The sequence below is a fragment of the Coffea eugenioides genome, chromosome 3 (genome assembly GCF_003713205.1).
Source record: "Coffea eugenioides isolate CCC68of chromosome 3, Ceug_1.0, whole genome shotgun sequence".
In the NCBI taxonomy this organism is placed as follows: Eukaryota; Viridiplantae; Streptophyta; class Magnoliopsida; order Gentianales; family Rubiaceae; genus Coffea; species Coffea eugenioides.
Genome location: NC_040037.1, coordinates 37252057 through 37324145, shown reverse-complemented (window position 1 = coordinate 37324145; position 72089 = coordinate 37252057). Strand labels below are relative to the sequence as shown.

At 34.9% G+C, this 72089-nt stretch overlaps 3 protein-coding genes across 3 annotated transcripts; all 3 read left to right on the top strand.

The window, feature by feature from the left end:
• The first annotated feature begins 9720 nt into the window (after positions 1-9720).
• LOC113767085 (anthocyanidin 3-O-glucosyltransferase 2-like) lies at positions 9721-11174 on the top strand. The gene has a single exon (XM_027311259.1). It carries the CDS (start codon positions 9721-9723, stop codon positions 11164-11166), a length of 1446 nt encoding a protein of 481 aa, XP_027167060.1. The 3' UTR covers positions 11167-11174.
• Positions 11175-30770: 19596 nt separating this feature from the next.
• On the top strand, positions 30771-32754 carry LOC113764755 (anthocyanidin 3-O-glucosyltransferase 2-like). The gene has a single exon (XM_027308733.1). It carries the CDS (start codon positions 30908-30910, stop codon positions 32351-32353), a length of 1446 nt encoding a protein of 481 aa, XP_027164534.1. The 5' UTR covers positions 30771-30907; the 3' UTR covers positions 32354-32754.
• Positions 32755-58645: 25891 nt separating this feature from the next.
• LOC113764723 (protein DMR6-LIKE OXYGENASE 1-like) lies at positions 58646-60593 on the top strand. Its single transcript, XM_027308698.1, has 4 exons — positions 58646-58962; positions 59070-59314; positions 59717-60044; positions 60189-60593. The coding sequence occupies exons 1-4, from the start codon at positions 58747-58749 to the stop codon at positions 60303-60305; spliced, it is 906 nt and encodes a 301-aa protein (XP_027164499.1). The 5' UTR covers positions 58646-58746; the 3' UTR covers positions 60306-60593.
• The last annotated feature ends 11496 nt before the right edge of the window (positions 60594-72089 follow it).

The following is a 72089-nucleotide window of genomic DNA, read 5'->3' as shown; positions in this document are numbered from 1 at the left end:
TGCCTTCAATTCAGCCTGCAAACTCGTCATCTCCTCAAAAAAGCATGAATACCCCAAAAGAAACCTTCCTTCCAAACACCGAAACACCTCCCACCTCCACTCACTCCCGGATTTCCCCGAGAGCAGCCATCCGAGTTCAGCTTGACCACCGAGTGATTTGGGCAGCTCCACCAAACCACCAAGGTCTTGGAAACCCCATGCAGACCAGCCACCATATCATAAAAACCTGGCCAATCCTGACTAGAGGTACTGAAGCCCTGAAACTTAAGGAGGAAAATGTCCCTGAGATCCCCAAAAATTGCCGCAGAAACCTGAGCCACGGGCCGCAGATGGCCATCAAATACAAACGAGTTCCGTATCTTCCACAAATTATGACAATAAATGGAGTAGATACTGAAAATATCGGTTCCGAGTAGGCATCAACCACCAGCTAACCAACTTGTGGCGTAGCGTAGAGGAATCCCGAAACCCTCCAATCACCCCTTTGAAATATCCCCAAATCCTCTTTGCCGCCACCCCGGTACAGAAAATGTGATCAGTAGACTCTTGACATGGATGTAGACAACAAAAACAACGAGAGAGACTGAATATACCAAGCTTATGCAACCTGTCCATCACCGGCAATCGGGATCCTATCAACCTTAACATGAAAAAAGAAATCTTTATCGGCAGCCCTTGAAGCCAGAGTCGTGAGTAGAGCCAAGAGCTGTTGCCACCCTCTCGAGCGATCCGGTAGGCTGATGCTAACGAGAAGGCACCGGAGGTACTAGGAGCCAAACCATGGTATCCGCTTGGTCCAGTGAAGGAGGCACAACTCCCATAATCCTCCCCACCCATACTCCAGGTGCTACCTCGCTCAACCATTGTACATTCCAGCGACCCTGTTCAACAAAATCGAAAATGTTACACTCCTGAAAAGTATCCACATGACGACATAATGGACCCGTCCCCAACCAATTATCATGCCAGAAGCTAACACCACCCTTAGCCAAAACCCAGTGGATGTGTTGCTTCGCTACACCCTAGATAGCCGCCATTCTCTTCCAAGTCCAAGAATCCCCGGGAGAAGTATCAGCAAAGCAAGGATGATGGTTGGGGCAATATTTAAGGTTCATGAACTCAGCCCACAACGATTGTCGCAACCGGAAGTGCCACCATAGTCTCATGGAGAAGGCATCAAACAAGTGCTTTAGGGATCTCAAACCAGCACCCCCTTGTCATATGAGTTACAAAAACTGGTCCCACTTGATCCAGTGGAAGCGTGGCCCAGCCTCTGAGGAGCTCCATAGAAAATCAGCAAAAATGCTCTCCATCATGCTGAATATCGACTTAGGAGAGGTTGATGCAGCGAATATGTGAATAGGCATAGATGAGAGCACGCTCTTGATTAGAGTTAATTTACCACCATGCGAGAATAGCCTTCCTTTCCATGACAACACTTTACTCGTGACCGATGCAAAGTAGCATCTCTTCCACCGCCCTGCATATAAAAGACAACCCAAATATTTAACCGGAAACTCCTTCGACTGAAAACCAGCCATCTCCGCAATTGACCGTTTCCTACTCTTTTTTTGAATTTCTAGGCCTTATTTTCTTTCTTTGTACCCATTTTCTACATTTTTGTTATTATGTTAACTTTAGAGATATTTTTATAAGTAAATACAGTTTTTAACTTATTTTTCTAGTATAAGTTAGTTCATGAGATATTTGAAGTGTATATTGGACGTCGGATCCACTAGTGTATTAAGTGAGAGAAATTTCGGCCAATTAGGTTAAGTGTTGTATACTGGGAGTAATTTACTAGGTGTTGAGAGATAATTAGAGGTTACCTAGATGGATTAGTATTAGAGAGACAAAGGGATAGCTATAAACCAAAAAGGTGACAAGTGTCACTTTGTGATTAAAGGTTGGACTTTGGTTACTTTGACTAAATAACCAAGAAATTGACCCAAAATTCATCATCATACATCTCACTCTTGGCCGACTCTCTTAGAGAGCAAAAGAAAGAAAAACCTCCAACTTTCTTCTTCTCAATCTTGCTCAATCTCACAACTTAACCGTTACAACTTGAAATTACTCCATAAAAACCCCTAGCTAAGTAGTATTGAGGTAGTTAGTGGAGTTGTTTTGGAAGAAAGAGACCAAAGCTACTACCTTTTGGGAGGTATCAAGGTATGCTGTGTAAAGATTCATTGTTTGTTCCCAATAATAGCTAATTCATGACTTGTGGTGGCTAGTTATGTGATTTTATGGAAGATTTTATGGATTAGAGTGCAGTTAGCTAAATTTCTGATTTTTGTGAGAATTTTTCTGTTTTCCTATGATGGATATGGTTGGCTTGAATTGATGGCTCTAAATGGTGTTAAATAGACCTCTTGTGTGTTAATTGCGGTTATTTGCGGAAAATTTCAGTTTTGTGCGGAAATTTCAGCTTTAGGGTTCCAATTTTCCCTGTTCTGTCCGGTTTTATTTGAGTATGTTAGAGGCCGAATCAGGCTCAAGTTAAAACATGAACATTGTAGAAAATGATGTTAATAGCTGCCTGCAAAATTTCAGCTCAATCGGAGTACTGTAACCCATGAAATGACCGAAATACCCTTGACTGCCCATGAACCCTGTTTCGCGGACAGATTTCTGTTTTCGTGGATTTTCATTTTTGGCCATGAAAATGCATGATTTGGCTTTGGAGGTCTTCATAAGAAATGTAGGTTTATGTTTTGGCTTCGAAACGCCATAAGATTAGTTTCAATCCGATAAGTGTAGCTTTAGTTATGCTTATTGTGCCGAAAGGTGTATTCTATAGTCTATAATGTGTATGTGGTTGGTTTGAGATGAATTGGTGTTGCTTGCAGGATGGAAAAGTAAGGAAATGTAGGGGGCATGCTGTCCAAATTTTGGGAATATTGGATTCCTTCGAGTTTGGTTTGATTTGGGATATATATAAGATAGGCTTTTGGGGTTGTTCGAGCCCTAAGTTTTCATATTACCTTTTGTTCCCGAAATCATGTTTTGCACACTTGCATGAGTAATTAGTTGACGAGACCTACGACTTGCAGTCGAGCCTCATTTGTGCATTTTATTTACTGGAATTGTGGCCATGGGAACCATAATTGTTTACCTTGGATATTCTAGGGTTTCTTGGTGATTAGAGCCCTACCTTGGTTGAACTCTGCTTTAACTGGTGAGTGTAACACTCCCCTAAATTGTTGTTTAATTGGTTCATCTATACTTGAAATGTGTGACATGGATAACTATGAACTTTGTTATTCTGAATGAGATGAGGGTGTACTTTGTCACACTCGTTCTCTTGCCTGTACTGAATGAACTGGAATCTATTACTTGTACTTGTTATGTACTTGAACTTGTTACTTGCGCTTGTTATGAGATCGTTTGGAAGTGTGTCCAACGATCTTCCTGTTAAACTTGAACTCAACTTCATGGGGAGTTAATTAAATCGAGCCAGCAAGGGCTTGGTCGAGGTAATTGACAATCCATGGGTACCTGTTCCTGGGAAATCTTTGGGTATTGAGACTCTTGATTCCGGTATACTCGAGTATTACCATTATTGTTCCTGTTCGGCGTTCGGCCCCGATAAGGGGTATGCTTGGTGAACGGAATTTTAGCGTAAGAGGGGTCTACGGACATGAGTGTGTTATTAAACGTTGACGGAGAGTCAACGAGGCTGGATCAAGTATTGCAACGGGGATTTGGCTCCTGAGGGCTACCTGTATCCTTTAAATTATGGTTTCGTTTCTCTTACTTGATGTGTATATGTGCCCTAAAAGTGTTTTCTCATGATTTCCACTGTTATACTTTTGGTACCTTATTGAGCTTCTAGCTCACCCCGTTCTGTTATCCTTGTTTTCCTTACAGGGAACCACATTTTGGAACTGTGATTTTGAAGCATGAGTTGAGCTAGTTTAGATATTTTGTATAGCTCCTCAATGGTTGGAAACCTTAATTGTACTTGGATTCAAATGTTCCCTTTTGATTTGTAAAAATATGAATGTGGTTTATAAAAGCGTGTACTCATGTTCATGTGTTATATTTGGTTTGTATATGTCCATTTCAAGGATTATATGAAGTTACTTGTATTAGATTGGGTCCCGCTCGGATTGTGACGTGATAGGCACTATTCACTTTCCATTTCGATTTTCATTTTTGTTTCGTGTTTTTCGCGCGCTACTGTATTGCGGCACGTTTTGAGTTGTGTATAACCGTTTTAGTAGTCCTAACGATAGCTGGGCAGGCAGTCCGCTAACCTCTTTGGTACGCCTTAGGGGAGGGTGAGGCTGTCACAAATTATGCACTTATTAAATTAATGATTGATGTTTCATATTTTGCTCTTTTTAGTTTTTAATTTATTATGATGATTAAAATTCATTACATTATAGCTATTGATTTAAAAGAAAATAATTGTTGATGACAAGATAAAATGGTAAGAGACACTAAGCGGTATCTGGTCTTTGTTTTCTATTGGTCCAAAATACCATTCTTCCTAATAATTAGATTTATTGCATTTCAATAATAGTAATAACTGTAGTAGTAATGAAAAAACTATAACCTTAATTAAATTTGAATTATGAAGATAATAAACAAAATATAATACTCCAAATCAATGTGCCTTTTTGCATTCTATTTTCAGTTTTTTATTTTCGTTAAAAATTCTAGATTAGTCACAGCTTAATTAAAATTTTAAATCTTCAAAAATATATATTACTATTGATATCAAAAGAAGGTGCTCTTAGGATAATAGAATCTTTGTCATTTATGCTTTATGCTAGATTTTGTCCAAAAAATTAAAAGATGAAAAAACAAAAGAAAAACAATAAAATTTCAGCTCCCAAAAAATGAACAGTTAGACAGAAAAAATTTATATGTGGTGGATGATTTAAGCTCCATTGTTAATAGAAATAGCACACAAAATATACAAAGAGTTCTCATTTTTTCCAAAAATGGTGCATATAACTTCATATTGAGGAAGCATTACTATATAAAAAGTAGTACGAGTCTTGGTACTTTAGAATGTAAATGTATGCATTATTGTGATCTTAATTTTTGTTATTTCAATTATGCCCTTATTAATTGATGATTGAAGTTTCATATTATGCTCTTTTAAATTTTTTGTGATGATTAAAATTCATTATATAATATCTATTGATTTAGGAGAAATAATGGTTCATTATTATTATTATTACTATATAAAAAGTAACATGAATTTGGCACTTTGGAGTGTAAGTGTAAGCATTATTGTGATCTTAGCTTTTATTAATCCAATTATGCCCTTATAAATTGATGATTGAAGTTTTATAATATGCACATTTTAGTTTTTAATTTATTATGATGATTAAAATTCATTATGCCATAGCTGTTGATTGAAGGCAAAATAATGGTTGATGACAAGATAAAATGTTAAGCATTAGAGACTAAATAGGATCTGGTTAAACTCTGTCAAAATTTTCTAAAAATAAAATAAAATAAGATTTTGTTTTTTTTTAAAAAAAAGGATCTGGTCTTTATTTTCTACTTGCCCAAAATACCTTTCTTCCTCATAATTTGATTTATTGCATTTCAATAATAGCAATAACTATAGTAGTTTCGAAAAAAGATTGTAACCTTAATTAAATTTGAATTATTAAGAAAATAAACAAAATATAACACTCCAAACTAATGTGTCGCTTTGCTTATTTTCACTTTTTCATTTCCATTATAAATTCTTAATTAGTCACAGCCTAGTTAAATTTTCAAATCTTCAAAAATATTACTATTGATACAAAAACAAGGTGTTCTTAAAATAATAGAATCTTTGTTGGTTGTGCTTTATGTTGGATTCTATCCAAAAAATTCAAAAAGAAAAGAAAAGAAAAACTAATTATCTCTACCAATAAAATTTTAATTATCACGAAGTGAACAATTAGACAGAAAAAATTTATATGTGGTGGAACATTTACACTCCATTGTTAATAGAAATAGTACACCAAATAATACAAAGAGTTCAATTTCAAAAAATACATATCTCTTCAATTTTCAAAAAATAGTGCATATGATTTCATATTGAGGAATTTCATCAAGCAATTGACAAATTCAACTTATGTAACATGAAAAATAATAATCATAGTGCATGCAACTGTTATTTTTGTAAACAATTATTTTATTTTATTTCATTTCATTTCATTTTTAGCCTCCCATCCCTCTCTACACTCTTTTTCATCCCTAGTTGTTAGGTATAGGATTCGAATTCTGAACCTGACATTAGAGAAAACTCTAAAAACTCTCTTCTGATCATTGGGTCAACCACAATGGTTGGAAAACAATTAACATTTGGTTAGCATGCAAATTCAGGTCATCCTAACTCCAAATAAAACATAAAAACTGTTCCTATAATTAAAAATAAAAAAAATAGTTTTATTATCATAATTTATTTGTTTTGGAAAAAAGAAAAACCAAAAGAAATAATTATTATTATCAATATTGTACATACCATTCAAAATATTGATACTTTTGTCAAATCATTTCATATTTGGTCAAATCTTTATTTTCTTAAATGTTAATTTTTCATCTTCTTTACTTAATTGTCCTTAAAACCGTTATTATAAATTGAAAGAGGCCAAATGTATCGTCATTTGTTAAAGTTTCTCTAGAGATTTTATATGATTTGATACAACATTTAGTGAACCTTTTTTTCCTTTTAAAATAATGGTTTTAAGGAGAATTAATTAAAGAACGTGAAAAATTAAATAAAAAATAAAATAGGGAGAGAGTTGGGTTGGGTGGCAAGATGGAAGGGATTATAAGTAGAAGATCCTAGATTCAAGACCTCTTACTTTTTAAAAAAATAAAAATAAAAGTAAAAAAGAAATATACAAATATTAAATTTGTTTAAAATTTTTCACAAATAAATTTTATTGTATACAAAATATTATATTGATGGCAAAATAGCACATGACCTATTACTAGTTACAATAAAAAATGGCAATATGGTTGTGCCAACCTTTTAACTCATGAAACCTCACTAATTATATTGATGATAATTGACGGGACTTTTATATCAATGCAAGTTTAAATCCAATTTTACACCCGTTGGACTGCAAGTATACAGGTCGAAATTGTAATACAAGGTGTGTATCGGGTCGATCCCACGAGGAGCAAATTAACCAATTACTAGGTCCTTATTTTCTCTATTATTTAGACTATTGAATGAATTTGAGCAAAGAAATGTAATACAAATGTCTACAAATCTGATCTGCAATTCTATTTGAACAAATGCTAAATGCAAATGGAGAAATTTCACTTAAGGAAAACTCAAGGGATATAGATTCCACTTATGGCATAAACAACACAAATGAATGGATTTACCTCTTGTTATTATTCTTGTTCAATCAGGGATTCATTTCCAATATTACCAAATCTCATTCTCATGATAAAATGGCCTAGAGTAGTTTAGTTTTCCCTATTTTCATGGTGAAATACTACTACTACTCTGTTTTCTTTCATGAAATGCTAAATAATCCACTAAAGTGTATCTCTATTTTCATGGACATACAACTTAAGCTCTACTCATGTTTTTTCATTGCTACTACCAATTTTCATTGAATAATAACAACTATAAACATGCTATTGGTGATCAATCAATAACAAGTAATCACAGCTACACAAGTAAACAAGTTAATACAAGATATAACAAGTGTAAATCACATTCAATTCATATTATTTAGCCATAAGTTTCATCTACTTCCTAAATAAAGAAAATTAGTTAATCATGACTGATTTAACAATCAAATTCAGAAGTTTATTAATGCAAAACATCATAAAGTACAAGTACAAGAAAGATAAAAGAAAGCTTAGCCAATTGATGGTGAAACCCTCCAATTTCTGCTATGTTCTTGTACAAGATGATTACAAGTGAAAACTCCAAATACTTCTCCAAGAACTCTTAGCTAGAGAAAAAAAATATTACAAGAAGGAAAACTAACTACGTATGGTAATGTCATGCTTCTCCCTTGTGTTTCTGCATAAAAAGTGGTAGAAAGGCCCCTTTTTCTCCTTTATGATTTCAACCACTTAGATTTTGTAAAGAAAGTCAAAAGATATATTGTTTTGATTTCTCTATAACTCATTTTGTCTTCCTTTTTGTTGCAGAAGCATGTGCCATGGAATTCACTCACTCCAAATAGCTGAAAAGTTGTGTGAAAAGTGAGAAAAAACGGTTGTGCCACTTGCAGGAAAGAAAAGCAGATCCGAGCCTCGGATCCGAGGGGTGAAAATGGATCCGAGCTCGGATCTTAAGGATCCAAGGCCTTTTTCTCATGGATCCGAGCTCGGATCACTTTGTCCTCGGATACACTTCTCCAAAAGTACAGACGAGGGCTCGGATCGTCCCTTGCTCGGATCCGTGTTAATCAACTTTCCAGTTTTTCGTTTCTTTCCTTTTTCTACATTTTTGCTCCCTATTTCATTTGTACCTTGTCCTCTGGACGATCCTTACATTTCTTTCAGCTCGTGCATGAATTTTATACATCAATAACCTTCACAATTTCACAAAATCAACGTATTAATCCACTCATTTATCAAGTTTTGAACACTTAAACAATATTTAAGCAATTATCACCAAAAGAGTTCAAATATGGCTTTAATCTTCTCAAAACATACCAAAAGTTCATGTCAAATCTGTACAAAATGTACGTTAAATATTCACTTATCAATAATGATACCGTAGACGTCTGCCATCTCTTTAGCTTGTGAAACACTGCGTAATCGTGCCCTCAAAATTATGAAACCTTTCCATCCATGGCAGAATTGCTCCTCAAAATAATTCAACTTTATCAGAAAAAATTATGGCATAGTACTTCCCTCCCTGTAACTTGCATCGCACTTTACATTATGCCCTCTCTATGACTTATGGAATATTCCTGCCACTGCTCATCGTGTAGATATGAACAACATCAAGAAAATAGAAATGTGGACGTGAAGGATTAGAATTTTTATTTTATTTCAATAATGACTACTACCTGATATTGGTTTTTAAATGCATTTGAGAAAAGCTGAACCCATATGCATCAATGTTTGAATTATTTTGTAGGCCCATCCACATGACCTACCTGAGACTATCTTATTGACAAAATTTAGGCACAGAAAAAGGTAGTTGGTAGGATCGAAATCTGAAAAAGTTCATGTTCATAAGAAAACATGCACAAGTGTTAAAAATGTTGGATCCGCTTACCCTTTCAAAAATTTTGTCTGGCCCGCTTACCCTTTCAAAAGATTTTGGCTAAAGTGTTCTCTTTCTGCTCCTGGCGCAACTTGTATGGGAAGAAATGAGTATGTTAATAACTAGGATGGAAACTCTTACCTAATCAGAATATTCAATAACGCTCAGTTCAACTCTCGTGTCTCATTGGTTCTCGGCAATCACCTCTATGATTGCATGGTATGATACATGTAGGGTCAATTTCAATTTAAAAAGATGAGATTGAGTTTGAAATACAAACGAAACTTGTATTTGTCTAATGAAAATGTGATTTGCATATTTTAAGTGCATCGTGATTGTCCAAGAATACATCTCAAGTTGTCACCTACAACCTTACATGTGCAGCAAGCCTCCCCATTTCTCAACATTGAATTGTTCATCCTTTGGAAGCCAGAGAAGAGTTCATAAAAGATCCTTCTCAGGCTTCTACTCTCTGCTCCCCAATCTCAATCTGTCCTTACCAAATAGTATTTATGGACAAAATTGAACTAGTGATGGTCATGGCGCCAATGATGGGGCACTTAATACCAGCCATCGAGCTAGCTAAGATAATGCTTCAAAAGGCAAATTGTCTATCAATCTCATTCCTCATGATGAATTCAACATTGGACCCCGAATGCACGGCCAAAATCGAGTCTCTGACTGCCTCGTGCAAAGTCAGTCGCCTTCATTTCCGTCACCTTCCGATGCCAGACATCTCTCAGTGGAATATTCCACATCAAGGAATCTACCTTCATCGACTTACAGAGTTTCACAAGTCTAATGTACGAGAAACAGTCTCTAAAATCAAAGGTTTTGCAGGGATTATTGTTGACATGATAAACACGCCAATGATGGATATAGCTGACGAGCTCAGTGTTCCTAGCTACATCCTTTTCACTTGTAGTGCGGCCTGTCTTGGCGTTATGCTCCATTTCCAAGCACTCGAAGATGAGCAAACTATAAAAACATGTCATTTACTCCAGAGAGAAACTAAATTGGTGATTCCTAGTTTTACCAACGAAGTTCCAATTAGTGTACTCCCAATATTTACAACTATCGAGGGAACTTGGTCAGGCAGGTTCTTGAAGCATACTCGCAATTATAGAAGAGCAAAGGGCATCATTATCAACACTTTTGCTGATTTTGAATCTCATGCTATTGATTCTTTGTCAATGAAACATTCTTACGGTACAACAGGAGTGCCAACCATCTATCCTGTGGGATTAATCCTGAATAGATCTCAAATCCAGGCAGAATCTACTAAAGGCCATTTAGAATTGATGAATTGGCTGGATGATCAGCCAGCAAAGTCGGTGCTTTTCATCTGTTTTGGTAGCACAGGAAGTTTCAAATTAGATCAAGTGAAAGAAATAGCACTGAGCCTCGAAAAAAGTGGCTATCGGTTTATTTGGGTTCTTAGGCGGCCCCCGGCTATACAAGGAGGATTTGCAGGGGAATTTGAGAATCATGGACCTCTTCTGCCAGAAGGATTCTTGAATCGAACAGCTTCGATTGGAAAGGTTGTCGGCTGGGTTCCACAATTGGCTATTTTGTCACACCCGGCTGTGGGTGGATTTGTCTCGCACTGTGGTTGGAATTCAACATTGGAGAGTATTTGGTGTGGTGTGCCAATTGCTACATGGCCGTTGCTTGGAGATCAACAATTGAATGCCTTCCAGTTGGTGAAAGAGTTAGGAATAGCTGTGGAAATTAGTTTGGATTACAACGGAGCCAATGAGCATCAACCATTGGTGAAAGCAGGACAAATAGAGAAAGGAATAAGGGAAGTGATGGATGGTGAGAACGAAGTCCGGAAAAGGGTGAAAGAGATTAGTGAGAAAAGTAGGCAGGCTATGAAGGAAGGTGGATCATCTCATGTGACCTTTGAGAATCTCATACATACTATCTGCAGCAGCCTTCCTAAGTCTGGCGTTTGAATTGATAAACTTGGAGATTTGAAGGGTGAAACTTGTGAGCTGAACTGAAATGTTAATTTGCTCTATTTTGTAGAGTTACATGTGTTTGATTAAAACTGTCAACAAACGGTAGGGGTCTGCTGAAATCCCCACCACAGCAGGTGGATTTCTTTGTTGCTCCCTATTTCTGTTCTTGCTGTCTGAGTTTCAATGGAAAAGTTCTGGCCCTTTCCTGTTCATATAAAGGGAACCTCTACCTTAAAAACGACAGTGACGAACAATTACATGGGACCTCAACTTTTTTTCTTCTTTTTTAGCATTATCACTAAATTACTTCAGTGCTTGGTTTCAAAATGTAACGTGTTGGTTTTAATTTCAGCGCTTGGTTTTTGTAGCTGAAGATAAACTGTAGGTAGCATATGAGAAAGTAAGATATGGACCCTATTCATGTTAATCAAGTCAAAAGCAGGTTGCACATATTTTAACAGGTTGTGGCACCAATATGGTATTTCATAAGTGCCCTACCGTTGGTGCCCTCCCGGTCTAATGGTGACTTCATGACTAGGATTGAGTTTCAAAGCAAATGATCTATCAATTTCAATCCTAGTAATGAAGTCGCCATCATGCAAAGACAATCGAGTCTCTGAGCACCTCGTGCAAAGACAATCGCCACCATTTCTGTGACCTTCCGACGCCAGACCTCTCTCATCGGAATATTCCACGTCGAGGGATCGACCTTAACTCGCAGAGTTTCACATGTCTGATGTACGAGAAACATTCTCTAAGATCAAAAGTTTTGCAGGGATTATTGTGGACATGATAAACACATAAATGATGGACGTAGCTGACGAACTTGGTGTTCATTGCTACATTTTTTTTTTAAACTTCTATATGTTAAAGTGTGTCAATCATGTTACTCATGTTTATGGTTTTCTAAGTTTGATTTGTAGGGAGAGTTTTGGTGGATGAAATGACAATCAACTCAATTGAAAATTATAATGGGTCTAAATTCTGAATCATTCTCATGGCTACTCAATGTCTACACGAAGGGGTAGCTCTAGACTTCAATTTTTAGAGTATGATTTTTTTATTCGTCCTTGCTAATTTGTAAGAGCTTATTGTGATGATTATCGTATAAATATACTGGATGGTCCCATTGGAAAGGAAGCTCCAGCTAGAGAGAATATCAAGAGGACAAGTAAATTGTTGAATGCAAATAATGAGGAAGTTTTTGTTGTTGTTTTTTTTTTTTAAAAAAAAACCCATCCTGGGATGGGCTTATTGTATTGTTTTTGTTCCTTTTCCGTTGATTTGTTCGCCACAGTGAATAAGTGCAAAAGCCTCTTCAGTGAATATTGTAAAGTGTAAACAATAGGACAAATGCAACCTTCTTTTTTTGTTCAATATATATTGTTAGTCTAATTACCTATTACTCATAGGAGTGGCAATTCTAGACACGATTCGAAAGCAAAGCTCAAATCTAACACTAGATTAGTGAGTATAGCCCACAAAGCAAACAAATCCAAATCAGATCAAACATGGGTTGACTTGTTCGACCCGACTAACGCGTTTAGTGTGTTAAGTTTGACCCTAAACCCGATTAACTCATTTAATGTGTAAGTTTATAATATACTAAATAAATTGGAAGCATACATTAAATAAAAAACTAACCAAGGCTATTAATTAGTATTACAAGAATAGAATCATGAGTATTATGCAAAATCAAGATATTTTATTTGTGAAAGTATCATAGTTTTGTTTTCATCCATGATCTTTTTTATTAAAAAAGGAAACAAAAAAATTACTATAAGTATACCTTATACTAAATCTAGGATTGGCTAGCAACTATCTATATTTTTATGGAAACTCCATTATAGAAAAGTTCATCATACCACAAGGTGAGAAAGGTCCCAAAAAAAAAAAAAGAAGCTAAGCAAACATGTTATTTAGATCGGATTCGAGCAATTTGCAAAATTAGCCAGTCGTGTTCGGGTCAGGAGAGTTGACTCATTTAATTTTTCGAATTGCGTTCGAGTTGACTGGTTGTCCAGAACATATGGGTATCAACCTGACCCGTTATCCTATGTTCGAACCTGATTCTCATCCCCTATAAATTACTCATTATTCTAATCATTTTTTATTTTATCTTGAAACCATAATTCACCGATTCCCATCCCCTGTAAATTACTCATTATTCTAATCATCTTTTATTTTATCTTGAAACCATGGGCATGTTTGGAATCCGAGTTTTTTACCAAATTTTTTAGCTACTAGTTTTTTAACAACTTTAGCTACAGGAATCCAAAAAAACTTATCAAATTTTTTAACCTACACATTTCAAAATATCTAATACACAAAAAACTTCCTCATTTCTTCTTCTTTCTCCCCCACCCCGATCCACCACACCTTTATCGCCGGCCACCATCTTCGCCGCTGCTTCCTGCGCCGGTCACCTATTCAGCACCGGCCTTCCTTTTTTTTTTTTCTTTTCAAACAAAGTGGTCTTCTCCAGAGCCTTACCAACGACTATGGCCCCACCTTTTACTACCTCTCCTCCCGCTCCTCCTTCTCTTCCTCCAACGACAGCGACGGCAACTAAGTACTACTTCACAACCATTTCCAACAATGGTGGTGTTTCAACCCCACCCTCATTTTCGACTCAGGAGGGCCAATTCACCAAACCTCGCTTGAGTCAACTCGCTCCCAACTCACCATTTCGTTCCTCCGAGCAAAAGAGGAGAAGAAGAACTAACAGCAACAACGAGCATGGAAACGGTGACCGCCGTAGTAAAAACAAGCTGAAAGCCACCAGAGGTGGCCACCGTGTGTGGCTGCTAGTTCCCTGCGCCGCCTGTATCTTCCAGCGAGCTCGGCTATCATACAAACAGCCAGACGGTGGAGTGGCTGCTTCGAAATGTTCACCTTCCGTCCACCTCGAAAACCTCCTCCACCGTCATTGCCTCTAATAGTTCTCCGACTACTGCCTGGTCTCAATTCCCGAAGCAGGAACCCTATGAGATATTTCCGGCGAAGGGAGAGGGACTATTTGACACGATGTCGTTTACATCGCTATTGATGCAAGCAGCTGGTTCTCTGGCTTCGGGAGGGAGAGGGGGAGGGTGAAATGGAGTAGAGGGAGAGAGGGAGAGGGAGAGGGAGAAGAGGGGAAGAGAAAAGGAAAAAAAAAATTGGGACCATGGCTGTTGGTTCTTCAACGCTGGAGGCAGAGGTGGCGGGGAGGGAAGGGGGAGGGAAGGGAAGGAAGAAGAAGAAGAAGAAGAGAGGAAAGAAAGAGAAAAAGAAAGAAAAGAAAAAAAAATTTTGAACCATCTACTAGTTCTTCAATGTTGGAGGCAGAGGTGACGGGGGAGGGAAGGGGGAGGGGGAAGGAAGAAACAGAAGAAGAAAAGAGGAAAGAAAAGAAAAAGGAAAGAAAGAAAAAGAAAAAAAAAAGAAAAGGAAAAAAAATTTTCATCTTAAAAAATTTTTTCAAAAACTTTTACAGTGCACTACAGTAAAGTTTTAGACAAACTTCCAAAAAAACTCAAGTTCCAAACGGGGACCATAATTCACGAGAAAAATTACTACACAGGTGCCTATTCCCACTATGCAAGCCTTAACCCTTAGGACTGGTTTACAACTTTTGGGCCTCACAGCAATAGCAACACACCTAAGAAAGCGATCAATGAGTAGTTAAGTTACTTTTTTTTTTAATACAAAGGAGAGGCAAACTGCCTTTTAACATTGTACTAGGCGTGGGGTTGTAACCCTAATTATATCAGCTCCTAACATTTCCCTTAGTCCTGTTGGTGGTTCTTCCATTGGTCCACCTGGTAGCTGTAGCTGGATTGCTTCCTTTGCCAGCCAGTCTGCGCATCTATTTCCTTCCCTCCAGATATGTTGCAACTTGCATGACCATTCCCTGCCCCTCATGCTTCTAATTTACTTAATCAGGTTATGGTAAGGCGATGTGGCCACTGCATCTTCTATCAACTCCAATCCTACTTTTGAATCCGACTCTATGATTACATCTCTGTAGCCTTTCCCCCAAGCCAACTGCATCCCTTTAAGAATTCCCAATAGCTCAGCTGCTATATTGCTTGCTTTCCCTACACTCTCTGCAAAACCTCCTAACCATATCCATGTCTCACCCCTAATGAGCCCTCCTATTCCTGCGCTTCCAGGATTCCTTTCCGAGGCGCCATCCACATTGACTTTGACAACACCTTCAGGTGACGGAATCCATCGTATAAGACACTCTTGTTTGGGGACTCTGCCTCTCCCATTAAAGAGTAGTTGCTTTGCCTGTTCTGCCATTTGCCTCAAAGCCGCTGGAGGGACCTTAAGGAGGTGATTCTCATCTTCAATAGCATATTTGTTTCTAGCCCTCCAAATGTGGTATACCATTATTTGGAAAGTCAGCTGCCACGTCACTCTCCCCCCAGCTCCTATACCATCTTGCGTTAGGTTCCAGTCTACCCAATTCATTGTGTTTTTGCTGAAAAAATTCTCCCAGGAATGTGGGAACACCAATCTCTTCCAAATGGGCTTTATCCAAGTACAGTCCCTAAGTGCATGAAGTGTAGTTTCAGCAGGCTCTCTGCATATTGGGCATTTATCATCCAAAGCCAGATGTCTTCGTTTCTTCTCTCGAGCTCGTTGTGTGAGTAGTCTGCCATGTCTAACCAGCCACATCAGGAATTGCCATCTCTCTGGACCTTCTTGTTTCCAAATCCTCTCCCACCCTTTACTTCTCGGATCCAATTCTTCCTCTTCTAGTATGAGTTCATATGTTGAAGCTGACGTGAAGTCCCCTCTTGTTTCTGGGCTCCAAACCGTTACATCTGGATTGTCCTCGCCTTGTTCCACACAATAGCCTTTAAGTTTGGCTAGAGTTTCTTGTGTTAGCACCCCTTCCAGCTCTTTCCATTTCCATCCTACTCCTGTCCTCCAGTACTCCTCTACCTTCCTTTCCAACTCCTCTGGTTTCAACTCCACTTCAATTTCTTCAAGTAGTGGTGTGTCTGTCAACCACCTGTCTGTCCAGAAAAGAGTAGAATTTCCGTTTCTGATCCTCCACTTCCGTCCTCGAGCTATAACTTTATTGCCTTCACATATGCTCTTCCAAGTATGGGATTCCCCTGCTTTTTTTGCGAAAATATCTCCCTACCCTCCGCAATATTTCTCTCTCAAAACTTTCTTACATAGTGCCTTCTCCCTATCCATAAACCTCCAGCTTATTTTAGCTAGTAGTGCCCTATTCACTTTACCCAACCTTCGGATCCCTAGCCCTCCTCTGGCTTGGGGTTGTGTTACCTTCCCCCACCCTACATGGTAAATTTTCCTTTCATCCAGGTTGTCCCCCCAGAGAAAGCCTCTGGCTATTTTCTCTATCTCCTCCACCACTGAATATGGGAGCAAGCTCGTTTGCATGGAATAATTGGGAATTGCTATAATTACTGACTTAATCAGCGTTGCTCGGCCTGCAAAGGACAGATTTTTCCTTTTCCATCCTGCCAGTCTGCTCCTTACCTTATCCAGCATTTCTGTGTAGGTCTCCTTGGTCACCCTTTTATGAAGAATTGGCATGCCCAAGTATTTCCCAAGATCCTGTGTTTCTTTAACTCCTGTCAATCTGCACATTTCCCTTGCCACCTGCCGTGAGACATTTGAGGATGCAAACAGTTTTGATTTACACACATTCCCTTTTTGTCCGGATAGAGTACAGAACTCCTGCAATATCTTCCCCACTTCCACTGCTTGTTCAACACTTGCCTCCGCAAAGAGAAAAAGGTCATCCGCAAACATAAGATGAGTGATTTCTGGCCCTGATCTTGATGCCTTCAGCCCTCTCCACTTCCTCTCTCCAGCTACTCTATTAATTATGTGGCTCAATCTTTCCATACACAGAATAAACAAATAAAGGGAAATGGGATCCCCTTGCCAAATCCCTTTTTGCGGGGTGAACGTTTATGATATTTTCCCATTTCAAAGTATTTCCATGCTTTTCGCCCGCACACAATTCATAATTAAGGCTATCAAATCTTGGGGGACTCCCACAAATTCCAGACTTTGTTGTAAAAAGTCCCATCTCACACGGTCATAGGCTTTTTCCAAATCTACCTTTATTGCAACATAACCTTTCTTACCTTTTTTTCCTCTTCATTGTGTGGATCATTTCTTGAATGATTATGACGTTGTCTGTTGTATAGCTTCCAGGACAAAAACTAGCCTGGTTTGGGCCAACCAAATCTTTTAGCAGGGGTCTCAAATGGTTCACAATAATCTTCGTAATGACTTTGTAGCAGACATTGCACAAGGATATTGGTCTCAACTAAGCTACCATTTCAGGATGTGGCACCTTAGGTATCAAGGCAATATATGTACTATTCATTCCTATTGGGATTTTTTTCTGTCTAAATACTTGTTGAATGCACTTTATGAAAGAGCCACTTACTTGGTTCCAGCATCTTTGGTAGAAGCTCGCGGATATCCTATCTGGGCTTGGTGATTTATCTCTTTTTATCCCAAATAGCGCCCTTTTAATCTTCCCTTCATCTACTTGTCTGATCAGGCTTTCCCCCTCTCTATTTGACAGGGTTGCGAAGCTATGAAATTGACTGACATTTCTATGTTGGTCTTTGTCGCTATACAGATCCTTAAAGAAGTTCACCACAATGCTTCTCACCATGTCAGGGTCCTCCTGCCATCTTCCTTGTTCATCCTTCAAACTCTGAATTGTGTTTTTTCTTCTGCGAATAACAGTTGACAGATGGAAAAATTTCGTATTCCCATCCCCGTATTTCAACCATTCAACCTTTGCCCTTTGATGCCACATAATTTCTTCTTGTTCCAGAATTGTATTATTCTAGACAATTAGCTCCTTTTCAAGTTTTTGTAGGCGATGTGATGGCCCCCGTGAGAGGCTCCTTTGGATTCCATTAAGTCTAGCCTGACATCTTCTTTTCCTCTTGATTATGTTACTAAATATCTCCCTGTTCCAGTTTTTGATTCTTTCCGTAAAATTCTTCACATTCTCCAGCAAGTCCTACATCAAGTTAAATTACATTCTTCACATTCTCCATAGTTAAGTTACTTTACTACGTACCCTTTGATCCAGTCAAACATCAAGTTTGTTAACACGCTTAAAAAGGCAATGTAACGGCTAAACTGCCCACATTTTAGAGATGCATGCCCAAAATGGCCCATAGTTGCTACAAAGGGGAAACAATTAATTACAAAGAAAAATCATCGCTTAACAAGATAAATCAATGTAACCATGAGTTATTCTGCAACCATACATAGTAATTTTTGCTATATATTGGAATAATATTGCTACAACCGTACAACCATGAGCTATTCTTGGGATAATATTGGACATTTTTTTTGCTATACCCACGAAATTATAGTGCTCTTATCATCAACTTAATTATAATAATCCCCAACCAAATTGATAACTAAATCACACATATAATCTTACTTCTACTCTTCTTGCACGTGGTTTTTCTTTTTGTCTTTTTTTTCCTTTTCCTTTTGATTTGGTTTGTTGAGTATGGTACAACTAGAGTTAGGTTTGAAATAATACATTCCAGTTCCGCAGCTTTCTCTCTACGTTCATCTTTGGCTCTTATCATCTTTTTCCCTAACACTAGGCTTAACCCAAAAATCGGAAACAATTCTATCAAAATCTTTCTCTGAAACCCTTATCCTCCATTCTCTTTGTCGCTTTTAACAAAATGCATTATTTCACTTCTCTCCCTCAGAGGAAATGGTTTGTGCCAGAAATATTTGCCTCTGCTTTGCCTTTCTCACTATCATCACCTTCCTATTCTAGTGCAGTTTGTTCGCATATTTTATGTGTCCAATAATTTTCCCTTTTTATGAGCTAAACATAGCAAGTTATTTGATTATTTCTGATATTTTCTTGTCTTTCATGCCTTCTACAAATGCCATGCGGGATAGGTTCATTACCAAGAAAGTGTGCAAGAGGTTCTACAAGGTGATTTCGATCTTTTGTTAATGTCAAATGTTTGATTTTGCCATTTCTTTAACACTTCTTGGACTGTCAAAACCTGGATATTTTGATGTTTCCTTAACACATTGCTCATATTCTGTTTTATTTATGGTTGTTAATTTTTTTACCTTCATTGTCTTTTTGATAAGTGTATATTTTACGTGTTTTAAGTGTGTTTTATTAGTTAGTTTTGGCATGTTTTAACTACTTTTATAACTAATTAACTAAGTTTCTAGTGAAAAAATATGCATTTATGGTTTAAAGTATAAAAATTGCATTTTTATGGATTTTAATGGTAAAAACTTCATGTTTTTATAGGTTAATAATTCAATCATCAATTGGAGTGATTTGAGAAGATAATTGGATGATTGATGATGGTTTGAAGTGATAAAAAGAGAATATGAAGTGCAAAAGAGGAAATGCAATCAAGAATAAAGGAAAGCAAGTTTCATAGCTTTGACACCTTTTAGTAGTTCGACTATATCTTGAGTTACAAGTACCGGATTGAAATGATTCTTATACCATTTTGAAACTAAGAGTAGATCTATATTTGGTATGAAAACATTGAAATTCAGTTCGATCGTTTTCCTAGTCAAAAAGTCGAAATACAGAAATGCAGCTCTCCTGTCGAAAGATGAAACAGAGCTCTGACCAGTTGAGGGCATTTTGATCATTTCTCAGTCCACAGAGCTGCAAATTGGATGATTCTTGAGGCATTGGAAAGCTAACTCATAGGGCTACAACTTTCATATTTGCCTAAGAGCTAGTTCGGCCTCCATCATCAAGAAAATAGCAATTGAAGCAGTGTCAAATTAACAGAAGTGAAAACGCGACTCCTGCATACGTGGCTTGAAGTCGCGTATTCCTCAATTTCGGCTGCAACTTGCTCTATAACTTGTGTTTTGTTCACATAACTTTTTGAACCATTTTCCTGCAAGAATATCAGTGGAAACAACCCAAGACCGCTGCAAAAAAAACTTTACAACTCATTTCTAACTTGTTTGTGGGCTCAAGGGATGATTAAAAACTTTGTCTCTTGCATGAATTATCTCTATAAATAGAGGCCTTTCAAATTATTTCCTTATCTTCATTAGGTAATAACATATAGAAGGACAATTAACAGCATATTGAACATGAGTTGAGTTTCTCCTACCAAACAACACAAATTGCTTTCGGCTGTACATGATATATAACTTCTACCTAATCATCTGAAAGTATTAAAATGTAGAGGCTGTTTCGTTTTCTATGTTATATAAATCTTCAAAACAGCCTTTGTATTCTTGTACTGAGAAAAATAGATAATCACGTTACCAAGCCATTTCTTAGCTATATCGAGGTACAATCATTTCCTTATAGTTGTGCCCACCGATTGACTTACAGAACCTACTCTACCCATGGCAACAATCCTCCTCAAATGGTTCACAGTCATTGAGGTTACTATATAAAAATTACCATGAGTCTTGGTACTTTGGAGTATAAGTGAAAGTATCATTGTGAACTTAGTTTTTTTTTTCAATTATACTCTTATTAATTGATGATTGAAGTTTCATATTATGCTCTTTTTAATTTATTAAGATGATTAAAATTCATTATATCATATCTATTGATTTAGAAGAAAATAATGGTTCATCACTATTATTACCATATAATAAGTACCATGAATAGGTTTCTCCTGATCACTGTGCCAGCCCCAGTGGTTAGCAAATAATTATTTTTGCTTACCGTGCAAATTTAGGTCATCTAACTCGAAAAAAAATAAAAAATTGTTCATATATCTAATTAAAAATCAAATAATTAGAGTTGTGTTATCATAATTTATTTGTCATGAGAAAAAGAAAAACAAAAGGAGTAACTAGAAATATCGATATACTTAACTTTTAGTATGACAACTTTGACAAGGTTGTGTTAATTTGTGTTAGGTTCGGTGCAATGTGTTTATGATTGTTGGTCTGGGTATGATGTGGGTCAAAAGTTCAGTTAAATATGAGTTATTATTTGTGGTGGGGTAGTGGTAGGGAAAATATCAATAAATATGCCAGTGGAGTTGTTGAGAGTTTGGTTGCATGTAATGCTGAAATAATGAATTTGTCGGTATTAATTAAACATGTGGCACCGATCTTGATATGAGTATCCAGAAACTACAAATTTGCAGTACAGAGGAAATTTGGACAGCCATTTTTCGCCTGAAAATTGTGTCGTTTTTCGTGATCACATTTCCCTATTATCTTTTTTCCTCACATACATCAAATCGCTACAGTAGTTTTTCTACAAAAAAAATTCTGGAAAATGCAATCCAAACAAGGCCTTTTGGCTGGAAGTAGAAATCTTTATTGTAATTATAAATCTATGACATATGTTTGTGACATTGTATTACTCACTACAGTTATGCATATTTTTGGTGGCTTTTAAAGGAAATTGAATATAGACTTTATTTTGTTGGCATATAGACTTATTTTCTGATGACCAGAATTATATGCATTGCTAAATTATGTACTACTTTAGTGATGCATAAATTATATACTAAATTTGGTGGCTGATGCAATTATTTTTATGATTGTTGTTCAATAATTTAATTTAAGGATAGTATGTGTTTGGCTGTTGTTTGGGAATACTTGTGTTACAGGGCAGACATTGCCCAATTTCTTTAAAAAACTTTTCTTAATGACTTTAATGAGGATGGAATGTAAGCATCCTTTTTTGCGCCTCAGTCCACGAGAAAATTTGTGTCATTGGTGGCTCAAGCTATAAAGGACTAAATTGGCTAGGCATATACAGTTAATGGACTAAATTAGCCTCAATTAAAGTTTAGGGACTATTGCATCTTTTGATAAATAGTTTAGAGACTATTTTGGCCTTTGCTCAAATTTTTTTGTTGAAGAAGACATCTTTAGTAAGTATTATTTGACTGCATTTGAATGTAGTAATTCTGAACTCATATCCATATGTTTTGCCTGAATCTACAACCGGCTGACAGCCCAAGTGCCCAGGAGACAAGGCAATTAGACCAACCATTAATTCATCAATATTTCTTGACCGAAGACTCCTAAAAGACATAGATTATGGCCTAAATGATATAGGAATAACACACAAAATGATACAAAGAGTTCAGTTTCAAAAAATATATATCTCTTCATAGTATATACACTATACAAAAGGTACCATGAGTTCGGACTGTTAGTGCAAGTGATCTTAGTTTTTGTTATTCCAATTACACCCTTATTAAATTGATGACTGAAGTTTCATGTTATACTCTTTTTAATTTTTTATGATGATTGTTGTGATCTTAGTTTTTATTAATCTAATTATGCACTTATTAAATTGATGATTGATGCTTCATATTTTGCTCTTTTTAGTTTTTAATTTATTATGATGATTAAAATTCATTACATCATAGCCATTGATTTAAAGGAAAATAATTGTTGATGACAAGACAAAATGTTAAGAGAGACTAAGCAGGATCTGGTCTTTGTTTTCTATTCGTCCAAAATACCATTCTTCCTAATAATTAGATTTTGCATTTCAATAATAGCAATAACAATAGCCGTTACGAAAAAACTGTAACCTTAAATAAATTTGAATTATGAAGATAGTAAACAAAATGTAATAGTCCAAATCAATGTGTCTTTTTGCATTCTATCTTCAGTTTTTTATTTTCGTTAAAAATTCTTGATTAGTCACGGCCTAATTAAATTTTTAAATCTTCAAAAATATATATTACTATTGATATCAAAAGAAGGTGCTCTTAGGATAGCAGAATGAGTAAATATGGAAATCAATTCCTAATTAAACAAAAGTAGTAACAAGAGATAAATCCATTCATTTGTATCTGTGATGCAATAAGTGGACTCTATTTCCCTAAAATCAAGTGTTTAGTGACATTTCTCCATCGTTTACTTGCAAGTTATTTAGTTGATTTAGTGAGATAGTTAGTATTGTGATTTTAATTGCTTTTATTGATAAGTTAGTCTAGATGATAGAGCAAGTGAAGGACCTGGTACTTGTAAAAGTTGTTCCCTATAGGATCGATCCGATATATACCCTAAGCCACTATTTGACCCGTATACTTACAGTCAAATAGGTATATTTTAGAATTAAACTTGTACTTATATTTAGAACCTGTCAAATTTTTGGCGCCGTTGTTGGGGAGCGACAATATTAGGGCAAAATAAGCTTTGTTAATTTAAACATTTTATTTTAATTGTAGTAAAAAAATGTTAGTGTTTTATTTGTATGGATTTTTTGGTTGATATTTAGTGCAAACAAAATACTAATTTTGTAATATTCCTTTTGTTTGTAGTGTATGGACCGAACTTTATGGGTAGTTGCACATTTTGATTCAAAAATTGAAAGAACACTACATAGATAAAGAAAGCGCACACCACAACAAGAGGAAAAAGAAGTTCAACACATAGAGGGATTCGCTATAGAGTTGCTTTTTGAAGAAGAAATGGCGAATATAAAGCAAATAGGCGATTTCTTAGAGATTTACAAATTCTACTATATGTTGTTCTTTAATATAGGATATCGCATATTTTCTTGAAAAAAAAAAGTTCCTTAAATCTGTTTGCAAGCCAACAAAGAAAAAGATAGGGCAAAAATGCAATAATAATTTTGATACCCATTCCGCTAAAAATTGTAAGCAGTAGTTATTTCAATGATACCAGGAGTTTATACACATACTGATTTTTTATAATTCATTCCGTATCCAATTCCAATTCCGGAGCATGAACCCCTAAGATTCAAACCCTGCACCTAGTAATGGAGAGAATGCTAAGAGTCCTCCCTTAACCATTAGAAGTGAAATTATTTCCTTATCTTCATTAGGTAATGACATATAGAAGGACAATTAACAGCATATTGGGGGTTAGACAAAAGAAAATTTACAAGAATTGAACATAAATTGAGTTTCTCCTACTAAATAACACAAATTGCTTTCAGCTATACATGATATATAACTTCTACCTAATCATCTTAAAGTATTAAAATGTAGAGGCTGTTCTGTTTTGCTTTCTATGTTATATAAATCTTCACAACAGCCTTTGTATTCTTATACAGAGAAAAATGGGTAATCACGTTACCAAGCCATTTCTTAGCTATATAGAGGTACAATCGCTACCATATAGTTGTGCCCCAACCATTGACTTACAGAACCAACTCTACCCATGGCAGCAATCCTCCTCAAATGGTTCACAAACATTATCATTATCATTACTATAAAAAAAAGTATCATGCGTCTTAGTACTTTGGAGTGTAAGTGTAAGTATCATTGTGAACTTAGTTTTTTTTTTCAATTATACTCTTATTAATTGATGATTGAAGTTTCATATTATGCTTTTTTAATTTATTAAGATGATTAAAATTCATTATATCATATCTATTGATTTAGAAGAAAATAATGGTTCATCACTATTATTACCATATAATAAGTACCATGAATAGGTTTCTCCTGATCACTGTGCCAGCCCCAGTGGTTAGCAAATAATTAATTTTTGCTTACCGTGCAAATTTAGGTCATCTAACTCGAAAAAAAATAAAAAATTGTTCATATATCTAATTAAAAATCAAATAATTAGAGTTGTGTTATCATAATTTATTTGTCATGAGAAAAAGAAAAAACAAAAGGAGTAACTAGAAATATCGATATACTTAACTTTTAGTATGACAACTTTGACAAGGTTGTGTTAATTTGTGTTAGGTTCGGTGCAAAGTGTTTATGATTGTTGGTCTGGGTATGATGTGGGTCAAAAGTTTTCCTAGATTTAAATAATAACAGTTTAGTATCATGGTGGGGTAGTGGTAGGGAAAATATCAATAAATATGCCAGTGGAGTTGTTGAGAGTTTGGGTGCATGTAATGCTGAAATAATGAATTTGTCGGTATTAATTAAACATGTGGCACCGATCTTGATATGAGTATCCAGAAACTACAAATTTGCAGTACAGAGGAAATTTGGACAGCCATTTTTTGCCTGAAAATTGTGTCGTTTTTCGTGATCACATTTTCATATTATCTTTTTCCCTCATATACATCAAATCGCTACAGTAGTTTTTCTACAAAAAAATTCTGGAAAATGCAATCCAAACAAGGCCTTTTGGCTGGAAGTTTATTGTAATTATAAATCTATGACATATGTTTGTGACATTGTATTACTCACTACAGTTATGCATATTTTTGGTGGCTTTTAACGGAAATTGAATATAGACTTTATTTTGTTGGCATATAGACTTATTTTCTGATGACCAGAATTATATGCATTGCTAAATTATGTACTACTTTAGTGATGCATAAATTATATACTAAGTTTGGTGGCTGATGCAATTATTTTTATGATTGTTGTTCAATAATTTAATTTAAGGATAGTATGTGTTTGGCTGTTGTACTTGTATTACAGGGCTGACATTGCCAAATTTCTTTAAAAAACTTTTCTTAATGACTTTAATGAGGATGGAATGTAAGCATCCTTTTTTGCGCCTCAGTCCACGAGAAATTTTGTGTCATTGGTGGCTCAAGCTATAAAGGACTAAATTGGCTAGGCATATACAGTTAAGGGACTAAATTACCCTCAATTAAAGTTTAGGGACTATTGGATCTTTCGATAAATAGTTTAGAGACTATTTTGGCCTTTGCTCAAAATTTTTTGTGTTGAAGAAGACATCTTTAGTAAGTATTATTTGGCTGCATTTGAATGTAGTAATTCTGAACTCATATCCACATGTTTTGCCTGAATCTACAACCGGCTGACAGCCCAAGTGCCCAAGAGACAAGGCAATTAGACCAACCATTAATTCATCAATATTTCTTGACCGAAGACTCCTAAAAGACATAGATTATGGCCTAAATGATATAGGAATAACACACAAAATGATACAAAGAGTTCAGTTTCAAAAAATATATGTCTCTTCATAGTATATACACTATACAAAAGGTACCATGAGTTCGGACTGTTAGTGCAAGTGATCTTAGTTTTTGTTATTCCAATTACACCCTTATTAATTGACGATTGAAGTTTCATATTATAGTCTCTTTAATTTTTTATGGTGATTGTTGTGATCTTAGTTTTTATGCACTTATTAAACTGATGATTGATGCTTCATATTTTGCTCTTTTTAGTTTTTGATTTATTATGATGATTAAAATTCATTACATCATAGCTATTGATTTAAAGGAAAATAATTGTTGACGACAAGACAAAATGTTAAGAGAGACTAAGCAGGATCTGGTCTTTGTTTTCTAGTCGTCCAAAATACCATTCTTTCTAATAATTAGATTTATTGCATTTCAATAATAGCAATAACTGTCGTAGTTAATTAAATTTTAAGTATGAAGATAATAAACAAAATTAATACTCCAAATAAATGTGTCTTTTTGCATTCTATTTTTAGTTTTTATTTTCGTTAAAAATTCTTGATTAGTCACGGCCTAATTAAATTTTTAAATCTTCAAAAATATATATTACTATTGATATCAAAAGAAGGTGTTCTTAGGATAACAGAATCTTTGTCATTTATACTTTATTCCAGATTTTGTCCAAAAAATTAGAAGATGAAAAAACAAAAGAAAAAAAAAAGAAAAACTCAATTATCCCTACCAAAAAATTTCAGCTCCCAAAAAATGAATAGTTATAATTTATATGTGGTGGATGATTTATTCTTCATTTTTAATAGAAATAGCACAGAAAATAATACAAAGAGTTCTCATTTTTTCAAAAAAATGGTGCATATAACTTCATATTGTGGAAGCATTACTATGTAAAAAGTATTATGAGTCTTGGTACTTTAGAGTGTAAATGTATGCATTATTGTGATCTTAGTTTTTGTTATTTCAATTATGCCCTTATTAATTGATGATTGAAGTTTCATATTATGCTCTTTTAAATTTATTGTGATGATTAAAATTCATTATATAATATCTATTGATTTAGGAGAACTAAAGGTTCATTATTATTATTATTATTACTATATAAAAAGTACCATGAATTTGGCACTTTGGAGTGTAAGTGTAAGCATTAGTGTGATCTTAGCTTTTATTAATCCGATTATGCCCTTATTAATTGATGATTGAAGTTTTATATTATGCACTCTTTAGTTTTTAATTTATTATGATGATTAAAATTCATTATGCCACAGCTATTGATTTAAGGCAAAATAATGGTTGATGGCAAGATAAAATGTTAAGAATTAGAGACTAAATACTGGTCTTTATTTTCTATTTGCCCAAAATACCTTTCTTCCAAATAATTAGATTTATTGCATTTCAATAATAGCAATAACTATAGCAGTTACGAAAAAAGATTCTAACCTTAATTAAATTTGAATTATTAAGATAATAAACTAATGTGGCGCTTTGCATTCTATTTTCACTTTTTCATTTCCATTATAAATTCTAGATTAGTTACAACCTAATTAAATTTTCAAATCTTCAAAAATATTACTATTGATACAAAAACAAGGCGCTTAAAAATAACAGAATCTTTGTCAGTTGTGCTTTATATTGGATTCTATCCAAAAAACTCAAAAATAAAAGAAAAGAAAAACTCAATTATCTCTACCAATAAAATTTTAATTATCAAGAAATGAACAATTAGACTGAAAAATTTATATGTGGTGGAACATTTGCACTCCATTGTTAACAGAAATAGTACACAAAATAATACAAAGAGTTCAATTTCAAAGAATACATATCTCTTCAATTTTCAAAAAATAGTGCATACGATTTCATATTGAGGTATTTCATCAAGCAATTGACAAATTCAACTTATGTAACATGAAAAATAAGTAGTGCATGCAACTGATATTTTTGTAAACAATGATTTTTTATTTTATTTTATTTCATTTTTAGCCTCCCATCCCTCCCTACACACTTTTTCATCCCTAATTATTAGGTATAGGATTGGAATCCTGAACTTGACATTAGAGAAAACTCTAAAAACTCTCTTCTGATCATTGGGTCAACCCCAATGGTTGGAAAACAATTAACGTTTGGTTAGCGTGCAAATTTAGGTCATCCTAACTCCTAACGAAAAATAAAAAACTGTTCCTATATCTAATTAAAAATAAAAAAAATTAGTTGTATTATCATAATTTATTTGTCTTGGAAAAAAGAAAAACCAAAAGAAATAATTATTATTATCAATATTGTACATACCATTCAAAATATTGATACTTTTGTCAAATCATTTCATATTTGGTCCAATCTTTATTTTCTTAAATGTTAATTTTTCATCTTCTTTACTTAATTGTCCTTAAAACGGTTATAAATTGAAAGAGACTGAATGTATCCACATTTGTTAAAAGTTCTCTAGAGATTTTATATGAATTGATACAACATTTAGTGAACCTTTTTTTCCTTTTAAAATAATGGTTTTGAGGACAATTAATTAAAGAAGATAAAAAATTAAATAAAAAAGAAAATAGGGAGAGAGTTGGGTTGGGTATTAAAATGGAAGGTATTATAAGTAGAAGGTCCTAGATACAAGACCTCCAACTCATTAAAAAATAAAAATAAAAATAAAAATAAAAATAAAAATAAAAATAAAAATAAAAATAAAAATAAAAATAAAAAAGAAAATAGAAAAATATGCAAATATTAAATTTGTTTAAAAATTTTCACAAATAAATTTTAATATATACGAAATATTATATTTTATGATATTATAATCATGTACAAAACACGCGACCTATTACTAGTTACAATAAAAAATGACAATATGGTTGTGCCAACCTTTTAACTTATGAAACCTTACTAATCATATTGATGATAATGATACCGTAGACGTCTGCCATCTCTTTAGCTTGTGAAACACTGTAATCGTACCCTCAAAATTATGAAACCTTTCCATCCATGGCAGAAATTCTCCTCAAAATAATTCAACTTTATCAGAAGAAATTATGGCATAGTACTTCCCTCAGTATAACTTGCATCGCACTATATATTACGCCCTCTCTATGACTTATGGAATATTCCTGCCACTGCTCATCGTGCAGATATGAACAATATCAAGAAAATAGAAATGTGGACGTGAAGGATTGGAATTTTTTTTTATTTCAATAATGACAACTACCTGATATTGGTTTTGAAATGCATTTGAGCAAAGCTGAACCTTTGTGCATGAATGTTTGAATTTTTTGGTAGGCCCATCCGCATGACCTACCTGAGACTATAGATGTCAAACAAATTTATTTAGCTAAATTTATCTATACCCATACATGAATAGATGGGTATAGGTATCTTACGTTTTTACATATGAGTATAAATGGGTTGTCCAATAATACCCATTTATTAAATGAGTATTATTGGATAACCCATCAAATCCAATTAACCCATTTAGTATTATCTTTCCCCAAACCTCTTCTCTTTCCCCACCCATTTTCTTTTCAGATTTTTCAATTTGTCATGATGTTAACTGCTTTTGTTTCATTATTATTATTATTATTTTTTAGTTTTATCTTATCATTTTATTTTCTCTTAATTTTAACCTGCTCATCTTTCAACATTACCAATTTATGACAAGTTTTAGCCTCTTTTCCTACCTTTGCAAAATGAAATTTTAAATTTATACAAGGAAAAAAAATGTTAGGGGTTCACAATTTTGGATTAAGTTTTTATGTTAACTTTTATAGTACTTAGTTTAAATTTTTATATTCTTATTGTTCAATTATTAAATAGTATGTAATTTTGCAACATAAAGTACGGATGGAAAAAAATTGATAATTAGGTTTATTGAACATTATAAGTAAATATTTAAAACTAATAATGAGTGCAAAGGGTGGTATAAATTGATAACTTAGTTTGCAAAAATGAATTTAAATAAGTTTATAAAAAGTTAAAATAAATAGGTTATAAATGAGTATTTGGGTTATCCAATTCATTTTTTGACTTACCCATTTATACCCATCTAATTAAATGGATATGAATGAGTTGACTCACTAATACCTATTACCCATTTTATCCAATCCAAACCCGCCCAAATCACCCATTTTGACACTAAGACTATCTGATCTGACAAAATTTAGGCACAGAAAAAGGTAGTTGGATCCACATGCCCTACCTGAGACTATCTGATTTGACAAAAGTTCATGTTCCGAAGAAAACATGCACTAGTGTTAAACATGTTGGATCCTTCAATCGTTGTTAAAAATGCCGTAACTTGTATGGGAAGAAACAAGTATGTTAATAACTAGGAAAGTCTTGCCTAATCAGAATATTCAATAATGCTCAGTTCAACTCTCGTGTCTGAATGGTTCTCTGCAATCACCTCTGTGATTGCATAGAATGATTCATGTAGGGCCAATTTCAATTTAGAAGATGAGATTGAGTTTGAAATACAAATGAAACTTGTTATAAATTTGCCCGTTATCATTCTTTTTTACCTATGTTTCCTTAGTATTGCTGTTTTAGTGCTTACATTGCTCTATGCAATTAAAACTTACAATTGTAGGAGCCTCATTTCTCTCCAGTCTCAATCATCCCGTAAAATTTACCGATGTGGATGGGAGATATTAACGAATAGCTGTGACAATTGTATTTGTCTAATGAAAATGTGATCCACATTTTAAGTGCATCATGATTGTCCAAGAATACTTCGCAAGTTGTCTGTCACCTACAACGTTATATATACAGCACGCCTCCCTATTTCTCAACATTGAATTGTTCATCCTTAGGAAGCCAGAGAAAGAGTTCATAAAAGATCCCTCTCAGGCTTCTACTCTCTGCTCCCCAATCTCAATCTGTCCTTACCAAATAGTATTTATGGAGAAAATTGAACTAGTGATGGTCATGGCGCCAATGATGGGGCACTTAGTACCAGCCATCGAGCTAGCTAAGATAATGCTTCAAAAAGCAAATTGTCTTTCAATCTCGTTCCTCATGATGAATTCAACATTCGACCCCGAAGCCACTGCCAAAATCGAGTCTCTCACTGCCTCGTGCAAATTTGATCGCCTTCATTTCCGTCACCTTCCGATGCCAGACATCTCTCAATGGAATATTCCACATCAAGGAATCTACCTTCATCAACTCACCGAGTTTCACAAGTCTAATGTACGAGAAACAGTCTCTAAAATCAAAGGTTTTGCAGGGATTATTGTTGACATGATAAACACGCCAATGATGGATATAGCTGACGAGCTCAGTGTTCCTAGCTACATCTTTTTCACTTGTAGTGCGGCCTGTCTTGGCGTTATGCTCCATTTCCAAGCACTTGAAGATCAGCAAACTATAAAAACATTGCATTTACTCCAGAGAGAAACTAAATTGGTCATTCCTAGTTTTACCAACGAAGTTCCAATTGGTGTACTCCCAATATTTACAACTTCCGAGAGAGTTTGGTCAGGCAGGTTCTTGAAGCATACTCGCAATTATAGAAGAGCAAAGGGCATCATTATCAACACTTTTGCTGATTTTGAATCTCAGGCTATTGATTCTTTGTCAATGAAACATTCTTACGGTACAACAGGAGTGCCAACCATCTATCCTGTGGGATTAATCCTGAATAGATCTCAAATCCAGGCAGAATCCACTAAAGGCCATTTAGAAGTGATTTATTGGCTGGATGATCAGCCTGCAAAGTCGGTGCTTTTCATCTGTTTTGGAAGTACAGGAAGTTTCAAATTAGATCAAGTGAAAGAAATAGCACTGGGCCTTGAAAAAAGTGGCTATCGGTTTATTTGGGTTCTTAAGAGGCCCTCGGCTATAAAAATAGGATTTGCAGGGGAAGTTGAGAATCATGGAGCTCTTCTACCAGAAGGATTCTTGAATCGAACAGCTTCGATTGGAAAGGTTGTCAGCTGGGTTCCACAATTGGCTATTTTGTCACACCCGGCTGTGGGCGGATTTGTCTCGCACTGTGGTTGGAATTCAACGTTGGAGAGTATTTGGTGTGGTGTGCCAATTGCTACATGGCCGTTGGTTGCAGATGAACAATTGAATGCCTTCCAATTGGTGAAAGAGTTAGGAATAGCTGTGGAAATTAGTTTGGATTACAACGAAGCCAATGAGCATCAACCATTGGTGAAAGCAGGACAAATAGAGAAAGGAATAAGGGAAGTGATGGATGGTGAGAACGAAGTCCGGAAAAGGGTGAAAGAGCTTAGTGAGAAAAGTAGGCAGGCTATCAAGGAAGGTGGATCATCTCATGTGACCTTTGAGAATCTCATACATACTATCTGCAGCAGCCTTCCTAAGTCTGGCGTTTGAATTGCTAAACTTGGGGATTTGAAGGGTGAAACTTGTGTGCTGAACTGAAATGTTAATTTGCTCTATTTGTAAAGTTACATGTGTTTGATTAAAACTGTCAACAAACGGTAGGGGTCTGCTGAAATCCCCACCACAGCAGGTGGATTTCTTTGTTGCTCCCCATTGGAAAGGAAGCTCCAGCTAGAGAGAATATCAAGAGGACATGTAAATTGCTGAATGCAAATAATGAGCAAGTTTTTGTTTTTGTTTAAAAAAAAACACATCCTTGGATGGGCTTATTGTATTGTTTTTGTTCCTTTTCCATTAATTTGTTCGCCACAGTGAATAAGTGCAAAAGCCTCTTCAGTGAATATTGTAAAGTGGAAACAATAGGACAAATGCTACCTTCTTTTTTTGTTCAATATATATTGTTAGTCTAATTACCTATTACTCATAGGAGTGGCAATTCTCGACACGATTCGAAAGCAAAGCTCAAATCTAACACTAGATTAGTGAGTATAGCCCACAAAGCAAACAAATCCAAATCAGATCAAACATGGGTTGACTTGTTCGACCCGACTAACGCGTTTAGTGTGTTAAGTTTGACCCTAAACCCGATTAACTCATTTAATGTGTAAGTTTATAATATACTAAATAAATTGGAAGCATACATTAAATAAAAAACTAACCAAGGCTATTAATTAGTATTACAAGAATAGAATCATGAGTATTATGCAAAATCAAGATATTTTATTTGTGAAAGTATCATAGTTTTGTTTTCATCCATGATCTTTTTTATTAAAAAAGGAAACAAAAAAATTACTATAAGTACCTTATGCGAAATCTAGGATTGGGTAGCAACTTTCTATATTTTTATGGAAACTCCATTATAGAAAAGTTCATCTTACCACAAGGTGAGAAAGGTCAAAAAAAAAAAAGAAGCTAAGAAAACATGTTATTTAGATCGGATTCAAGCAATTTGCAAAATTAGCCAGTCGTGTTCGGGTCAGGAGAGTTGACTCATTTAATTTTTCGAATTGCGTTCGAGTTGACTGGTTGTCCAGAACATATGGGTATCAACCTGACCCGTTATCCTATGTTCGAACCTAATTCTCATCCCCTATAAATTAGTCATTATTCTAATCATTTTTATTTTATCTAGAAACCATAATTCACCGATTCCCATCCCCTATAAATTACTCATTATTCTAATCATCTTTTATTTTATCTTGAAACCATGGGCCTGTTTGGAATCCGAGTTTTTTACCAAATTTTTTAGCTACTAGTTTTTTAACAACTTTAGTTACAGGAATCCAAAAAAATTTATCAAATTTTTTAACCTACACACTTCAAAATATCTAATACACAAAAAACTTCCTCTTTTCTTCTTCTTTCTCCCCCACTCCGATCCACCACACCTTTATCGCCGGCCACCATCTCCGCCGCTGCTTCCGGCACCGGTCACCTATTCCAGCGCCGGCCTTCCTTTTTTTTTTTTTCTTTTCAAACAAACTGGTCTTCTCCAGAGCCTTACCAATGACTATGGCCCAACCTTTTACTACCACTCCTCCCGCTCCTCCTTCTCCTCCTCCAACGACAGCGACGGCGACTAAGTACTACTTCACAACCATTTCCAACAATGGTGGTGTTTCAACCCCACCCTCATTTTCGACTCAGGAGGGCCAACTCATCAAACCTCGCTCGAGTCAACTCGCTCCCAACTCACCATTCCGCTCCTCCGAGCAGAAGAGGAGAAGAAGAACTAACAGCAACAACGAGCATGGAAACGGTGACGGCCGTAGTAAAAACAAGCTGAAAGCCACCAGAGGTGGCCACCGTGTGCGGCTGCCAGTGCCCTGCGCCGCCCGTATCTTCCAGCGAGCTCGGCCATCTCACAAACGGCCAGACGGTGGAGTGGCTGCTTCGAAATGTTCACCTTCTGTCCACCTCGGAAACCTCCTCCACCGTTATTGCCTCTAATAGTTCTCCGACTACTGCCTGGTCTCAATTCCCGAAGCAGGAACCCTATGAGATATTTCCGGCGGAGGGAGAAGGACTGTTTGACACGATGTCGTTTACATCGCTATTGATGCAAGCAGCTGGTTCTCTGGCTTCGGGAGAGAGAGGGGGAGGGTGAAAGGGAGTAGAGGGGAGAGGGAGAGGGAGAGGAAAAAGAGGGGAAGAGAAAAGGAAAAAAAATTTGGGACCATGGTTGTTGGTTCTTCAACGCTGAAGGCAGAGGTGGCGGGGGAGGGAAGGAGGAGGGGGAAGGAAGAAGAAGAAGAAGAAGAGAGGAAAGAAAGAGAAAAAGAAAGAAAAGAAAAAAAATTTGAACCATCTACTGGTTCTTCAATGTCGGAGGCAGAGGTGATGAGGGAGGGAAGGGGGAGGGGGAAGGAAGAAAAAGAAGAAGAAGAGAGGAAAGAAAAGAAACAGAAAAAAAAGAAAAAGAAAAAAAAAAGAAAAGGAAAAAACATTATCATCTTAAAAAAAATTTTCAAAAACTTTTACAGTGCACTACAGTAAAGTTTTAGACAAACTTTCAAAAAAACTCAGGTTCCAAACGAGGCCCATAATTCACGAGAAAAATTACTACACAGGTGCCTATTCCCACTATGCAGGCCTTGACCCTTGGGACTGGTTTACAACTTTTGGGCCTCACAGCAATAGCAACACATCTAAGAAAGCGATCAATGAGTAGTTAAGTTACTTTTTTTTTTTAATACAAAGGAGACGCAAACTGCCTTTTAACATTGTACTAGGCGTGGGGTTGTAACCCCAATTATATCAGCTCCTAACATTTCCCTTAGTCCTGTCGGTGGTTCTTCCATTGGTCCACCTGGTAGCTGTAGCTTGATTGCTTCCTTTGCCAGCTAGTCTGCGCATCTATTTCCTTCCCTCCAGATATGTTGCAACTTGCATGACCATTCCCTGCTCCTCATGCTTCTAATATGCTTAATCAAGTTATGGTAAGGCGATGTGGCCACTGCATCTTCTATCAACTCCAATCCTACTTTTGAATCTGACTCTATGATTACATCTCTGTAGCCTTTCCCCCAAGCCAACTGCATCCCTTTAAGAATTCCCTACAGCTCAGCTGCTATATTGTTTGCTTTCCCTACACTCTCTGCAAAACCTCCTAACCATATCCCTGTCTCACCCCTAATGAGCCCTCCTATTCCTGCTCTTCCAGGATTCCTTTCCGAGGCGCCATCCACATTGACTTTGACAACACCTTCAGGTGGCGGAATCCATGGTATAAGACACTCTTGTTTGGGGACTCTGCCTCTCCCATTAAAGAGTAGTTGTTTTGCCTGTTCTGCCATTTGCCTCAAAGCCGCTGGAGGGACCTTAAGGAGGTGATTCTCATCTTCAATAGCATATTTGTTTCTAGCCCTCCAAACGTGGTATACCGTTATTTGGAAAGTCAACTGCCACGTCACTCTCTCCCCAGCTCCTATATCATCTTGCATTAGGTTCCAGTCTACCCAACTCATTGTGTTTTTGCTGAAAAAATCCTCCCAGGAATGTGGGAACACCAATCTCTTCCAAATGGGCTTTATCCAGGTACAGTCCCTAAGTGCATGAAGTGTAGTTTCAGCAGGCTCTCTGCATATTGGGCATTTATCATCCAAAGCCAAATGTCTTCATTTCTTCTCTCGTTGTGTGAGTAGTCTGCCATGTCTAACCAGCCACATCAGGAATTGCCACCTCTCTGGTAGGAGTTCTTCCTCTTCTAGTATGAGTTCATATGTTGAAGCTGACGTGAAGCCCCCTCTTGTTTCTAGGCTCCAAACCGTTACATCTGGATTGTCCTCGCCTTGTTCCACACAATAGCCTTTAAGTTTGGCTAGAGTCCCCTTCCAGCTCTTCCCATTTCCATCCTACTCCTGTCCTCCAGCACTCCTCTACCTTCCTTTCCAACTCCTCTGGTTTCAACTCCACTTCAATTTCTTCAAGTAGTGGTGTGTCTGTCAACCATCTGTCTGTCCAGAAAAGAGTAGAATTTCCGTTTCCGATCATCCACTTCCGTCCTCGAGCTATAACTTTATTGCCTTCACATATGCTCTTCCAAGTATGGGATTCCCCTGCTTTTTTTGTGAAAATGTCTCCCTACCCTCCGCAATATTCCTCTCTCAAAACTTTCTTCCATAGTGCCTCCTCTCTATCCATAAACCTCCAGCTTATTTTAGCTAGTAGTGCCCTATTCACTTTACCCAACCTTCGGATCCCTAGACCTCCTCTGGCTTTGGGTTGTGTTACCTTCCCCCACCCTACATGGTGAATTTTCGTTTCATCCGGGCTGCCCCCCCAAAGAAAGCCTCTGGCTATTTTCTCTATCTCCTCCATCACTGAATATGGGAGCAAGCTCGTTTGCATGGAATAATTGGGAATTGCTGTAATTACTGACTTAATCAGCGTTGCTCGGCCTGCAAAGGACAGATTTTTCCTTTTCCTTCCTGCCAATCTGCTCCTTACCATATCCAGCATTTCTGTGTAGGTCTCCTTGGTCACCCTTTTATGAAGAATTAGCATGCCCAAGTATTTCCTAAGATCCTGTGTTACTTTAACTCCTGTCAATCTGCACATTTCCCTTACCACCTGTCGTGAGACATTTGAGGATGCAAACAGTTTTGATTTACACACATTCACTTTTTGTCCGGATAAAGTATAGAACTCCTGCAATATCTTCCCCACTTCCACTGCTTGTTCAATACTTGCCTCCGCAAAGAGAAAAAGGTCATCCGCAGACATAAGATGAGTGATTTCTGGCGCTGATCTTGATGCCTTCAGCCCTCTCCACTTCATCACTCTAGCTGCTCTATTAATTATGTGGCTCAATCTTTCCATACACATAATAAACAAATAAGGGGAAATGGGATCCCCTTGCCAAATCCCTCTTTACGGGGTGAACGTTTCTGATCTTTTCCCATTTCAAAGTATTTCCATGCTTTCCACCCGCACACAATTCATAATTAAGGCTATCAAATCTTGGGGGACTCCCACAAATTCCAGACTTTGTTGTAAAAAGTTCCATCTCACACGGTCATACGCTTTTTCCAAATCCATCTTTATTGCAACATAACCTTTCTTTCCTTTTTTTCTCTTCATTGTGTGGATCATTTCTTGAATGATTATGACGTTGTCTGTTGTATATCTTCCAAGACAAAAACTAGCCTGGTTTGGGCCAACCAAATCTTTTAGCAGGGGTCTCAAACGGTTCACAATAATCTTCGTAATGACTTTGTAGCAGACATTGCACAAGGATATTGGTCTTAACTGAGCTACCATTTTAGGATGTGGCACCTTAGGTATCAAGGCAATATATGTACTATTCATTCCTATTGGGATTTTTTTCTCTCTAAATACTTGTTGAATGTACTTTATGAAAGAGCCACTTACATGGTTCCAGCATCTTTGGTAGAAGCTCGCGGGTATCCTATCTGGGCTTGGTGATTTATCTCCTTTTATCCCAAACAGCGCCCTTTTAATCTCCCCTTCATCTACTTGTCTGATCAAGCTTTCCCCCTCTCTATTTGACAGGGTTGCGAAGCTATGAAATTGACTGACATTTCTATGTTGGTCTCTGTCGCTATACAGATCCTTAAAGAAGTTCACCACAATGCTTCTCACCGTGTCAGGGTCCTCCTGCTATCTCCATTGTTCATCCTTCAAACTCTGAATTGTGTTTTTTCTTCTGCGAATAACAGTTGGCAGATGGAAAAATTTCGTATTCCCATCCCCGTATTTCAACCATTCAACCTTTGCCCTTTGATGCCATATAATTTCTTTTTGTTCCAGAATTGTATTATACTTAACAATTAGCTCCTTTTCAAGTTTTTGTAGGCGATGTGATGGCGCCCGTGAGAGGCTCCTTTGGATTCCATTAAGTCTAGCCTGACATCTTCTCTTCCTCCTGATTATGTTACCAAATATCTCCCTGTTCCAGTTTTTGATTCTTTCCATAAAATTCTTCACATTCTCCAGCAAGTCCTATATCAAGTTAAGTTACATTCTTCACATTCTCCGTAGTTAAGTTACTTTACTACCCTTTGATCCAGTCAAACATCAAGTTTGTTAACACGCTTAAAAAGGCAATGTAACGGCTAAACTGCCCACGTTTTAGAGATGCATGCCCAAAATGGCCCATAGTTGCTACAAAGGGGAAACAATTAATTACAAAGAAAAATCATCGCTTAACAAGATAAATCAATGTAACCATGAGTTATTCTGCAACCGTACATAGTAATTTTTGCTATATTTTGGAATAATATTGCTACAACCGTACAACCATGAGCTATTCTTGGGATAATATTGGACATTTTTTTTGCTATACCCACGAAATTATAGTGCTCTTATCATCAACTTAATTATAATAATCCCCAACCAAATTGATAACTAAATCACATATATAATCTTACTTCTACTCTTCCTGCACGTGGTTTTTCTTTTTGTCTTTTTTTTTTTCCTTTTCCTTTTGATCTTGTCTGTTGAGTATGGTATAACTAAGTTAGGTTTGAAATAATACATTCCAGTTCCGCAGCTTTCTCTCTACATTCATCTTTGGCTCTTATCTTCTTTTTCCCTAACACTAGGCTTAACCCAAAAATCGGAAACAAATCTATCAAAATCTTTCTCTGAAACCCTTATCCTCCATTCTCTTTGTCGCTTTTAACAAAATGCATTATTTCACTTCTCTCCCTCAGAGGAAATGGTTTGAGCCAGAAATATTTGCCTCTGCTTTGCCTCTCTCACTATCATCACATTCCTATTCTAGTGCAGTTTGTTCGCATATTTTATGTGTCCAATAATTTTCCCTTTTTATGAGCTAAACATAGCAAGTTATTTGATTATTTCTGATATTTTCTTGTCTTTCATGCCTTCTACAAATGCCATGCGGGATAGGTTCATTACCAAGAAAGTCTGCAAGAGGTTCTACAAGGTGATTCGATCTTTTGTTAATGTCAAATGTTTGATTTTGCCATTTCTTTAACACTTCTTAGACTGTCAAAACCTAGATATTTTGATGTTTCCTTAACACATTGCTCATATTCTGTTTTATTTATGGTTGTTAAGTTTTTTACCTTCCTTGTCTTTTTGATAAGTGTATATTTTACGTGTTTTAAGTGTGTTTTATTAGTTAGTTTTGGCATGTTTTAACTACTTTTATAACTAATTAACTAAGTTTCTAGTGAAAATATGCATTTATGGTTTTTAAGTATAAAAATTGCATTTTTATGAATTTTAATGGTAAAAACTTCATGTTTTATAGGTTAATAATTCAATCATCAATTGGAGTGATTTGAGAAGATAATTGGATGATTGATGATGGTTTGAAGTGATAAAAAGAGAATATGAAGTGCAAGAGAGGAAATGCAATCAAGAATAAAGGAAAGCAAGTTTCACAGCTTTGACACCTTTTAATAGTTCGACTATAGCTTGAGTTACAAGTTTCGGATTGAAATGATTCTTATACCATTTTGAAACTAAGAGTAGATCTACGTTTGGTATGAAAACATCGAAATCTAGTTCGGTCGTTTTCCTGGTCCAAAAGTCGAAGTACAGAAATACAGCTCTCCTGTCGAAAGTTGAAACAGAGCTCTGACCAGTTGAGGGCATTTTGATCATTTCTCAGTCCACAAAGCTGCAAATTGGATGATTCTTGAGGCATTGGAAAGCTAACTCATAGGGCTACAACCTTCATAGTTGCCTAAGAGCTAGTTCGGCCACTATCATCAAGAAAATAGCAATTGAAGCAGTGTCAAATTAACAGAAGTGAAAACGCGACTCCTGAATACGTGGCTTGAAGTCGCGTATTCCTCAATTTCGGCTGCAAATTGCTCTACAACTTGTGTTTTGTTCACATAACTTTTTTTGAACCATTTTCCTGCAAGAATATCGGTGGAAACAACCCAAGACCGCGGCAAAAAAAGCTTTGCAACTCATTTCTAACTTGTTTGTGGGTTCAAGGGATGATTAAACACTTTGTCTCTTGCATGAATTATCTCTATAAATAGAGGCCTTTCAACAAATATATCAATTTTCACATGATTACGAAGGGATGCATTCAATTCCAACCAATCTTACCCCCACACTTAAATTATACATTGTCCTCAATGTAAAAAAGTAAAGGAAAAGAAAAGGAATACACCCCTAACATAGTAGGTGATTTGTCGTGGTTACGCACCGTTGATTTCCAAGTCTTTATTAAAAGTGCTCACTTTACCTTTATTCTTCAAATCTACAAAATGAAAACAAATACACTTAAAACACACCCAAAATACAAAAAATTTAACAAATCATTGGGTTGTGTCCCAACAAGCGCTTGTTTATAGTCATTAACTTGATTATTTTACCTCATTATTAAGGAGATTTTGTTAAAGAGTAATCCACCAACTCAGGTCGTGGTGGATCTACAAATGGTGGTTCGAATGAATAAGCCACATATCCGAAAGATAAGAGAGTAGGAAGGAATATACCTGTCCCAATGTTTCATAGATTTCACCTTGTTTATACGTCACTTGAGAACTTTTCAAAGGATATGCTGCAGGAATTACGTGTTCAATCATGTCTTTGGAACATGTAGGTACTAAATATTCCTCAAGAGAGGTAACAAATGTATCATTCAAGGTTACCTCTTGAATTTCAAATCAGCCCCAAAAACAATATCACAAGGGATGGAGGGATGGAAGTAATATCATAATCATCTTCAAAACACAAGTTACTTCCACATGCAATACCTATACCACTATTTCTAGAAACAAATTGCATAGAATTAGATGAAATATTTTCACATAATTCATGTAATTGGTATTGTATTTTACCAAAGTGCAAAGTCAATTCTTCTATTCTATTCTCAATCATTGCAAAATGGTCGGATATCACATTATCCACTTTATTAGCAAATTTTTCTATAGTTCGCTCCCAAGGTGGTTTAGATCCATAAGCTAATTTTTCTATGACTTGATCAGAATCGCTCAGTAGCCTTTCTATAGGTAACTCCCCTGATGGCTTTGAATCATATTGGATAGGATAGGAATGGAAATCATAAAAAACTTAAAGAATCATTAGAAGCAAAATGGTCATACCAACCATAGTCATGCAAATTACCCCAATTAGAGTCATAGTGATAAACATAAGAAGTGCAATGCCCAAATTCGTCAAAATGACCCACATATTATGCTTGCTTATATTGGTAATCAACATGATAATCTTCACACGAGACACAAACCACATGATTTGAATTCAAGGCGTTAACATTCCTATATTTTTCAACAAAATGTATCAAATTGTCCAATTTAGCATTTAACCTCAACATGCCATCATCAAAGGTCAAACCTACGAGATTTCCTTGCACTCCATTATCATGCATTGTGCATTGAAAGTTCCGTGGATCATGCTCCCAAATTGCTTCTCTCACTCATTGTCCTTCAAAATGACCTATCTTCCTCATTTCATAAAAATGCCTTCAAATACCTCAAAAGTAAGATTAGGCAAGAAAGATAGATACTAGTAACACATGAGCAAAACGAAACACAATAAAACAAATTACACACAAACACAAATGAAAAAAAATAGGACAAAAATAGCATAAGAAATCAATAAAAAAAATCTCTAAACTAATAGAGTCACTCTTCACGCCGATATTGCCACAAATCTTTTCAGGCAATGGCGTCAAAAACTTGACGAGCATGAGGTATGAATATAATAATAAAACTCAATCCACTGTCAAGTTTTAAATTTATAATTTCCTAAACTACTCCACACGTGATTTTTCGCAAGTACATGGATAGTGAATGAATATAAACTAATTAGGTTCGAACCCACAGGAAAGACAGATAACTACCAGCACTACTAAAATTTCTCTATTATTTAGACTATAGACAAATTAAAACAAACAAATCTAAGCTTCTTATGGAAAGAAAAATACAAATGAAAACTCCCTGAATAAGGGAATCTCTATCTACTCATGTTAGTGCAACTTTTCAACTAAATTAGTACTAAAACCTCGGCTAAATTATGGCATAATTTCCTTATGTACATGATACCCGCTTTCGCTGGTGTACCAATTATACCTATGACTAAACCATACTTACTTTCGTGGTTATGAAATTAACTACCAGCTCATTTACTTCTATGAAATTACTACAAAAAAAGCCACAAAGGTGAACCTCTACTATCATGAATGTACTCCCTAAATTTAGCGCTTCTATGAACTAGTGTCTAATTCCAATTTTCGTTACAAATCCAACAGCTTGAGATTATCACAATTAATGGCCAGTTAATCATGATTTTGAAAACTAAAGTACTAAATAACTGTATCAAGATAATAGTCCAGAATAACTAAGAAATCAACACATAGCAATCATAAACAGTTCATCCAAATATCTAAGACATAAACTTTAAAACAACATCACAAACATAATATCCAAAACTTGTATTAACAAAACTTAGAATTCAATACAAAGATAAAAAGGTAGAGAGAAGAAAAAACCCATGTCACTAGAGCTTCTTGAACCTCTCCATTTTCATCTCCCTTGGCCTTCTTGTTGAAGCAATACAAGAGTGGATGAACACAAACTAGAATATCCTACACTAAAACAAGAAAATGTGGAGAGAGCTACATTAGTTGATGGTTTGTGTCTTGCCTTAAAGGGCAAGACACAACCCCTTTGGTTTTCCTTCTTTTCTGCAAAGCTATCTCTCTCTCTAAACTAACTAGAAACTAAAAACTCCTTTACTAAACAAAGCTTCATCTATTTATAATCTTCCCAACTCTTCCACAAAAATTTTCTTTTTGTCTTGAAGAGTCAAAAAGGTGCAATGGAGTGACATAAAGTTGACAAAAGTTGATGTTTTGGGTCCAAAAAGTGGCTGCCAAAACGTTATAGATGCTGGAAGAAAGAAGGATGAAACCTAGCCGCAAGTTGTGCAAATTGCGCAACTTGCAAAAGTTTCCCGCTCAAGTATCCGACGCGATATGTGAAATGAATTTCACTATCCGGTGTCGTATACTACTAAACACTCTTTTTCAAAAAGTCGTTTGAAGAGTATCTGGTGTGATTATCTAGCTTGATTCCTTCTATCCAATGTCATATATTGCTCAACACCCTTTCTATTGCAAAACTTTCTAGTGGGTATCTAGTTTGGCATCTAATTCGAAAATCATTGTCAAGTCCCATATACTCTCATCCAATCTGGTGATGATTTTTTGTAACCGGTCCTGGATTGTTCTTGCTCCTTCATTCCTATAAAAAATAATAAACTTTAACAGGTAAAACAGGATAAGTCTTCTCAAAGTTATTCAAAAGCATCAAATATTGCCAAAATGGTCATTCATATTGTTTTAGGAACTCAAAATTAGTTATAAATAAACTAAAATATGCATGATCTATTAGGCAAAATGGACACTTGTCACAAGATGAGCTGCTAATAGATAGAAATGAACAAGGGTGAGAGAGTGAGATTCCTTGAGCTTCTTCTTGAATTCTTGAAGTTGGTTCTCATTATCATCAGTGTCATGTCCTGGAGGTTTTGCAAAAATAATGCCCCTCTGCATATATGGTGCAAAAACATGACATAGATCGAGTGGTGACAAGTACAATGGTTGTTTTGACTATTCTGGAGTGTACTTTGGTTTGATTTAACATTGAGACACACATTGGATTGCCGGAGACTATGTTCCTATTACACCTGTATCACTGTTAGACCTCAGATGGAGCAATTGCCACAGCTTCAACTTTGTACATCTTCATACCATAAGACTGCGGCAACTTTATATATAGTAATATGCTCTGTATCTTCAAGCAGGGAACGAAGTTCAAAATCTTAAAAAAAAAATTCGAACTTGCTCTAGAAGCCATACATGTAATAGAATTTTACGTGCAGCATCAATTGTCATGAACCACGCCATGCACGTTTCTTTTCTAGTTTCTTCCACTCATTCAAGGTTCATCCATTTGTAGTGGTATTTGATAATTAATTGATACACTTAATGCGTTTTTAACAAGTGTGGTTGTAACTACAACGAATAGCTAATACCTGAGCTTAGTGACGTGCGCGGGGTATACTTATACAATAATTTCATTCACAATCAAGTTTTACATTTATAACCTCCTAAATACCCCACAAGCGATTTATCGGAAGTATACGAATCGTGAGCGAGTATAGGGTATTAAGGGTCGATCCCACAGGGAAGAGTGCAATTACCGGTGTTTTTCAAACTCTTTTATTATTTAGACTACCACAAATATAAAATTTATGAAAATAACACTAGAAAACTCCTAGAGATATGGAATTCCTTACTACTCTTGCAAATGAAATTACCGATTAAGTGAATGTTATTATCTTGGCTAGTTATGGCGTAATTTCCTCATGTATGTGAAACCTACTCTCGTAGTGAATCATCTATACTTGTAAATAAGTCATACCTACTCTCGTGGTTATGAATTAAATACAAGCTCATTTCTTCTATGAAATTACATGAACAAATCACTTAAGCCACATTGGTGCACCTCTACTCTCGTGAGTGTACTCCCTAGGTTTATCACTTCTTTGAACTAGTGTTAAATTCCAATTCTCATTGCAAATTTAACACCTTTAGATAATCACAATTAATGGCCAATTAATTATGATTAGAAAATCAAAAGTGATAAATAACTTTCTCAAAATAATATCACCAAGTAGTCAAGTAAACATCACAAACAAAATATAGCAAGTTCAACCATAACTCTAGGCATAAACTTTAACTAAACATAATAAAACCACAAAGCCAACTTGTATTATAATTAAATATGAAATCCAATACAAGAGAGAAAGTAGTAGAAGAGATATCACCCTTGTCACATGAGATCAACATCTCCATCTTTGCTCCTCAATCTTCATCCAAATCTAACTACAAATACAAGATGGATAAACTACTCTACCTATACTATATTAATGAACAAAGGAAACTCTAGTGAAAACTACATTTCTGGTGAGTTTCTCTAGCCTTCTCCCAAGTTATTCTGAATCTTGCAAGTCCATGACTATATATAGGTGAATGCAATCAGGAAATGAGGCTTGAAACATCCCTTTTACATCTGCTAATTGGTTGTCATACGTTCATCCATAGCTGTAAATTATTGAAGGAGAAAACAGGTTGTACCAGTGGAGAGCAGCTATTTCTGACTAGAATCTGGCTACTTCAACTATTATTTTCTCTATGATTGCAGCTGAATTGGCTCTTGTGCAAAACATAAAAGTTGTAGTTCTTTGACTTAGCTTTCCAATTCATCAAGAATCATCCAATTTGGAGTTCTGAGGACCAAGATATGATAAAAATACCACTGACTGGTCAATTCCGCGTTTTCCGCATTTTCAGCTCTCAGCAGCAGACTTTTACTCCTGTATTTTGACATTTTGACCAGGAAAACAGCCGAAGTGGACTTTGATGTCTTCATACCAAATGTAGATATGTCTCTTAGCTTCAAAAATGGTTCAAGAATCATCTCAATCCAATGTATGTAGCTCAATATATAGCCAAAATACCAACAGATGCCAAAGCTGACTTTTGTTTGATTCTTTTGTTCTTAAATTGCATTTCTCAGCTGAGTTGAATTTCGGTATTTCAACTTTTGGACTATGAAAACGGCTGAATTAGATTCTGATGTCTTCATACCAAATTTAGATCTATCTCTTAGCTTCAAAATGGTATAAATATCACCTTAATCCAATTTGTGTAGCTCTAGATATAGTTAAAATACCAAAACGTGTCAGAGTTGTCAAAGCTGACTTTTCTTGATTCAAATTGCATTTCTCCTTTTACACTTCATATTTTATTTTCACCATTTTAATCCATCTTCAATCATCCAAATATCTTCTCAATGCACTTCATTTGATGATTGAATCATTAAACCTACAAAATATGAAGTTTTTACCATAAAAATTAATAGAAATGCAATTTTCACACTTTAACCACAAAATGCATATTTTCACTAGAATCTTAGTTAATTATTTATAAAACTAAATAAAACACACCAAAACTAATTAATAAAGTACACTAAAAATACGTAAAATATACTCTTATCACTTAGTGATCTTCCACTCAAGCAAAACAACTACATTAAATATTTAATGTTGGTTCACCCAATATTATGTGGATTGCCAAGAACGTGAAGCCAACATTGGATTACCTTACTTATGTGCCCAAAACCCACTAATTGGTGGGGATATCAGGCAGGTAATCATAAAGTCCTTCGTTCGATTCTCAAATTCTTCCTTTATTAGCCAACAAGATTAATTATTTGTCAAGCTATGTCAATTGTCAAGTTAGTTCATTTTTTCCCCCTCCCTCCCTTTTCCATTCCCTTTCCACCCTAGCTGTCAAGTCTAAGATTCGAACCCTACACCTAGTAACGGAGAGAACACTAAGAGTCCTCCCCTAACCACTGGGAGTCAAATTATTTCCTTCATTAGATAATGACATATATCAGGACAGCTAACAACATATTGAGGGTTAGCCAATAGCAAATTTACAAGAATTGAACATGAATTGAGTTTCTCCTACTAAACAACACAAATTGTTTTCAGCTGTACATGATATATAACTTCTACCTAATCATCTAAAAGTATTAAAATGTAGAGGCTGTTTTGCTTTCTATGTTATATGAATCTTCACAACAGCATTTGTATTCTTGTACCGAGAAAAATGGATAATCACGTTACCAAGCCATTTCTTAGCTATATAGAGGTACAATCGTTACCTTATAGTTGTGCCCACGCATTGACTTACAAAACCTACTCTACCCATGGCAAGAATCCTTCTGAAATGGTTCACAATTATTATCATTATCATTACCATATAAAAACTACCTTGAGTCTTGGTACTTTTGAATGTAAGTATAAGCATCATTGTGATCTTAGTTTTTGTTTTTCCAATTATACCCTTATGAATTGATGATTGAACTTTCATATTATGTTCTTTTTAATTTATTAAGATGATTAAAATTCATTATATCATATCTATTGATTTAGAAGAAAATAATGGTTAATCATTATTATTATTATATAACAAGTACCGTGAATAGGTTTCTCCTGATAATTGGGCTAACCCCAATGGTTAGCAAATAATTAATTTTTGCTTACCATGCAAATTTATGTCATCCAATACCAAAAAAATAAAAAAAAAATTGTTCATATATCTAATTAAAAATCAAATAATTTCAGTGGCATTATCATAATTTATTTGTCATGAGAAAAAGAAAAAACAAAAGAAGTAACTAGAAATATCAATATATTTAATTTTTAGTATGACAAGGTTGTGTTAATCTGTGTTAGGTTTGGGGCAATGTTGATGATTATTGATCTGGGACTGGGTATGATGTGGGTCGAAAGTTGAGTTAAATATGAATTATTATTTGTGTCCTCGACATGTGACTATTTGTTTAATTGTTTAGCCTTCCTGTTGCTTTCATGGTCATATTCTTTAAGACAAATTGGTCCTGGATTGTATATGTCTACCGTTTGTAACAGGTAAAAGGAGCCCATCATTGAGTTAAATGTGAATTATTATTTGTGGTCCACGGCACGTGACTATTTGTTAAGCCTTGTTGCTTTCATGGTCCTAGACTGTACAGCTCTAATGTTTGTACATCATGGTGGGGTAGTTGTAGGGGAAAATACCAATAAATATGCCAGTGGAGATGTTGAGAATTTAGGTGCATGTAATGCTGAAATAATGAATTTGTCGGTATTAATTAAACATGTTGGCACCGATCTTGATATGAGTGTCCAGAAACTACAAATTTGTGTTGGAGAAAACGGGAATTACAAGTGTATGGAATCTGCTACAAAGCTATTACAAGAATAATTTCAAAAAGTTGACTAAACCAATTTTTGGGAATTCAAGAGAGTTTTTAAGGCACATAGTCATTCACCTTAACGTATTATTTGCTTCCACTATCTTGCTAACCGGGTTGAAATGGCAAATTACCTCTAGAATACAATGGAAACAAAAACTAACCTATAGCAAGTTTAAGGTTAGTTTTTACAAGAAAGGGATGCAAGAAGTTGGTTTTGCAAATCAAAGTACCTTAAGCACAAGTTCCAATAAAAAAGGTAAGACCACCTCTTATTTATAGGTAATACAAGAGCAAAAGTACATGAACTTCACTTAATATCCATTCATGAATTTAGTACACCAAATTCATGAATTGAGCAGTTCCATATATGAACTAATGAACTTGAAAAGATACAACAATGTATCTTCACTTAATGTCCATTGATGAATTTAGTATACCAAAGACAAGTATTGAATGGTTCCATGAATGAACTAATGAACTTGAGAAGATACATCAATGTACTAATGAATCTTGTAGTAAATTCATAAATCAAACTTCTAGACATGAAAAGAAAGATCATGTCACAAGTCATGATAAATTTTCATATTACAAACTAAATTCCAACAATTTGCAGTATAAGGGAAATTTAGTTTTGGCTAGAAGTGGAACCTCTATTGTAATTATAAATCTTTGACATATGTTTATGACATTGTATTACTCCCTATAGTTATGCATATTTTTGGTGGATTTTAACCGAAATTGAATACAGACTTTATTTTGTTGGCATATAAACTTATATTCTGATGACCAGAATTATATGCATTGTTAAATTATATACTACTTTGATGATGCAAAAATAATATACTAAATTTGGTGGCTGATGCAATTATTCTTTATGATTGTTGTTCAATATGTTAATTTAGGGATATTATATGTTTGGTTGCTGTTTGGGAATGCTTGTATTACAGGGCAAACATTGCAAAATTTCTTTAAAAAAAAAATACGTTGTCCCATTAAAACTTTTTTTAATATCTTTAATGAGGCATGGAATGTAAGCATCCTTTTTTGCCCCTCAGTCCACCAGTGAATTTTGTGTCACTGGTGGCTCACGCTATAAAGGACTAAATTGGCTAGACATATACAGTTAAGCGACTAAATTAGCCTCAATTAAAGTTTAGGGACAATTGCATCTTTTGATAAATAGTTAGAGACTATTGTGGCCTTTACTCAATTTTTTTTGTTGAGGAAGACATCTTTAGTAAGTGTTACTCCCTCCGTCCCAAAAACTTTGTCGTGTTTTGGGAGTTGAATTTTTTATGTACAGTACTAAGTTTCAGCTTTGTTTTCCAATTTTGCCACTTCAAAATCACTGTTAGAAACAAGAATGTGTGGTTAGTAGTGGTCAAGGAGACATGAATGACATGTGGCCCAAAACTACCTACAAGAAGTCCAATCTACCAACGAGAGTGATACTCACGCATCACTTCAAACCTTGTGTGTATCTCACGAATGTCTTGCAACTTTTGTTAACAGCAAATGAAAATCAAGGGACCCACTAATAAAAGTAAAGAATGAGGAAATCTTGAAGGGTAAAAATTGAAACAAGAGAGATTTTGTTTTCCATTTTGGGTATATGACATATATTTTGGGACAAATAAAAAAAGAAAGTATGACACTTTCAATGGGACGGGGGAGTATTAGACTGCATTTGAATTTAGTAATTCTGAACTCATATCCATATGTTTTGCCTGAATCTACAACTGGATGACAGCCCAAGTGCCCAAGAGCCAAGGCAATTAGACCAACCATTAATTCATCAATATTTCTTGACCGAAGACTCCTAAATGGTATAAAAATAACACAAAATAATAAAAAGAGTTCAATTTCAAAAAATATACATCTCTTCATACTATATATTATATAAAAGGTACCATGAGTTCTAACTATAAGTGTAAGTGATGTTAGTTTTTGTTATTCCAATTATATCTTTATTAATTAATGATTGAAGTTTCATATTATATTCTAATTTTTTATGATGATTGTTGTGATCTTAGTTTTTATTAATCTCATTATGCCCTTATTAATTGATGATTGATGTTTCATATTTTGGTCTTTTAGTTTTAAATTTGTTATGATGATTAGAATTCATTACATCATAGCTATTGATTTAAAGGAAAATAATGGTTGATGACAAGACAAAATGTTAAGAGAGACTAAGCATGATTTTGTCTTTGTTTTCTATTCATCCAAAATACCATTCTTCCTAATAATTAGATTTATTGCATTTCAATAATAGCAATAACTGTAGTAGTTGCGAAAAAACTGTAACCTTAATTAAATTTGAATTATGAAGACACTAAACAAAATATAATACTCCAAATCATTGTGTCTTTTTGCATTCTGTTTTCAGTTTTTTATTTTCATTAAAAATTCTTGATTAGTCACTGCCTAATTAAATTTTTAAATCTTCAAAAATATTACTATTGATATCAAAAGAAGGTGTTCTTAGGATAACAGAATCTTTGTCATTTATGCTTTATGCCAGATTTTGCCCAAAAAATTAAAAGATGAAAAAACAAAAGAAAAAAAAAGAAAAACTCAATTATCTATACCAATAAAATTTTAGTTCTCAAAAAATGAATAGTTGGACAGAAAAAATTTATATGTGATGGATGATTTATACTCCATTGTTAATAGAAATAGCACACAAAATAATACAAAGAGTTCAACTTCCAAAGCTATATGTATATATATATATATATATCTTCATTTTTCCAAAAAAATGGTGCATATAACTTCATATTGAGGAAGCATTACTATATAAAAGGTATTATGAATCTTGGTACTTTAGAGTGCAAATATAAGGATTATTGTGATCTTAGTTTTTGTTAGTTAAATTACGCCCTTATTAATTGATAATTGAAGTTTCATATTATGCTCTTTTAAAATTTATTATGATGATTAAAATTCATTATATAATATCTATTGATTTAGGAGAAAATAACGGTTCATTATTATTACTATACAAAAAGTAAGATGAATTTTGGCACTTTGGAGTGTAAGTGTAAGCATTATTGTGATCTTAGTTTTTATTAATCCAATTATGCCCTTATTAATTGATGATTGATGTTTTACATTATGAACTTTTTAGTTTTTAATTTATTATGATGATTAAAATTCATTATGTCATAGCTATTGATTTAAGGGAAAATAATGGTTGATGACAAGATAAAATGTCAAGCATTAGAGACTAAACAAAATCTGGTCTTTATTTTCTATTTGCCCAAAATACCTTTCTTCCTCATAATTAGATTTATTGCATTTCAATAATAGCAATAACTATAGCTGTTACGAAAAAAGATTGTAACCTTAATTAAATTTGAATTATGAAGATAATAAACAAAATATAACACTCCAAACTAATGTGTCTCTTTGCATTCTATTTTCACCTTTTCATTTCCATTATAATTTCTTGATTAGTCACAGCCTAATTAAATTTTCAAATCATCAAAAATATTACTATTGATACAAAAATAAGGTGCTCTCAAAATAAAGAATCTTTGTCGATTGTGCTTTATGTTGGATTCTATCCAAAAATTTCAAAAAGAAAAGAAAAGAAAAACTCAATTATTTCTACTAATAAAATTTTAATTATCAAGAAATGAACAATTAGATGGAAAAATTTATATATGGTGGAACATTTACACTCCATTGTTAATAGAAATAGTACACAAAATAATACAAAGAGTTCAATTTCAAAGAATATATATCTCTTCAATTTTCAAAAATAGATTTCATATTGAGGAATTTCATCAAGCAATTGACAAATTCAACTTATGTAACATGAAAAATAATAATCGTAGTGCATGCAACTAATATTTTGTAAACAATTATTTTTTATTTTATTTTATTTCATTTTTAGCTCCCATCCCTCCCATCCCTCCCTACACTCTTTTTCATCCCTAATTATTAGGTATAGGATTCGAATTTTGAACCTGACATTAGAGAGAACTCTAAAAACTCTCTTCTGATCATTAGGTCCACCCCAATGGTTGGAAAACAATTAACTTTTGGTTAGCATGCAAATTTCGGTCATCCTAACTCCAAACGAAAAATAAAAACTATTCATATATCTAATTAAAAATAAAAAAAATAAGTTGTATTATCATAATTTATTTGTCTTGGAAAAAAGAAAAACCAAAAGAAATAATAATTATTATCAATATTGTACATACCATTCAAAATATTGATACTTTTGCCCTTCGGGGATTGGTTTGGCGGTTGAGGTTGCTGAAAATGAAGCCTTAGGTCCCTGGTTCGAATCTTGCTGCCAGCAAGTTGTGGAGGTTGGGGAATAGTCTACGGGGTCTACTCCCTGCGGGACACCCCTAAAAAAAAAAAAAAACCTTCGTAGCCTCCTTTCTTTTGCCCTCCAGGGCTTGGTCTGGCGGTTGAGATTGATGAAGATGGAGCCTTAGGTCCCTAGTTCGAACCTTGCTGCCAGCAAATTGTGGAGGGTGGGGAATAGTCTGCGGGGTCCACTCCCTGCGGGACACCCCTAAAAAAAAAATCATTTCATATTTGGTCAAATTTTTATTTTCTTAAATGTTAATTTTTCATCTTCTTTACTTAATTGTCCTTAAAACCGTTATTATAAATTGAAAGAAATGTATCCTCATTTGTTAAAAGTCCTCTAGAGATTTTATATGAATTGCTACAACATTTAGTGAACCATTTTTTTTCCTTTTAAAATAATGGTTTTAAGGACAATTATTTAAAGAAGATGAAAAATTAAACAAAAAAGAAAATAGAGAGAGAATTGGGTTGGGCAGTAAGATGGAAGGGATTATAAGTAGAAGGTCTTAGATTCAAAACCTCCTACTTATTAAAAAAATAAAAAGAAAATAGAAAAATATGCAAATATTAAATTTGTTTAAAAATTTTCACAAATAAATTATAATGTATATGAAATATTATATTTTATGATATTATAATCACGCACAAAGCACATGACCTGTTACTGGTTACAATAAAAAAAAATGGCAATATGGTTGTGCCAACCTTTTAACTTATGAAACCTCACCAATTTTGTTGATGATAATGATACCGTATATGTCTGCAATCTCTTTAGCTTGTGAAACACTGTGTAATCGTGCCCTCAAAATTATGAAACCTTTCCATCCATGGCAGAAATGCTCCTCAAAATAATTCAACTTTATCAGAAGAAATCATGGCATAGTTCTTCCCTCCCTATAACTTGCATCGCACTATATATCATGCCCTCTCTACGACTTATGGAATATTCCTGCCACTGCTCATCGTGTAGATATGAACAACATCAAGAAAATAGAAATGTGAACGTGAAGGATTAGAATTTTTTTTTATTTCAATAATGACTACTACCTGATATTGGTTTTGAAATCCATTTGAGAAAAGCTGAACCTTTATGCATGAATGTTTGAATTATTTTGTAGGCCCATCCGCATGACCTACCTGATGAGAAAGTGATTGACATGGTAATGTCAATTATGATGAATTATTTTGTAGTGTTTTTCTTTTTCTGTGGCAAATGCCATTACTTTCATCGTCACCATTCAATCCTTCGCCGACGGTTTTGTCCTTCACGTCGTAGGTTTATGACTTTTCGCTTCATGGAGCATAATAGTCTTGGAAGACTATAACGACTTGATGATATTTACAAAGAAAAAGATTTACCAAAAAAGAAAAAGAAAAAGACTTGATGACTTTTCTGGTTTATAAGAATGATTTTTAAAACAGAAATTGATAAACCTACAACGGTGGGTTCTAGGAAAAAAAACCAAATGGAAATGTAATACGAGGAGCAAAGTTTATTATTTCGTTTATATGGTACAAGTATATATTAGATCTCCAATTATCCTCTTCATTTTTAAATTTTGACATTTTAGAATTTTTCTCCAAAAATAGAGACTTTAGATCTTACGGGCAAGGGCCTTTGTGTTTGAGGGGCTCCAGTTGGCGCCCTGTGGTGGAAGATGTTTACAAAATATCCCCCAATCATATTCATTAATTTGAAGGTATATTGTATACGTGGGCAACTTCATGCACAGTAAAGACGGTTTGATCCTAGAAAGCGCGCGAGCAAATAAATTGATTTCACTAAAGGTCCTCAGCCGCGCTTCCGGTTACCAATTGGCTGGATGGTGTTGGTTGGGGAGGGGGATGGGTCACCCATCCCACATCAAAAGATTGTGGGGTAGTTATCTTGGGTTTAAGGTTCTCAGTCGCACTTCCAGTTACCAATTGGCTGGATGGTGTTAGTTTGTGGGCTCCACCTTAGATTGTGTTTTGCACCAAGATTTCGATTACCTCTGAGTATTAATCTAACTTTGTTGTGTTGTTTCAATTAATTTCGATTGTTGAAAAAAAAAATAAATTGATTTCACTAGGAGAATTAGAGTTAATTCCAGTTTGCACCTTATAATTATATCCCAACTCTCACTTTGATCCTTAAACTTTAAAGCGAGACACTTTAGTTCCTAAATTATAAATTTTGTCCCATTTAAGTAAGATTGTTGAGGAAGTGGAACAGATTTTAGATTTAAGTGGAAATAATTTAAGGACTAAAATAAAAGTAATTCTACATTTTAAGGATTAAAGTGGAATAAGTTTTATACCTTAGGGACTAAAGTGAAATAGAATTGATAATTTAGAGATTAAAGTGTCTCATTTTAAAGTTAAGAGACCGCAATGACAGTTAAAGTATAGTTTTTTTTTAAGGAAGTTTTGTTTTTGCCGCAACGATAATCTAATTTATTCTATTATACATGGAGGAGGAATCTAAGGAGATTGTATAAAAGCAGCCACGGATTTAAGGGGGGGCTGGTGGGGGCTTAAGCCCCCCCCAAGCCGCCGGAAAACCCCCTATATATAGGGGCTGGTGGGGTTTTCCGCCGGATCATTTCCAAGTCCTAGGAAAACATTCCCACAAGCTATCCATACTTCATATTACAGCAAGAAGTACCAATTTTGTTTTTTCTAGTTAAATAAACAAGCAACGCTTATCTAAGAATATATATGCTAATTTTTATTTAGTTTATGTTAATGTAATTTAAGAATTTGAAAGATTACATTAAAAAATTTAATGATATTAAATTTAAATTAGAAATTAGTTTAGAAATTGTATAGATTTTAGGTTGTATTTATTTTTTAAAATTTTGTTAGTTTTATATTTGAAATTTTAAGAATTAATTATGTGAATTAGAAATTTTGAATGTAAATATAAATTCAAAATTTTATGAGATTGAATTAGAGATTATATGGGTATTTAGTTGTACCTTATTTTAACTTTTTGATAATTTTATATAATGAATTTTATAAATTGAGAAATATAAGTAATATGAATTTATTATTAAATTAAAGAATTATTTATATGAATTTTAAATTAATTGATTATTGAATTGCATAATTTTATTGAATTTAACCACAATTATTTAATTGTGACAGAAAATGGAGAGATTCTTTAAACCTAAACGAGTCCGTAGTGGTGAATCTTCAAATGAGCCTAATATTAGTGAACCAGTTCAAAACCAATCTTGTGTGGAATTGAATTTAAATGATATTGTTAGTGATTCGGGATTACGAAAATCAGTTGAGACGAGTGGATTGTTAAATGATATTGTTAGTGAATTTTCTGCAATGAATATTGTCAAGACTGATTTGCGCAACAAAATGGGAGACGAGTGGATGAATGACTGTCTGGTTGTATACATCGAGAAGGATATTTTTGCAACAATTGAAAATGAGCAAATATTGCAGCGTTTTCAACGGATGAAGACTCGCAGAATGCAATTGCCTCCTCTTCGTTATTCGAGTGCAACAACTACCAATACTTCAAGTGTTAATCAATAACAAATTTTTGGGTATGTATAATTATATGTTTTTATTATTTTTATAATTATTGATTCTAAATTTTACTTATTAAATATATTTATTTTGTCACAAAAAAAATTTTTAATACACTTCAGCCCCCCCAAAAATAAATTTCTGGCTCCGTCCCTGTATAAAAGGGTTAGCAGGTATACACACTCGATTAAATCAAATGAGTGTTCTGATATTGTTTATGAATTTTTTTCATTGCAACCGACTTAGGTGGATTTCTTTTTTAGTTAAAGAGCATAGAGTGAAATTGACTCGAGGAATTATATCCTTCTATTGCACTTGACGTGGACGTGGGTGCATACTTTTATCAAAGTTGACAGTAGTACACTAATTATTGTAGATTTTTACCCTTTCTGCTATTTAGTTACGTTGCTTCTAGAATGGGTGTATGGAGGGACCTAAAAACCTAAAATCGGGAGGCAGAAATGAAGCTTTCCATTATTGACATTTATTATTAGTGGGGAAACCTAACCACTTATAGACTTCAATCTTACTGCATTAGAAAATTGACATTTTTCTGAAAGGTAGTTTAGCTATTTCGATTTTTTTTTTTTTTTTTTGGTAATTGCCTCCTGCAGTAATGGGACATTTATTGTGAAGCCTCTCGTACGCGAGTTGCTCGACCTAAACTTCCGGTCACAAAGTGGGATTTTATTAATTTCTTAAGGAAATCGATACAGAACTTGGAAGCTGTTGATCATGCTATCAATCGTTACTAGATACGTTTCTCTTTAGTTACCAAACAATTCCTTACGAATTTTTTCGGTTTTCTTTGGTTGGAGAAAAATCCAGATATTCAAAGCACACCTTTGTTTGTTCTCTACAATCTCAGATCCTCATAAAATTGCTCCTGCAACCTTTGATGGCCCCCGGCAATGCGACAAATAAAAACATGTCACGCCGCAGAGATAGATGAGACTAATAAAATCTCATCTACCTGCTTGATGAGCAGAGACAGATGGGACTAATAAAATCTCATCTACCAGCTTGATGACCTAGCGGTAATGCCGTTAATCGAATTAAGTCAAGTTGAGTATTTGATTCTCGAATTCGACTCGTGCTTCTATCGAGTCAGGCTCGAGTTTGCTCAACTAAGTGGACAAGTCTTGAAGTGTGCTCGAGATCGACTTGACGAATGGGACTTATGATTCGCTCGAACTCGACTAATTTATCACATATGAGCCAACCTCATACAAGTTCGAGCTTGAGCTCAATATCTCAGACAGTTTTTATTGTCAATTTTGGTGATATATATTCATACAAATGCCACAATTCAATCGCACAAGTTTTATGAAATGACATATATGCTCTTTTTTATCGAGTCCAAACGAGGTGCTCGAATAACAAACGATTCGAGTTGGCTCAACTCATTAATTAATTGAGTATATTTTTAACTCGAACTCGACTCGTTTACTAAAATTAATGAGTCGAGTTTGAGCATTATCGAACCGAATCCATTTGAGTTTTCGAACCACTCATTTCGTTTAACAGCACAGTGGATGTGAGGGAAAGAAAAAGTGCCAAGTCTAAGGAGAATAAGGGGCCAAAGTGCTCTAACCTCGTCACTAAACCAAAACAAAATGTCCCGCTAGAAAACAAGAAAATGATTCCTGCGGAGTTTTCTTGAGTTTGATCAACTATCACAACTTTGTTATAACTTTACAAAAAAAAACCCGTAGCTGCTGGGATACATCGTACAACAAGTAAGTGAGCTCATTGCTTCTGATTCCCTACAAAATGTTTTGTAGTTTTTTGTTTGTTAAATATAAGCTGTTCCGTCTCGGCCATCCAAAATTATCAATACCCAGAATTGTAGATGAGTCTTAGTGCTGGACAAAGCTGAAAAGTGAAATTGAAAGCGAAATTGGAGTAAATTATTGACTAGGAAGGCTGTTATGTTATGTTCAATGATGGAGCCAGGGAGCTGATGGGGGCATCGTGTGTAAATATATGTATAAAACAAATTTGCCTCGCTAATTTTTACAATTTTAGTTTATATTATGAGAGTTTATATATATATATATGTGTGTATGTGTGTATATGTATATGTATATATATGTATAGAATTAATTTTTCCACACTGATCGTGTATACACCGTCAGTATTGGATAAATGATAACTATGTGAAATTTGAATTTGAAATTCAACTTTTACACGCATGTCATGAATCAAATGGTGATAGTATATACACTGTCGATGTATATAAGATTTACTCATATGTATATGTATGTATGTATATATATATATATATATATATATATATATATAAATTAACTACTTTTGAATTAAATTTTTTCTTCAAAAAAATTTATATATTTTTTACATGCCTTTATAATTAAAGTTAATATTTTGGTGTTTTAAGATGTCATATAATTAAATAGATGAAAATTATTTTGAACATAACGTATTAAAATAATTTTGTTAAGAAAAATTTTGACCCCTCAGGAAAAAAATCCTGACTCCGTGTCACTCACTCGTTGTGTTGTCTCATGTACTCATTTCCTTAATTCCCAAACCCTGCACACTTGACAGTCAGATTCGTCGAGCGCATAACGCTGTGCATAAATAGGTACACATCCTCCGTTCATGCTTGCCACTCCACTCAAATCTCCCATCTCCATTTGCCATTATTCCGGCTAATTCGCTTGCTAATAATTACCATCCTGTAGAAAAATGGCAAGTTTTAGAACCCTTGTTCAATCAGGAGACTTCAGGTCCCTCCCTTTTGATTTTGCTCATTTTAAGGATACCCAAGAATCCATTCAAACGGGACCTGACGTTTCAGTTCCCGTCATTGATTTTTCGCTGCTCAGCTCAACTAATCCTGATGAACGTGCCAAAGTCATCCTGGACCTTGGTAAAGCCTGCGAGGAATGGGGCTTCTTCTTGGTAATTAACCAACCCTCTTCTCCATTGAACTCATTACCATTAATCGTGAATCTTTTTGTATATATGCGTGCTGTTGCTTGAGAATAATAATATCTCCATCCATGCAGGCGGTAAATCACGGCATACCGGAAAACTTAATCAGTGCATTGTTTAATGTGTGTAACGAGTTTTTTGATATGCCGGAGGAGGACAAGTTGCAATTTGACAACAAACATCCTTTATATTCCGTCACGGTCAGGTCTGGCACCATTGATGGCAATGATCCCAACCAGCAAGGCAAGTTATGGAGGGATTATTTGAAGTTTTTCGTGCATCCAGAGTTTCACTGTCCCACTAAACCCAAAGAAATGAGGTAGAGATGCTCTTTCTTTGTACTGAAGACGACACTTTTTTTTTTTTTCTTTCAGAAGACCTTTAAGTTTTGGGGTTCCAATATCTTATCCATTAAACTAAGAGTAAATCTTTTTTATACTGACAGTATATACACTATCACCGTTTGATACATGACATATGATAAAAATTAAATTTCAAATTCAAATTTTGCATAGTTGTCATTCATCCAACGCTGACAGTGTACGCTGACAGTGTACACTGTTAGTGTAGGAAAGATTAATCCTTAAACTAATACATACTACTACACACCCACTAATTTTCTGCTCATAAAAAAATCCTCGACATTGTTTTGGGGTTCCAATAGCTTATCCATTAAACTAATACACACCATACTACACGCACTAATTTTCTACTATTGTAGTGACATTGTACTGGAATATTCTCGAAGAACCCGAGATTTGGCGAGGAAATTACTTAGAGGGATATCACAAAGCCTTGGCCTGGAAGAAGATTACATTGAGAAAGCAATGGAATTGGACTCGGGTACACAAATCTTCACCGCAAACTACTATCCTCCCTGTCCTCAGCCGGACTCAGCAATAGGCCTTCCAACCCACACCGATCCTGGCCTCTTGACCTTTCTTCTTCAGAATGGAGTTGAAGGCCTCGAGATACAGAATAAGGGAAAGTGGTTTCGTGTTACTGGCATTCCGGGCGCCATTTTCGTCAACACTGCGGATCAGCTCGAGGTAAGTTCGAATTATACTTGTTTGAACGTGTAGATATTTAAATTGGAAAAAAAGAAAAAAATTAAAAAAGTACAACGTACGTGAATCAATCAGAAAGAATAGATCGACTAACATTATACTTGTGGATTTGATGGTCATTAACAGATAATAAGCAACGGAAAGTACAAGAGCCTTTGCCACCGAGCTGTATTGAATAACAAGAAGACAAGAATTTCCTTGGTGGTGGCCAATGGTCCATCACCCGACACCATTGTCACATAAAACTCCACCCTCATAATGCACACGGGATCCTCAGTGCCACCTTTCCTGTGACAATTCAATGCCACTTCTATATTTATGTTAAGTGTCCTATTTATTTAATTTGTCATGTGTTATTGATTTAAATTTCTTCTATCATCACGTGATAAGTGGAATTGGCACTGAATTTGGCACCAAATAGTGGCATAGAGGATTCTAACTGCTGTTTCGTGCCTTCCTGTGTGCGCTACATTTTGTGCTCCATACTTATTCCGATAATAAAGATATGCCAGATTCCGGATTCCTTTTGAATTTACAGTTCCACGAAGATGAACAACTATAGAATGAAACATGACTACAAATCAACAGTATCATACACTATTAATTCGTTGATATCCTGGTACTATATATCAAAGACAAGTAATTTATGCTTTTGTTCTTTGGGTACTATCAATATTCTGAAACGTGACATGGAAAGTGTATACAGATCATGGAAGTGACTGAAAAACTAATAATTTTTCCCCGTCTTTAAGAGATCATATTTACCCTAATGGGGGACCAAACGTATTAGAAGGCAAAAAAGTTTTTCTTTTATCCATTTCAGAAAGATTATGTTTAATTACTTCAGTCGAGTCAGCCTGTGTACTATGATTCACTCCCTCTATAAGTAGCTCCGTCAGAAGCCTGTATTGCTTTGCAATTCTCTTTTCTGGCTTAAAATCAACCATATATAGGTGAAAATGGCTTAATTAAGATCTCAGGTCCCTCCGTTCCAGTTGTGCTCATCATCTCACCTCGTGGACTATCGAATTTGAATCAATTCAAGCATACCCTGAAGCTTCAATATTACCCGTCATTAATCATTTCTCCCTGCTCAGCTCAAATTACAATTAATTTTACATGTAAATGAACTTTTTTCTAATCAAATTGCAAATGATTATAGTCTATGTTCCACATTTTAAAATACCTAAATTTGTACAAGAATTTATCATTTATAGCATCAAAATTATTCTTTGGATTGAGATTTTTTTATAAAAAAATTTTACGTTTTCTGTGAACATATTTTTTAATTACTTTTTTTATCTCACACACATCAAATCATTATAGTACATTTTTCTATAAAAACTTCATAAAATAACAATCAAAACAAATTATTCATGATTAAATTTCACGCGTTAAAAAAAAATAGAGGCAGCAGCCCAAAGAAAGAGGCGTGCCTTTCGATCCTAGGTTTGGGCATGACATATCTAGGGTATAGATTACATCAGTTAACTTTTTATCTAATCCAAAAATTGTAGCCTAACTACAAAATATTCCACGAGTCTTTGTGGAAGCTTCCTGCAGCCTATTGTCATGCTGATTTTTAATGACTCAGTAATGAAATTGTATCCCAGTCTCATTGAAACAAAGCAACTGCAGAATTTTTTATTGCTTTGTTTACCAATTGCACTTTATAGCTATGACAAATATTTTTGTCTAATGAAAATATGATGCATATTTTAAGTGCACGATGATTGTCCAAGAATACATCTCAAGTTGTCACCTACAACCTTATATGTGCAGCACGCCTCCCTATTTCTCAACATTGAATTATTCAGCCTAAGGGAGCCATAGAAAGAGTTTATAACAGCTCCCCCTTAGGCTTCTACTCTCTGCTCCCCAATCTCAATCTGTCCTTTCCAAATACTACTTTTGGACAAAATTGAACTGGTGATGGTTGTGGCACCAATATGGTATTTCATGCCCTACCGTTGGTGGCCTCCGGGTCCAATGGTGACTTGATGACTAGGATTGAAATCGAACTAAGATGATCCTTGAGTTTCAAAGCAAATGATCTATCAATTTCAATCCTAGTAATGAAGTCGCCATTGAAGCCCGATAGCACGGCCAAGGTCGAGTCTCTGACCACGTCGTGCAAAGACAATTGCCACCATCACTGTGACCTTCCGACGCCAGACATCTCTCATCGGAATATTCCACGTCGAGGAATCGACCTTAATTTTCGGAGTTTCACATGTCTGATGTACGAGAAACAGTCTCTAAGATCAAAAGTTTTGCAGGGATTATTGTGGACATGATAAACACATAAATGATGGACGTAGCTGACGAACTTGGTGTTCCTAGCTACACCCTTTTTTTAAAAAAAAATTCTATATGTTTAAGTGTGCCAATCATGCTACTCATGTTTATGGTTTTCTAAGTTTGATTTGTAGGGACAGTTTTGGTGGATGAAAGGACAATCAACTCAATTGAAAATTATAATGGGTCTAAATTCTGCATCATTCTCATGGCTACTCAAGGTCTACACCAAGGGGTTTCTCTAGACTTTAATTTTTAGAGTATGATTTTTTTATTCGTCCTTGCTAATTTGTAAGAGCTTATTGTGATGCTTATCGGATAAATATACAGGATGGTCCCATTGGAAAGGAAGCTCCAGCTACAGAGAATATCAAGAGGACAAGTAAATTGCTGAATGCAAACAATGAGGAGGTTTTTTTTTTTTTTTTTTAAGAAAAAAATAAACCCATCCTGGGATGGGCTTATTGTATTGCTTTTGTTCCTTTTCCATTGATTTGTTCGCCACAGTGAATAAGTGCAAAAGCCTCTTCAGAGAATATTGTAAACATAGGACAACAACTACCTTCTTTTTTTGTTCAATATATATTGTTAGTCTAATTACCTATTACTCATAGGAGTGGCAATTCTCGACGCGATCCGAAAGCAAAGCTCAAATCTAGCACTAGATTAGTGAGTATGAATTTACTCTTCGTGGTTTAAGTCAAAATCAAATATGATCCAAATAGCCCACGAAGCAAACAAATCCAAATCAGATCAAACATGGGTTGACCTGTTCGGCCCGATTAACTCGTTTAGTGTGTTAAGTTTGACCCTAAACCCGATTAACTCATTTAATGTGTAAGTTTATAATTTACTAACTAAATTGGAAGCATACATTAAATAAAAAAACTAACCAAGGCTATTAATTAGTATTACAAGAATAGAATCATGAGTATTATGCGAAATCAAGATATTTTATTTGTGAAAGTATCATAGTTTTGTTTTCATCCATGATCTTTTTTATTAAAAAAGGAAACAAAAAAATTACTATAAGTACCTTATACGAAATCTAGGATTGGGTAGCAACTTTCAATATTTTTATGGAAACTCCATTATAGAAAAGTTCATCATACCACAAGGTGAGAAAGGTCCAAAAAAAAAAAAAAAGAAGCTAAGCAAACATGTTATTTAGATCAGATTCGAGCAATTTGCAAAATTAGCCAGTCGTGTTCGGGTCAGGAGAGTTGACTCATTTAATTTTTCGAATTGCGTTCGAGTTGACTGGTTGTCCAGAACATATGGGTATCAACCTGACCCGTTATCCTATGTTCGAACCTGATTCTCATCCCCTATAAATTACTCATTATTCTAATAATCTTTTATTTTATCTTGAAACCATAATTCACCGATTCCATCCCCAATAAATTACTCATTATTCTAATCATCTTTTATTTTATCTTGAAACCAAAATTCACGGGAAAAATTACTACACAGGTGTCTATTCCCGCTATGCAGGCCTTGACCCTTAGGACTGGTTTACAGCTTTTGGGCCTCACAGCAATAGCAACACATCTAAGAAAGTGATCGATGAGTAGTTAAGTTACTTTACTACCCTTTGATCCAATCAAATATCAAGTTTGTTAACACGCTTAAAAAGACAATGTAATGGCTAAACTGCCCACGTTTTAGAGATGCATGCCCAAAATGGCCCATAGTTGCTACAAAGGGGAAACAATTAATTACAAAGAAAAATCATTGCTTAACAAGATAAATCAATGTAACCATGAGTTATTCTACAACCGTACATAGTAATTTTTGCTATATATTGGAATAATATTGCTACAACCGTACAACCATGAGCAGCTATTCTCGGGATAATATTGGACATTTTTTTGCTATACCCACAAAATTATAATGCTCTTATCATCAACTTAATTATAATAATCCCCAACCAAATTGATAACTAAATCACATATATAATCTTACTTCTACTCTCCCTTGGTTTTTCTTTTTGCCTTTTTTTTCCTTTTCCTTTTGTTCTGGTCTGTTGAGTATGGTGCAACTAAGTTAGGTTTGAAATAATACATTCCAGTTCCGCAGCTTTCTCTCTACGTTCATCTTTGGTTGTTATCCTCTTTTTCCCTAACACTAGGCTTAACCCAAAAATTGGAAACAATTTCTATCAAAATCTTTCTCTGAAACCCTTATCCTCCATTCTCTTTGTCGCTTTTAACAAAATGCATTATTTCATTTCTCTCCCTCAAAGGAAATGGTTTGAGCCAGAAATATTTGCCTCTGCTTTGCCTCTCTCACTATCATCACCTTCCTATTGTAGTGCAGTTTGTTCGCATATTTTATCTGTTCGATAATTTCCCCTTTTTATGAGCTAAACAGGTTGCATATCTTCTCAAAGCAGCAGCCAAGTCCTCTGCTACTTTGTAGTTAAAAGCGTCATCAAATCCTAACTTGTTCTTCAGAAGATCAACCTTGTCAATTTAAATGTGAAGTGCAAGTTAGAGCACATACATAAATGGATAACAAAACCTGCTGGATAAAGAATTATTCAAGGCTAAACTCTAGGGCCTGTAACGGGGCCAAAGCAGAATCAAAAGGTACTCAAAATCAAGAATCAATTCTTATTTAAAACTCTACCATCATTGAACACTGCAAAATTATGTGAACCATGTAATCATTCCTTGAGTAAGGCATGAAGGGCTAAATGTAAATTTGACCTAAAACAAAGCAAACAGCCAAATGTGAAACTCCAGGAGCATATGGCCTTCAGCCCTCAAACGAATGAAAGAGAGAAGAAATATTGCAATAAAAATCCTACTACCATTCATCAACAGTGTTATGAAGTTCCAGTTATACTGGCAAAACAACTTAGACAACCGGTTGAACTAGATTATTGCAGTGAAACACTTCAACCATTAAAAGGTGAGATCAGCAACTTCATATAAACCTTGCAGGTGGATTTTATGTAGCAGGTTGCAAGGTCAAATACAACATTAGGTCATAAAAGAGAATAATTTCCGGAAATGTTGCACAAACTCTGAAATAGTGGACCATAAATACAGGAAGGTTGTTCAACATAACAACCACCAGAAAAAGTAGAGGCATATAAAATATACCTATTCATCCGCTCACCAAACAAAAGTTCAATGCTCAACTTGAAAGGAACTGAGAATATGTGTTTTGGGAGAAAAACATCTAGCACTCATATTATGAGTGTCTAACTAGTATTTATAATAGTACAAACCTAATAAACTATTTATAAGAATACTCTTACTAATTTATTATCTACAAAGAGTACTTTTATTCTCTTAATACTTCCCCTCAAGTTGGAACATATTTATCATAAGCACCCAACTTGTTACAAATGTAATTTACCCTAAAACCCCCTAAACTCTTGGTAAACAAATCAACCAATTGATCTACAAATGGTACATGAGATGTCTTGATGACTCCATCAAGTAATTTCTCTCGAATGAAATAACACTCAACTTCATTATGTTTTGTCCTTTCATGAAATACTGAGTTAGACGCAATATGAACAGTCGCCTGATTATCACACACTAAATTCATACGTTGTTTATGCTCAAATCCAATTTCAAGTAACATGATTTTCAACCAAATCAACTCACACACAGTGCGAGCCATAGCGCGGTATTCAGATTCTGCATTTGATCTGGAGACAATTGTTTGCTTCTTACTCTTTCACGACACTAAATTACCACCAACAAACACACAATATCCTGTGGTTGATTTTCGATTTGAGGCAGAACCAACCCAATCTGTATCACTGTATCCTTCAATATTAGTGTGCCCATAATTTTGATACAGCAACCCTTTTCAGGAGCACTCTTAAGATACCTGAGAATTCATATAATAGCATCCGAATGACTGGTACAAGAGGTCTCAAGAAATTGACTCATGACACTCACTGTAAATGAAATGTCAGGGTTTGTTACAATGAGATAATTTAATTTATCCACAAGTCTTTGATATTACCCAAGATCATCTAGTAATGCACCTTGATCTCCTACTAATTTCACATTAGGATCCATAGGAGTATCCACAGATCGGCAACCTAATATTCCAACTTCACTCAGCATGTCGAGTACATTTTTTTTTTTGACATAAATAAATCTCATATTTATATCGAACTATCATAATACCCAGAAAATACTATAAATGACCTAAATCCTTTGTCTGAAAGTTTGACTACACATTGGATTTAAGTTTCTGGATCCCTACAATATCATCAATTGTAATCACAATATCATCCATATAAACAACTAATAAAATCTTACCAGCATTAGAATACCAATAAAATACAGAGTGATCTACTCCACATCTTATTAAGCCGAACTTCATGCCAACACTACTAAACTAGCCAAACCAAACCCTATGAAACTGTTTCAATCCATATAAGGATTTTTTTAGATGACAAATCAATCGCGAATTCTCTCCCTGAACAACAAACCCAGGAGGTTGTTCCATATATACCTTTCTTCTAAATCTCCATGTAAAAATGTATTTTTCACATCCAACTGATGTAATGGCCAATCATAAGTTGTTGCCAAAGAGATAAAAAGACGAACAGAAGTAATCTTTACAACAGAAGAAAATGTCTCTAAGTAGTCTATTCCATACACCTGAGTAAATCCTTTAGCTACCAGACGAACCTTCAATCTATCAATAGAACCATTAGATTGTACTTTTATAGTGTATACCCATTTACAACCAATAACAGGCTTAACAGAAGGAAGTGGGACAAGTTCCAAATACCATTTTGCTCTAAAACAAACATCTTTTCTTGTATAGCTAATCTCCAACCAAGATGATTGAGAGCATGGGTAATAGACTTAGAAATTGATACAGAATCAAGTGAAGCAACAAAAGAAGAATATGACAGAGAGACAAGAATAAGAAACAAAATTAGAAATAGGATGAGAAATACAATGCCTCTTACCTTTGCGTAAAGCAATAGGAAGATCTAACTCATAGGAGGGAGTCATACCTGAATTTAAAAATTAAGAGGTAATTGATGAAGTGCGTGGCATATCAGTAGCTTTTTCAACTACGAAACGACGAGAATAAACTTGAAAATTAGAACAAGATAACCGAGTTGTGAAATTTGGTGGACTGTATAACTCAGATAATAAAGGTGAAGGGTTTAGTAAAATAGGAGAAGAAAAAAAGAAACATTATTCTAACTCACAAGGCATACCTTGTTTCATAAAATAAGGAGTAGATTCAAAGAAAAATAACATCAACACAAGTAAAAAATCAATTTAAAACTTGACTATAACATCTATACCCTTTTTGCACTAGTGCATATTCTAAGAAAATACATTTAATAGCATGAAAATCTAATTTATCTATCTTGAGAGCAAGCTGATGAACAAAACACATACATCCAAAAATACGAAGAGATAATTTAAATACAGATTCATGAGAAAAAAGAATGAAGTGAGGCAATTGGCTTCCAAGAATATTAGCTGACACGCAATTAATTAAATAACATGCGGTTAAAATTACATCACTCCAAAATTGTTTGGGCACATTCACGTACAACAAAAGTGTTCGAGCAATTTCGACTAAATGTCCAATTTTTCTTTCGGCAACTCCAATTTGTTGTGAAGTATGGGAACAAGAGAACTGATGAATAATATTAGATTTAGTCATAAAAGTATCAAAAGAAGTTAAAAAATATTCTTTTGTATTATTATTGTGAAGTATACGTATAGGCATACCAAATTGATTCTTTATTTCTGTAACAAATGCACAAAAAATGAAATATAGTTCTAAATGATTTTTCATTAAATAAAATCACGTAACTCTGGTAAAGTCATCAACAAAGATTACAAAATATTTAAAACTTAACTTTGAAGTGACTCAACTAGGATTCCAAACATCAGAATGAACTAATAAAAAGGGTTCAGAAACTCATTTATTGACTCTAGGGGCAAAAGAAACACGAATATGCTTTTCTAACTAACAAGACTCATATTCTAATGAAGACAACTGATTCAAAGTAGGAACCAACTTCTTCAAATTTTGTAGAGATGGATGACCAAAATAACAGTGAATTTTAAGAGGAGAAACAGTAGCAAGACACGTAATCGGACCATTGGAGTTAAGAAAATAAAGACCATTATGCTAATGCCCTCCACCAATCGTCCTTTTTATCTTCAAATCCTAAACGACAACGAAAGTAGGAGAAAAAGTAACTGAACACTGTAAGAATTTAGTAAACTTACTAACAGACATTAGATTAAAAGGCAAATTGGGTACGTAAAGAACAGATGATAGCGGAAGAGATTGGTTAACTTTTACAGTGCTTGGTCCTTTAACTTTAGTTATAGATCCATCAGCTAAAGTAGTATGAAAAAAGAAAGTAAACTGTTAAAAATTAGAAAAATTTCTAGAGATACCTGACATATGATCAATAACCTCGGAATCAATAATCCACGAGTCAAAATTAGAGGATATGGAGAGACAAGCCATAGCATTACCTTTTTATACTAAAGAAGCAGAGAGAAAAGATACATGATTTGCAGTTTGGTACTGTAAAAATTTAACATAATCTTTTTCGGATATGGTAAAAGTCTTCTGGGATCCTTGTGCTGAAGAACTTGATTCAGTTTGGTCAATGATAACTGCATTAGCAAACAAAGGAGGTTTTCCAACTAAATTCCAACAAATATCACGAGTGTGATTTTTTAAACCAGAATGAGTGTACTCACGGATGTCTCGAGCTCCACAACCTCCTCTACTTCTTCCTCCACGAGAGCCACGCCCAAAACTAAATTGCTCACGTCGAAGACTAAGTTGCTCTATCCGAAACAGACTTGTCATTAATTAGAGCACCATCACCCTGTGCATTATCCTTAAATGCAAAACGTAAGACACGAGTATACGTCTCGGTAAAGGATAGTAATTGTTCACCGGCTAAATTTTGAAATTTGATTAGTTCAAATTCTGACTTAAGACCAGCCAAGAATTTGAGCATAAGCATTTGTTCTCTTTACCTCTGCATAATTGTAATATCACTTGAGAAAGACATTACAATATTTAATTCTTCTGAAATTCACTTGAGATCTGCAAAGTATTCAGTTATTGCCTTGTTATCTTGTTGCAATTGAAAATACTCCAAAGAAATATCATATATCCATAAAAGATTATTGCAGTATAATTACTAGACATAATCCCAAACTTCGTTTGTTGTCTCACAACGAAAAAACATATAAGCAATTAGTGGCTCCATAGAATTCCATAGTGCTCCAAGAATTTGGGCATCCTCTTGAATCCATATTAGTCTCTTGTTATCCTCCGTAAGAGAGTTATCTGTGAGATATTGTTGCTTTCCTAAACCAATCAGATAAATCTTAATAACTTTTGACCACTGTTGATAATTAATGTCTTTCAACTTTCAATTTGTGATTTAAGGCATCACCATTGGCATAATATTTGTGGACGTCATGATGCGTTTTCATAAACTTTTAGCCATAGCGAATAGCACTTCAAACCAAAAAAATAGTTAAAATTTGTGATGAACAATACCTTGGAACAGTAAAGCGTGAACAGTAATGCGATGAATAGTATCACATGAACAGGACCTTGGAACAGTACCGCGTAAACATTATGCAATGAACAGTATCGCGTGAACAGGACTTTTGTTAAGATGTTTAACCCTAAACCTAAGACTTTAGCTCTGATACCATGAGAATATGTATTTTATGAGAAAAACATCTAGTACCCATATTATGAGTACCTAACTAATATTTATAATAGTACAAATCTAACAACTATTTATAAAAATATCTTTATTAATTTATTATCTACAAAGAGTACTTATATTTTCTTAACAGTAACAAAACATTGAAAACTTGATATAACGTTTTAGCACTTCCAACTACATAGCAGCCTATCAATTTTACGAATTGTCCCACAAGCTGGCCAACTGCACCAGATGCTCCAGATACAAATACTTTTTCTCTCTTATTTTGGATTGCAAACCCCATACAACCCACTATAAGCAGTCAAACCAGGCATACCTACAAGAAACAAAACTATCACTGTGCTAAAAGAAGAAAAGCTTAAGAATTATGTGATGCCAACTTTGAAGGACTATCAATGGAAAAAATGAATTGCGGCCTTCCTGGAACCTTTATTCTTTAAGAAGAACTAAAGTTGCCCGAAAGTTATCATTCTACCATGTGCCATTGTTATTGAAGGAATCACATCAATCTGGTTTCTCATGTACAAGTGCAGTCGTAAAAGAAGGTCTTTAAGAACCAGGGACAGTGTCCGTCCATTAAAAGCTAAAACTAATAAGTATTCTGTCTCCAAGCTGTAAGAAAAGGAACCAGGGGCCCTAAGGGTGGTTCAGCAATAGGAAGGGAAGGATCTTGAAGTTATTCAGGTAATGCAATTTGCAGAAGACACATGTTTAGATTTATTCACGAATTCCTACTTGCTAAAACTTCCTTTGAAAAACTCGATTTTCATGTCTTCTCTTATTTCTCCCATCTTTTGGCCCGAAATCATTTCAGATCGCCCAACTATTAACATTAGCATGTGCAACTTACAATTAGTAGTCACACATTCTCATTATCTAAGCAAACTTGAAAGCTCTGAGCTGAACCAAATCCATAGAGTGCTTTTCTAACAAAGCTCTTTTGATGCGTCATATATTAATGTAAAAAAAGTGCAACTCTTTTATATTTAGTTTTAGTTCTCAAGGCTACAAGAATCAAATTTTGAATTAAATTTTGATTTCTTAGAAAATTTCAGTTACAACATCTCCAATTCTGAAAAGATATCTCTTTGTGCAGACACACTCTCCTGAGAACTCAATATATTCAATTCCAAGTTCTCAAGGTTCTAGGGACCAAAATTCTTACCTAATTATTAGCTAGTGTTGACTTTTTTGGCATGAGTTTCTGTCCCACATAGGTGGGATAGGTCTTGGGGGGAGTGTTTGAGAATTATAAATTAACACTCTCCCCTCCCAATTGAAACACACCAAAATTTTGTATTCTTTCTTCTTCCAAATTAATAAGAGCAGGTTGCTTAAACGGTGCTCGAAAATTAGGCACATTTGGCCAAAATTCGTTATCAATTTCGAGTGTATTTTTTTTTCCTTATCTCTTTTATTACGCATCTGATAGTTGCAATTTTGAGTGAAAAATTATCCAATTTTTCCGACAAGTGGTATCAAAGTCGAAGGTTCGCCCTTTGGTTTGTTTGTAATTTGTTCTATTGAATACTATCATTTGAGTCTGTAATGGCGTTAGACGATTCACCGATAAATGAGTCCAGGGCATTGGCTTTCTCGTCCACATGATCGAGGATTCCAATGTAAAGTTTGAAACTGGCGGTGGAGATATTTGACGGTACTGGTCATTTCGGCATGTGGTAAGGCAAAGTCATAGATTCCATTTTTCAACAGGGTCTTGACATTGCCATTGAAAAAAAGAAACCAGATGACATGGAAGAAAAGGAGTAAAGTACCATAAATCGGTTAGCATGTTGAACTATTCAATCATGTTTGTCCAGAAAGCAAAAGTATGCTTTCAAGAACGAGTAGATTCCATTTTTCAACAGGGTCTTGACATTGCCATTGAAGAAAAGAAACCAGATGACATAGAAGAGAAGGAGTGGAGCACCATAAATCGGTTGGCATGTGAAATTATTCGATCATATTTGTCCAGAAAGCATAAGTATGCTTTCAAGAACGAG

Excerpts from the sequence above, each read along its gene's own strand:
- LOC113764755 (XM_027308733.1), top strand. The coding sequence starts at position 30,908 with ATGGAGAAAATTGAACTAGTGATGGTCATGGCGCCAATGATGGGGCAC.
- LOC113764723 (XM_027308698.1), top strand. The coding sequence starts at position 58,747 with ATGGCAAGTTTTAGAACCCTTGTTCAATCAGGAGACTTCAGGTCCCTC. Across the intron at positions 59,315-59,716 it reads ACTAAACCCAAAGAAATGAG|TGACATTGTACTGGAATATT; the intron begins GTAGAGATGCTC and ends CTACTATTGTAG. Across the intron at positions 60,045-60,188 it reads ACACTGCGGATCAGCTCGAG|ATAATAAGCAACGGAAAGTA; the intron begins GTAAGTTCGAAT and ends GGTCATTAACAG.
- LOC113767085 (XM_027311259.1), top strand. The coding sequence starts at position 9,721 with ATGGACAAAATTGAACTAGTGATGGTCATGGCGCCAATGATGGGGCAC.